This window comes from Gymnoscopelus microlampas (assembly GCF_963454915.1).
Source record: "Gymnoscopelus microlampas genome assembly, chromosome: 13".
Lineage (NCBI taxonomy): Eukaryota > Metazoa > Chordata > Actinopteri > Myctophiformes > Myctophidae > Gymnoscopelus > Gymnoscopelus microlampas.
In genome coordinates this window covers 35,687,484-35,759,572 of record NC_139950.1, presented here as the reverse complement: position 1 = coordinate 35,759,572, position 72,089 = coordinate 35,687,484, and the positions used below count along the sequence as shown (strand labels likewise).

General features: G+C 41.4%; 1 protein-coding gene across 1 annotated transcript; it reads left to right on the top strand.

The window, feature by feature from the left end:
* Positions 1-18,461: 18,461 nt before the first annotated feature.
* On the top strand, positions 18,462-71,513 carry sorcs3b (sortilin related VPS10 domain containing receptor 3b; the record flags this gene model as incomplete). The annotated part of the gene is made up of 27 exons (XM_084076101.1): positions 18,462-18,962; positions 41,583-41,650; positions 43,765-43,864; positions 44,119-44,277; positions 44,425-44,498; positions 46,034-46,098; positions 46,602-46,720; positions 49,114-49,203; positions 50,473-50,652; positions 50,956-51,102; positions 52,046-52,148; positions 52,547-52,623; positions 52,727-52,818; positions 55,502-55,609; positions 55,903-56,020; positions 56,158-56,291; positions 56,687-56,800; positions 57,123-57,294; positions 57,844-58,030; positions 58,721-58,854; positions 59,170-59,293; positions 60,242-60,354; positions 61,360-61,494; positions 61,631-61,730; positions 66,836-66,941; positions 67,678-67,838; positions 71,412-71,513. 27 exons carry the CDS (start codon positions 18,462-18,464, stop codon positions 71,474-71,476), a joined length of 3,546 nt encoding a protein of 1,181 aa, XP_083932227.1. The 3' UTR covers positions 71,477-71,513.
* Positions 71,514-72,089: the final 576 nt, after the last annotated feature.

The window sequence follows — 72,089 nt, the reverse complement described above, 5'->3', positions numbered from 1 at the left end:
ACAACTTTCACTGTTTGACTTTTGACCTCTGACCTTTAGATCTCCCACCATTTCGAATTCTATGAAAAGCAGTAAAAAGCAGTAAAAATCCTACTCCTCCTGGGATTTATGAGCAATCTGTACGAAACTGTATACACATGAACTTTGGACCAATGCCGACAGACGTAACCAAGCGGATTTTCCATAAGTGAAAACGTTAAGCTTTTATAAGCCAATGAAAATTGCAGCTTTATTTTAATTTTTCATCTGCCCCTAACACATACATGCAGACTCACATTTGTTTGACACTTTGCAATATTGTAGAGGGTCCTTCCAAGTATCACTGAAACCAATCTTACTCCAATTGGTCAAAGGGGGGCGCTATAGCAATTTTTTGAAAATGCAAACTTTAAACAGGCAAAAGTCATGCCTCGTTTGGCCGACAGCCGTTAAACCTGCTTACACATGTGCCTTGACTCATGAGGAACACATGTATCACTTTGACCAGTAAGCTCTGCCCTTAGATTGTCTGCAATTTTGAGCAGTTTGAAAAACATTTAAATCCAGGATTTCTGAGCAATTTGCATGAAACTGTGTCAAATACATGTTTGAGGCCCTTTTTCACAGGTTCAGGTGTGTTGGTTCAATAGCTTGATCGCTTAATCATCTGCCTTGAAACCATAGGGTAGCCGGTTCGGATCCCACCTCAGGTAGACTTAATTATAATTGCATTGCACACAACATGACTATGTCAATGAATACATGTGCAATTGTTAAAGATGACGAGAAATGCATACTTGAAAGTAGTTATTTTCAATGTATGACGTACTTCATTCGCGCTTTTGTTTTGTTTTGTTGGATTCTCCCTTTTCACTGTCTAAGGCTGTGTATTGGATAGCTCCATCGGTAGAGTGTGAGTCTCATGTGCCGAAGGTCCCTGGTTCGAATCCCACTTATTACAGTTCACATTTAAATTGCATTGTACAAAACATGACCCTGTTAATTCAGACATGTGCAATGTTTAGACAATAACACGAAATGCTTTTGAGAGTAATTGTTTTTTAGGTTTCGAGAGCCTATCAGGCTTCGAACCCTATTACATCTCTACACTTTCATTAGGTTTCGAGAGCCTGTAAGGCTTCGAACCCTATTACATTCCTTGGCTTTCATTATTAGGTTTCGAGAGCCTGTAAGGCTTCGAACCCTATTACATCTCTACACTTTCATTATTATTATGGGGCCAGGCTTCCAGCATGGACCCATATTGTTATTCGCATTATTCCATTTCTTCTTCTTCTTCTTCTTCTTCTTCTTCTTCTTCTGCCGTTTTTGCCAGTTCTGGCTGAACCGTGCAGTCGCTTTTTATGAAACTCGGCCATATGGTAGATGGTCATGAAAAACGATCAAAAAATAAATCTCACAATCTTTCGTCAAAAGGTGGCGCTATAACACTCAGTTGAAAATGACAACTTTGAACAGGTACAACTCATGCCCTGTTTCACCTACAGCCATGAAACTTCGATGCACATATGCGTCTCCTCATGCTGAACAACTTTCACACTCTGACTTTTGACCTCTGACCTTTAGATCTCCCACCATTTTGAATTATATGAAAAACAGTTAAAACCTATCTCCTCCTGGGATTTTTGAGTAATCTGCACGAAACTTTTTACACATGAACTTTGGACCTATACCAAAAAACGTTTGCAAAATATCTTCCATAAGTGAAAAAATGAAGCTTTAATGAGCCAATGAATATTGCAGTTTTATGACAATTATTCATCTGCCCCTAACACATACATGCAGACTTACCGTTCTTTGAAACTTTGCAGAAATGTAAAGGGCCATTCCAAATATCACTGAAACCAATCTTACTCCAATTGGTCAAACGGGGGCGCTATAGCAATTTTTTGAAAATTGAAACTTTAAACAGGCAAAAGTCATGCCTCGTTTGGCCGACAGCCATTAGACCTGCTTACACATGTGCCTTGACTAATGAGGAACACATCTATCACGTTGACCAGTAAGCACCGCCCTTAGATTGTCCGCAATCTTGAGCAGTTTGAAAAACACTTAAACCCAGGATTTTTCAGCTATTTGCGTGAAACTGTATGATCTGTGTGATCTCCTTTTTCACAGGTTCTTGTCTGTTGGTGGCTTCTCGCTTAAATGTGTGCCCCACAACCTGAAGGTCACCAGTTCAAGCCTCACTTGGTGCAGACTTCATTCAAGTTGCATTTCACACAACATGACTATCAATGAATACATCTGCAATTGTTAAAGATAACATGAAATACTTAATTGAGTGTTTTTTACATACAGCTGATCTACAATCTCACAACTTTTCAGATAGCAATGAGAGTATGTTTTTTCAATGTATAACATACTTCATTGTGAAAATAGCCAATGTACAATCTGACAACTTTTAATGGTTTGTGAGCTTGTGGATCGGCTACTTTCACTAATTTTGGTTCTGAGGAGATGTACAATTTCTTCATTGGTAAATGGTTTGTGAACGAGTGATCTTAGTGTTAGTGAAACAGGGGCTTGGGTCATGACAGAAGGCAAGAGTTTGTGATCCTCCACAGACAATATCAGCCTGGACAAAGATATAGCACTATAGGTAGTGTTGCAGCTACCTAAGAGTGCTTCATGACCGTAAGGTTGCCGGTTCAAGCCTCACTTGATGCAGACTCATTTAAGTTGAAATGCAAAAAACATGACTCAATCTATTCCGTTTCCATGGCGCTCTCTCTCTCTCTTCAATCTATTCCATTTCCATGTCTTTCTCTTCAATCTATTCCGTTTCCATGTCTTTCTCTCTGTCTCTTCAATCTATGCCATTTGTCTCTCTCTATGTCTCTTCAATCTATTCCGTATCTCTCTCTCTCTCTCTCTCTCTCTCTCTCTCTCTCTCTCTCTCTCTCTCTCTCTCTCTCTCTCTCTCTCTCTCTCTCTCTCTCTCTCTCTCTCTCTCTCTCTCTCTCTCTCTCTCTCTCTCTCTCTCTCTCTCTCTCTCTCTCTCTCTCTCTCTCTCTCTCTCTGAGGGGTGGCCATAGCTGAGTGGTTAGTGAGCCCGCCTAAGGAGCCAGAGACTCTGGTTGCCCGGGGTACGATTCCAGGCCAGGTCAGCAAATGTGTCGATGAAATGAAATTTGTCCCTGAGCAAGACTCTTAACCCCTAATTGCTCACAGGCACTCATTGGAAACAAGACCGCAAGGACTTTCATGAACTGACCTGTTAAAGGAATTATCATTTCTCTTTCTCTCTCCTGGCCCCATATTATCGCTGCTTGCAGCTATATTTATTATTATTCTTCCGCCGTTTTTGCCAGTTCTGGCCTAACCGCCTGGTCACTTCTTATGAAATTCGGCAATATGGTAGAGGGCTATGCCAAACGGCGAAAACCCGAAACTCACAACCATTGGCCAAAGGGTGGCGCTGTAGCACTCAATTGAACATGCCAACTTTGAACAGGTACAGCTCATGCCCTGTTCGACCTACAGCCATGAAACTTCGATACACACATGCGTCTCCTCATGCCTAACAACTTTCACACTCTGACTTTTGACCTCTGACCTTTAGATCTCCCACCATTTCGAATTCTATGAAAAGCAGTAAAAAAGACTCTTCCTTCGTACAGATTGAGCAATCTGTACGAAACTGTATACACATGAACTTTGGACCAATGCCGACAGACGTGAGCAAGCGGATTTTCCATAAGTGAAAACGTTAAGCTTTTATAAGCCAATGAAAATTGCAGTTTTATGACAATTATTCATCTGCCCCTAAAACATACATGCAGACTCGCATTTGTTTGACACTTTGCAATATTGTAGAAGGTCATTCCAAGTATCACTGAAACCAATCTTACTCCAATTGGTCAAAGGGGGGCGCTATAGCAATTTTTTGAAAATGCAAACTTTAAACAGGCAAAAGTCATGCCTCGTTTGGCCGACAGCCGTTAAACCTGCTTACACATGTGCCTTGACTCATGAGGAACACATGTATCACTTTGACCAGTAAGCTCTGCCCTTAGATTGTCTGCAATTTTGAGCAGTTTGAAAAACATTTAAATCCAGGATTTCTGAGCAATTTGCATGAAACTGTGTCAAATACATGTTTGAGGCCCTTTTTCACAGGTTCAGGTGTGTTGGTTCAATAGCTTGATTGCTTAATCATCTGCCTTGAAACCATAGGGTAGCCGGTTCGAATCCCACCTCAGGTAGACTTAATTATAATTGCATTGCACACAACATGAATACATGTGCAATTGTTAAAGATGACGAGAAATGAATACTTGAAAGTAGTTATTTTCAATGTATGACGTACTTCATTCGCGCTTTTGTTTTGTTTTGTTGGATTCTCCCTTTTCACTGTCTAAGGCTGTGTATTGGATAGCTCCACCAGTAGAGTGTGAGTCTCATGTGCCAAAGGTCCCTGGTTCGAATCCCACTTATTACAGTTCACATTTAAATTGCATTGTACAAAACATGACCCTGTTAATTCAGACATGTGCAATGTTTAGACAATAACACGAAATGCTTTTGAGAGTAGTTGTTTTTTATGTATGACATACTTTCTTGTGAAAATAGCCGATCTACAATCTCACACCTTTTTAGATAGCAACGCGTTGTGAGCTTGTAGATCGACTATTTTCCACTAGTTTCCATTCCGAAATATATTGAGCAGTTTGAAAAACATTTAAACCAAGGATTTCTGAGCAATTTGCGTGAAAGTGTGTCATGTGTGTAAACTCCCTTTTCACTAGTACAGGTCTGTTGGCCCAATGGCTTAATCATCTGCCTTGAAACCACAGGGTTCCTGGTTCGAATCCCACGTCATGTAGAATTCATTATAATTGCATTGCACACAACATGACTGTATCAATGAATACATGTGCAATTGTTAACCAGTAAACTCCGCCCTTAGATTGTCTGCAATTTTGAGCAGTTTGAAAAACATTTAAATCCACTATTTCTGAGCAATTTGCGTGAAAGTGTGTCATGTGTGTGAACTCCCTTTTCATCAGTTCGGGTCTGTTGGCCCAATGGCTTAATCATCTGCCTTGATACCAGAGGGTCGCCGGTTCAAATCTCACCTCATGCAGACCTCAACTCAATTGCATTGCACACAACATGACTGTATCAATGAATTAGGTTTCGAGAGCCATCAGGCTTCGAAAGCTATTACATCTCTACACTTTCACTATTATTATTAAGGTTTCGAGAGCCTATCAGGCTTCGAAGCCTTATTGGGTTCCTTGGCTTTCACTATTATTAAGGTTTCGAGAGCCTATCAGGCTTCGAAGCCTTATTGGGTTCCTTGGCTTTCACTATTATTAGGTTTCGAGAGCCTATCAGGCTTCGAACCCTATTACATCTGTAAGAGTTCATTATTCTTCCGCCGGTTTTGCCAGTTCTGGCCTAACCGCGTGGTCACTTTTTATGAAATTCGGCAATATGGTAGAGGGCTATGCCAAACGGCGAAAACCCGAAACTCACAAACATTGGCCAAAGGGTGGCGCTGTAGCACTCAATTGAAATATGCCAACTTTGAACAGGTACAACTCATGCCCTGTTTGACCCACAGCCATGAAACTTCGATGCACACATGCGTCTCCTCATGCCTAACAACTTTCACACTCTGACTTTTGACCTCTGACCTTTAGATCTCCCACCATTTCGAATTCTATGAAAAGCAGTAAAAAAGACTCTTCCTTCGTACAGATTGAGCAATCTGTACGAAACTGTATACACATGAACTTTGGACCAATGCCGACAGACGTGAGCAAGCGGATTTTCCATAAGTGAAAACGTTAAGCTTTTATAAGCCAATGAAAATTGCAGTTTTATGACAATTATTCATCTGCCCCTAAAACATACATGCAGACTCGCATTTGTTTGACACTTTGCAATATTGTAGAAGGTCATTCCAAGTATCACTGAAACCAATCTTACTCCAATTGGTCAAAGGGGGGCGCTATAGCAATTTTTTGAAAATGCAAACTTTAAACAGGCAAAAGTCATGCCTCGTTTGGCCGACAGCCGTTAAACCTGCTTACACATGTGCCTTGACTCATGAGGAACACATGTATCACTTTGACCAGTAAGCTCTGCCCTTAGATTGTCTGCAATTTTGAGCAGTTTGAAAAACATTTAAATCCAGGATTTCTGAGCAATTTGCGTGAAAGTGTGTCATGTGTGTGAACTCCCTTTTCACTAGTTCAGGTGTGTAGGTTCAATAGCTTGATAGCTTAATCATCTGCCTTGAAACCACAGGGTTGCTGGTTCGAATCCCACCTCAGGTAGTCTTCATTATAATTGCATTGCACACAACATGACTATATCAATGAATACATGTGCAATTGTTAAAGATGACGAGAAATGCATACTTGAAAGTAGTTATTTTCAATGTATGACGTACTTCATTCGCGCTTTTGTTTTGTTTTGTTGGATTCTCCCTTTTCACTGTCGAAGGCTGTGTATTGGATAGCTCCACCAGTAGAGTGTGAGTCTCATGTGCCGAAGGTCCCTGGTTCGAATCCCACTTATTACAGTTCACATTTAAATTGCATTGTACAAAACATGACCCTGTTAATTCAGACATGTGCAATGTTTAGACAATAACACAAAATGCTTTTGAGAGTAGTTGTTTTTTATGTATGACATACTTTCTTGTGAAAATAGCCGATCTACAATCTCACACCTTTTTAGATAGCAACGCGTTGTGAGCTTGTAGATCGACTATTTTCCACTAGTTTCCATTCCGAAATATATTGAGCAGTTTGAAAAACATTTAAACCAAGGATTTCTGAGCAATTTGCGTGAAAGTGTGTCATGTGTGTGTGAACTCCCTTTTCACTAGTACAGGTCTGTTGGCCCAATGGCTTAATCATCTGCCTTGAAACCACAGGGTTCCTGGTTCGAATCCCACGTCATGTAGAATTCATTATAATTGCATTGCACACAACATGACTGTATCAATGAATGCATGTGCAATTGTTAACCAGTAAACTCCGCCCTTAGATTGTCTGCAATTTTGAGCAGTTTGAAAAACATTTAAATCCAGTATTTCTGAGCAATTTGCGTGAAAGTGTGTCATGTGTGTGAACTCCCTTTTCATCAGTTCGGGTCTGTTGGCCCAATGGCTTAATCATCTGCCTTGATACCAGAGGGTCGCCGGTTCAAATCTCAGATGTAATTATTAATACAACACCTACAGTAACCACATACAGCCGATCTACAATGTGACGCGTTATGAGCTTGTATGTATATAATAAGCAACCCATGCTGTATGATAACTTACCACATATGAAATCCAATTCTGTCTATCCAATGGCTCAGTCTGTACTGTGGCCATAGCTGAGTGGTTAGTGAGCCCACCTAGGGAGCCAGAGGCCCTGGTTGCCCCAGGTACGATTCCAGGCCAGGCCAGCAAATGTGTCGATGAAATGAAATTTGTCCCTGAGCAAGACTCTTAACCCCTAATTGCTCACAGGCCCTCATTGGAAACAAGACCGCAAGGACTTTCATGAACGGACCTGGAATTATCCTTATCCTTTACACTGTCTACCCACAAGTCTATAGGTCCCTGGTTCAAACCCCAATTTAACCGGTCCAAATATAATTTACTGAACAAAAATCATGACTTTGTTAATTAATGCATGTTCACTTCTTCTCTCTCGCTCTCTCTCTTACTGCCTCTCTCTCTCTCTCTCTCTCTCTCTCTCTCTCTCTCTCTCTCTCTGCCACTCTGTCACTGTCTGTCTGCCAGTCTGCCACTCTGTCACTGTCTGTCTGTCTGCCAGTCTGCCACTCTGTCACTGTCTGTCTGCCAGTCTGCCACTCTGTCACTCTGTCACAGTCTGTCTGTCTGCCAGTCTGCCACTCTGTCACTGTCTGTCTGTCTGCCAGTCTGCCACTCTGTCACTGTCTGTCTGTCTGCCAGTCTGCCAGTCTGCCACTCTGTCACAGTCTGTCTGTCTGTCTGCCAGTCTGCAACTCTGTCACTGTCTGTCTGTCTGCCAGTCTGCCACAGTCTGTCTGTCTGCCAGTCTGCCACTCTGTCACTGTCTGTCTGTCTGCCAGTCTGCCACTCTGCCACTCTGTCACAGTCTGTCTGTTTGTCTGTCTGCCACTCTGTCACAGTCTGCCAGTCTGCCAGTCTGTCACAGTCTGCCAGTCTGCCACTCTGTCACTGTCTGTCTGTCTGTCTGTCTGCCAGTCTGCCAGTCTGCCACAGTCTGTCTGTCTGCCAGTCTGCCAGTCTGCCACAGTCTGTCACAGTCTGCCAGTCTGCCAGTCTGCCACTCTGTCACAGTCTGCCAGTCTGCCATTATTCTCGAAACCGCTCATTGCTGCTTGCAGCTATATTTGCACTTGTAATTGTACTTGTGTCAAAAATGAATGATACCATCTAATGATGTAGAAGTTGACTATCTCTTTTATCTTGATGATCAAAAGGTATGGCTGTAGGGGTGCCCGGTGGCTCAGCCAGTTAGTGCACAGACCATAGAGTATTCTCCTTGTGAGTGTGAGGACCTGGGTTTGAATACGACTCCAATCTTGTCTGGCATGTCTCTCCTCTCTCTCTCTCTGCACTTGGTTTCCTGTCTCTCTACACTGGCCATCTGTTCAAGCATAGCCAAAATCAATAAAGGCATAGGAATATGCACAATACAGGATATTATACTTGTCTGTTTCACTTTGACATGAATTCTCACTTTGAAATCATTTCTCAAAGCAAATAAAAAATCTCTGCCAGGAGATTCATGTTTTCACCCCTGTGTGTGTATGCACATTGGTGACATTTTCATAGGGAAGGGATTGACAGATGTCCTGTATTAGCTGATCTTAAGAGTAGCTGATCTAGAAGTGTTCGGGAAGCGGTATAGCGGTGGATCATGTCCTGAAGGCCGTTGATTACCTTGTATAGTCCATCACCAGTGTTTTGTACTGGATGCAGGTAGCAACTGGGAGCAAGTGAAAGGAACGCAGAAGGGTGGACATGACAAAATTGGGGATGATCACGACCAGGTGTGCCGTGTGGCATTCTGGATCAGTTGAAGGGCTTTGAGTGAGCATGCTGGCAGTCCAGTAAGGAGGGAGTTGCATTAGACGAGCCTGGAGATCACTGAAGCTTGGATAATGAGCTGGACAGACTTGTTGGTGAGCAAGCGTGTGATCCTCCAGCTGTTGTACACTTGTTAAAGTTTTCAGTTTTGGCTACTGTTATAGAGGTTAATGGCTATGTCCCGACTCCTGACCATAAACTCACGCAGTGCTAAATTGACAATCTAAACGTATGCTTCAATGTTAAAACAGCGGAGCATGTGAGCTGATGTTGGTGACAATCTGGAGTCATTTATTACAAGTGAATGTCGTAACTGCCTTCAGAAATAAATGGAGATGGTCTTAGTATAGTGAAAAACAGTGAAAAGTGAGAACGAAGATAGATAAATAGACTCTGTAGTAACACTGTACAATACTGTACGGACAATGACTATGTCATTCAGCATAGCAACTTTAGTTAAAATAAGTGTTAAATAGCTCTATATTCTTGATAGTACTCATTGCTATAGAGTGTTTGTTCAGTAAAAGGAGTCTCCCATGTCTCTCCAGCTCTTTATTAAACAGAAAATGCATTTTCAGTGCTCTCTCCTGATTGGCTAAATGTTGTCACCTACCTGAAAATGTACTATATTCAGCTGGAGAGACCCCTGTGACCGCACAAACGCTCTGTAGCAATGATTACTATCAGAATATAGTACTTTAACCTTTTTAACCAAAAAAAAACAACAACACTTACCCTACCTTTAAATAAATCACCATCAAATATTTCATCACTTTTAATTTTGAATACTTCAGTATCAAACCCGCTCTCATGATTACATCAAAGTGTTTCTGAGGAAATAAATAAAGGTTGAATGAATGTGTGTGTGTGTGTGTGTGTGGGGGGGGAGGGGTGATACAATGACACTGACTGTGTTTCTTCTTCTTTTTGTCCTGCATAGTGCAGGCCATTGTGTACAGGGTTACTATTAGTATTGTTATTGCATTATTTATTGTGGGTTTTACATTTTTGGTGATGTTTTACTCTCTCACTCTGTATCTGTACCTTAACTGCTGTGCCGCCTCTGGCGACTGAATTGTCCCCATGGGATCAAGACAGAACCCAATCAATCTCACCCTGCATACGGCTCTCCTGGTGTGACAACCACTTAAATGGATGCACATGAATCTATAGTCAGTTGTGTGTGCAATCGTAAAGTGCGTATATTATGTTTGTAGTGGAACATGACCTGACTTTACTATCACTCAACCACTCGTTAATAACGAGGACAAGAATGCACTTTTAAGATAATATCATCAAATGTAAAGAAGAGAGGAACCTTCAAATTAAAACAGAAGAAAGGTCAAATGTTCTCCCTTACTAGTATGTTTGAATGTTGGCTGTCAAAAAACAATGGGGTCTATAAACTAGCACTCTTGTACATGTTCTGTTCTCACTTGCAACTTGCACACACATCGCAGATTGGGACTTGGCCTGACAATAATGTTCAGTCCTGAGATTTTTGTACAGTAGTTGTTGCTTTAATCCCTGTGTACAGTGCAAACCTACAGGATCGAGAGATCGCTGCAATGATTGCCTTGAAGGACAGCTGAATGTCCAGCACCACCACTGCCAGGTTCTTGGCAGTTGGAACAGGAGCCACTAGGGTATTGTCAATGGAAACGGAAAGATATTGTAAAGAAAGAGAGAAGCTCAGTCTTGTCTGCACTGAGCTTGAGGTGGTGAGAAGGCATCCTCTGTGAAATGTCAGTCAGGCATGCAGCGATGCGCTCTTCAACCTGTGTGGCAGAGGGAGGAAAGGAGAACAACAGTTGAGTCATAATTCAATGAGCTTTACAGGCCCTGTAAAGTACAGACCCTTGGGGACCCCGGTCAAGAGGGTGCAGTGCGGGATGAAAGCAAACCTTTGAGTGCCATCCCAGTGATCCCCAGGTCAGAAAGGTAGTCCGGTAGAAGCTGATGATTGAGAGTGTGTGTGTGTGTGTGTGTTTCAACGTGCGTGTGTGCGTACGTGCGTGTGTGCGTGCGTGCGTGTCAACGTTCGTGTGTGCGTATGTGTGTGCGTGCGTGCGTGTGCGCATGCGTGCACGCTGCTTACCACTCCTCACACACACACACACACACACACACACACACACACACACACACACACACACACACACACACACACACACACACAGAGAGAGAGTTATTTGGGACTTTTTAAAACCATGCTGTTACTTTTTGGGACAGGTATTTATTATTTTGCTAATGTGGTTTGACTTTAGTTATTTTATTTTGAGTTAACTTGCAGTTTGTTCTGCAAAATGTGCCCAAGTCTAAATTGAGCGTACCCATGCAAACACAGGTGCATAAGCAGGCACACGCACACACATGCACACATGCATGTGCATAAACCCTCACACACAGACAGGCACGCACGCACACGCGCACACACACACACACACACACACACACACACACACACACACACACACACACACACACACACACACACACACACACACACACACACACACACACACACACATAGATAAACATGCTGTGCAGTACAAACACTCAACACCTGCTTTTTGTTATGTGGAGCACACGTTTTTTGTGTGTGTCTTTTGTTGCAAAATTGGTTTTGGAGCAGTGAGAGCAGAGAGCACAGCTTATTGTTTAATAAACAATTGCACAGTATTTCTTTTTGCCTGCCTATCTGTTTGACTGACAGATTTATTCATCACTGAGTGAGATAGCATTGACTTGGAACGAAGTTTGTTCAATGTTGAAAAAATAAAATAAAAAATGTAAACCTTCAAGCTACTTTTGCCATGTTACTGTAGCTTAGTTTGCTACATTTCTCTGAGGGGTAGCTTTGTTGTAGTGAGTCTCTAGGACCCTATCTCCTATCTCCTGGGGGTGGGTATGGATGGCTTGGGTATGGGGGGTGTTGGTTGGGGGGAATAGCGGTGGCAATCTGCCCATTACATTTTGAAATATCCTGTGTGCAAGTGCACATTTTGGCTTACGGGTGGTGAAACTTGGTCGTCACCAAAATCATTAGGGTGTAACGGTCCACTCCTCAGCCCTTGGACTTTGTGTTTATTAGTTTTGGACTTTTACTTATATATTCCTGTTATGTTTGGTCTTCTAGGTGGTGTTCACTCTCCATTCCGACATCTCACCACTCCGACAAGTGGCTTCCGCGTGCGGTTAGGGTTAGGGTTAGGGTTAGGTATAGGGTTCGTCAACGTCGGAAAGGCGACATGTCGGAAAGGAGAAATGCACCCCTTCTAGGTCTGTGTAGTTTGTTGCCTGTTCTCATTAGCTATCTGTACCTCTCTTGTCTAACCAGTCCTGTGATTTGCCAGTGTTTCCCCCTGTGTCCTCTTGATTGTCAGTTGTGTTCACCTGTGTCTAGTTAGTCCCAGTCTTGTTATTGCCCTTGAGTTTTCTGTTGCGTGCTCTGTTGTAAATGTATGTCAGTGTTTATTCCTAGCTCCTAGTGTTGGTATTTCCTAATATCATATTTTTGCTTCTAATTCTGTATTCCGGGTCTCCTCGTGTATTCCTGTGTCTGTTTGTTCCTGGTCCTGTTCTTTGGTTAATAAATCCCTTGTATTCGATCTGCTCTGCCTGTGCCTGGTTGTTCTGCACCTGAGTTCTACAACTCCCTGTCTCGAACAGTAACAGTGGGTCCTGAACAACTCCTGTATGGCAGTTGTTCTCAAACTTTTCAGGCCTTGACCCCACAAGATAATCATAGTTGAACTGGGGACATGCACCCCCTGATGGCCACTTAGAATGTAGGAGTTGAGGCATTTAATTTAGTTTGACTCGGTTCCACAGATAAATATTGTGAAAATAGCAGATCTACGTGTACAAGCTCACAACGCTTCGCAAAGGCGTTACATCTTTCTTATATTATTTGACAATTTGGCCAATGTTTCACCAGCTTTTACAGTATAGTTTGTTGATGATTTTATTTGTATTTTTTGTAAGTATTAAAAAGGTCTTAAATTGTCACTTCACTGCCATCTGGGGGACCCCCCCCCCAAGAAAAATCATTGGGGTCCCGACCCACAGGTTGAGAACCACTGCTCTATGGCGCACTGAAAGTGCACAGCAAATTCCAAGGCAATGCAAACAGTAGTTTGGGAGTAAAGTGGTAGATGGACAGATCATGGACCGACTGTCCAAAATAGCAGGCCAATAACTATATACTGTAGAGTGCAAAGGTAACTAGAAAAGTGCACTCCTTGGAGCACAGGTCTCTGCCAGGCCTGCTCGCTTACCCAGGGGAAGCTGCGTGGGGGTACAACAGACGGTGAACCTGTTCACATTTGTGGCATCCCCTGTGGGCGGAAGTGAAAGCGGTTTTGGAGGTGCGCTCTACAGAGGCCCTTGGGTTCAGGATTTTTATGAAATGATTTGCTAAACAGGCCCCTCCCACAAACTTTGGAAGCCAATCATAGCCGAATGGAATCTGAAAAATCTGACTGGTATATCACATTACTCCAGAGATCAAGTGTATTGTGAATTGATGTGTGGGAGTTTTGGACAAAATGTGTAGTAGTAGTAGCAGAAAAATGGGTGTTTTGAAGGAGGTCATGGGCAGTTTCCTCATAGTTGATAGGCCAAAAGGTGAAGCGCCCTGTTATAGTACCACTATGAGGCAGATTTTAAGAATTTGGGGTGGAGGTTCTTCCTTGGCCTACTGGGAATGAGCGTGCAAAGTTTCAATCTAAACTTGTGCAGGCCCTTTGCCAGTGTTGGGTGATTTGGTCTGTTATTTACAGTAGCTGCTGGTGTGGTGACCTCTCGTAGTCTTCCAGACTGACAAGGAGCCGTTGGCAGAGAATTGTTGTTCCAGCCTCTTAGAGAACTGTTGTTTGGCCTGGTTTAGTCATAGAATCATTTTTCACAAGTTTTATTTTTAGATGAACCTCATCTTACAGCCACTCATGTACTTCAAGTGGAACATATATCTTAGGTTAGCCTACAGTTGCCCTTTCCATTTTTTGGGACAGACTCTTGTTTATAGTTTCCTGCAATTGAGGACAGTAAGAGATATTCAGCAACTCATGAACCCTTGCGTACTTTTTCTGCGTCAATTCCCCGAAAATAGCAGATCTACAAGCTTGCAATGTGTCGCATTTGTTATGAGCTCGTAGATCAGCTATTTTCGATTTAGAGATTTGATGTAGAGGGAACTAGTGGACCTAGTATAGAGCCTTGGGGGACTACTAAGAACTAAGAATAAAGGGTTTAAGTGGTTTAAGACACAGCTCTGATAGATAGTGTCTTCTAAGCGGGTTAAATGGTTTCCCTTTAACAGCAGATGATATTTGATCTCCAATAGCAGTAAACAAATGTGTTCATTAGAGATGAGTAGGTCTGCTTTATAATTCTATCATTTCATCTCCAAGTCACAATAAATTCCTGATGTGGGTGGCACAAGGTTCTGAATGGGTATGGGTAAATGTGTATGTATTTCCTCTGGGGATAGCTGAAACTGATTCATAATAACGATGTGCATCTGCATAACAGCTACAGGAAATCAAGTAAATTGTATATTTTTGACAGGTTTGCCCATCTGGTAACCAGGCATTTTCCACTCATTTAGGTTCAGGGAAGTCTACAGAGTAGAGACCAAGGACATTGAAGTGAAAATGGCAAGTCAGAGTCTCACAAATAAAAAGAGCAGTGTTGTCTGTGTGAGGGCTAGTTCATCACACTGCAAAACTGCTTCTCTCAACCTCATTTTGAAGCAGTTTTATTTTTATGTAGACTATGAAGAAGGTTAGAAAAAATCCATAATTGTTTTTCCACCTGCAATAAAAGAACCCCCTCCTACTTTTAAACAGTGTGACTATGGTAGCAACAGGGAGGAGTGCACCTTTCTGTTCATCTGCTGCACGAGAATAGGAGCTGTCTGGGTGATGGCCATTATGGTTCCAACTACTGCCTGAGCATTCGCTCCGCCGGGATCACTGAAGTGTTGGAACTAACAAGCTCGGGATGCAGACGGTGGATGCACAAATGGGATTTTTGTCCTGAAAGCGTCTGGGTTTGCTCCCCTGTCTTCAGCGAGGCGGGACAGACCGAGGAGAGGCAGTTTGGATGGGACTGAATTGTCTAAGTTATGCGCCGGCAGAATTGAGACGATTAGATCTGATAATCTGGCTAATGATCTACTCTGGGGTATAGAATTGAATGAGCGCTCCATGTGTGCGGGCCCTCCTTTATATTCTCTTTCACAAGGGCTCACTCACAAGTAGCAAAGAGAAGACTGTAATGTGCCAGAAGACATGCGATCGTTTAGGATTAAGCACAATCATGGATGCGCACACGTACTTTATGGAAGCACACAGGCACATGCCACAGCCACTTCTCTGTTCAAACAAGCATTTACTGTATACATGCAAGGGAAATGCATTCACACATACAGTACACGCGCACACACAGACACTCTCTCTCACACGCGCACACACTCTCACTCTTACACGTGCGCGCATGCACACACACTCACTCTCACACGTGCACACACACTCACTCTCACTCTCACTCTCACATGTGCACGCACACACACACTCACGCACAAACGCACGTACGCACGCACACACACAGTCAATGCTCCCACGGCCTCAAGGTCCGAGCTCAGCACCGATTAAAAGATGTGTCATTGATGGACGAGGCCCCTAGCTCCTCCCTCTAAGGCATGTCATAGTGGGCTTGGGAGCAACCTACTTCATTTCACTAGCATAATGGGTAAACAGAGTGTGATCAGTCCAATTACCCTCTCGTCGCAGAGGCGTTCTGGCGGGATTGGCCCGCGGAGATAGATAGAGCGAGCTGTCGATGTGGGAGAGAGTCACAACAGTAGCAGCACCTGCTGCCTGGAGCCCTCAGTTGTATGAATCTCAATTTGTTTGTACAGCCGTGCAGGAAAACAGTAGCCAAGAAGTGCGCCCTCTGAGGGTGGGTGCCACCGGCTGCCCCCCTCTGACTGCTGCTCTGTGCTGTCTGTGGATGTATTGGTGTGGTTTTCATCAAAGAAACCAGCCAATGCTGGGTCCTAGCCCTAATGTTATCCACCCACTGTATTGTTTTCCGCTTGGTTCGCGGCGTGCTTGACTTTCAAGGACTTTGAAAGTTTTTTTATTTTATATTTTTTGACAGCTAAGTAATATTTCACACTTCACTGTTGCAGGATTTTTTTCCCTTCCTCCTCATAAATAACTAACTGCAAAGGTTGCTTCACATGTTCTTGCAAGTTCTTTGTGGTTACCTCTGAAAGACTCACAGATCCTGAATAGATGTACGTAACCTTGACAGAGTGAAGTTATTGCTTCCAGTTAATCTACCTCACATCTGCCCTCACATTAAATGGACTTAATTGGATAGGCTCTTTGTCCTGTTCTTGTGATCCAAAGACATGCTAATCAGCCCTAAAGAAAATCGAAATCTACCTTCCTCAGTGTCCTCCTGGACTGTGGCTATAGCTGATGAAAATATAAACATGCATTTGGCTCTCTATCATTGAGTATGATGACATATCCCCCCCCCCCCCCTTCAATTCTAAGAAAAATAAATATTGCTGTCTTTTGAAAGATTGAGATAAATTCACAGTGAGAACTAACAGAGAAAGTAAAAATTACCTATCAGGATTCAGTTGAGTCCGATAATTGAACGTAATACCTTTCAAATAGCATATTGATTGAAAGAAGACTCTATTTTTCAAACACAGGGAGTAAAAAATAAATCTCTTTGTTGTTTCTTTTTTTTTACAGTGCAAATTAATGAAAGATGCTGTAGCCTACAGAATGATGCACATTGTAATGAGATGAAAACACGTTTGACAGAGGTATACATTGTGCCGTGGGGCGTGGGAGCATGAGGCATCAGGTAGATGACAGGGAACATGACTTCAAAGAAATATTTCTTATCTTGGGTCTTTTTACATAAAAATGGCACTTCCCGTCTTGCTTTTAGTCCACCAATGATAATGGTGTGACTGTGAATATTAACACTTGTTCCATGTGATTTGACAGAGAGAGAGAGAGAGAGAGAGAGAGAGAGAGAGAGAGAGAGAGAGATCACAATCATGTCATGATTTATTATCTGGCAGTCCTCAGGTGAATTCATTGAAAAATACAGCATCTCTTTTACCTCTAACATATCTCTGTTGGCCCCACCTCTCCAATCAAACACAGTACAGTAGAGGAATTTGGACTAGAATGCTGAAGGACAATACATTGACCATGGATGTAAAGTGCTGTTTTTCTCTCTATGGCTCTATCCATCTGTCTGTCTGCCTGTCATTCTTTCTCCCCCCTCTCTCTCACACTCACACACACACACACACACACACACACACACACACACACACACACACACACACACACACACACACACACACACACACACACACACACACACACACACACACACACAAAGGAACTCCCCTTTTCAGTATACTGTAGGAATCTGGGGCTGCTGTAAAGAGTGCTGAAGGATATCACCTGGAAGTCCTTTATCCTCCCTCCTCTATCTGCCTCTCTCTCTCTCTCTCTCTCTCTCTCTCTCTTTTTCTCTCTCTCTCTAATATGCATAAAACAAACACATGTCAAGTACAGAACAGATATAGGTAGGCAACATATAATCTACTCAATGATTCATCATCATCTGTTTGGTAGATATTACTTCTGTGGCAATATCTCCCAGGGAATCAGCGTCCTGGAGGGGTCTACTCCTTGGGCTAACATTGGCTGGCATAAAGTTTTACATGAATAATTATTGGAAACATTAAAAGAAAAAGAAAGCACCCACTGGGTCTGTTCAACCTTGAGGTTGGCAAAATCATGCGTTTTAAGTGTTTATACATGCAGCGTTTGGAGATCTCTGCTTGTCCTCCACAACACCGGCTCTGACAGTCTCCTGCAGTCAGTCGGGCGCGTTTGCATGATGCGCAGCGCCTCCCCAACTAGTGCCCTCACTTTGACAAAGTCCTGGACGAGAGCGGGTCTGCTGAAGTGGTTCTATTGGTCCTAATGGAAAGATCTATCTCAGATGTCCAATGTCCCCGCGCAGTTGAATTGGTTTATATACAGATTATCGAATTGTTTTCCTTCTAATTTAAAGTAGCCTATAGCTACCGAGATCAGTTTGGGTGAAAACAATGTTCGGCTTGTGGTCATTGCGCTGTCTGTCGCTTTTGGCTGTTGCCTTTGACCCTTTTCGTCCCAAGTCAGAGGCACATGCGGAGATAATAAGTTCTCCAAAAACGATCAACAGACTTCATCACCGCGCGGAGGCAACGCTGCCTTTGGGGGGACGCGCGCTCCTACAACCAACGGGGGTCAAAGAAGTGGCAACAAAGCCCTACAACAAAACACATTTCACCAATGGTTATGATGAGATGGAATCGATCATCTCCGGACTCGTGGAGGGAAACTATGCCAGAGAAATACGAAAAGACTTAGAAAGGAGACTTGGGAAGAAGGAGGTACACGCTGGGACGCACCACGCGAGTGCTGAAAAGCTACCGGACAGTTCCAAGCGTTTCGTGGCATCCCGTAGAAAGTACGACACGTTGTCCGAGGACAGCCGTGTGCTGTTTTTACTAGAGGACACGATTCGCGACAGGAGACGGAGAAAAACTCGCAGCGTGGCTACAACCGTCGCCGAAATGTTGGATAGGAGTACAGCTGGAGAGACGCTGGCCGGAGAGAGGGTTTTGGAGACGGCGCAAGGTGTTTACAACCCGAGAGCCGAGTATCGACGCGTCGGAGAGGAAAGCAGGGGTCCGTCCAACAACCCGAGGCAGAACGAGCCGCAGCTGGACACCTCGACCTTTGCGCTGTCCGGAGACTCCGCGCACAACCAGGCCATGGTGCATTGGTCTGGACACAACAGCAGTGTGAGTTTCACATGTTAAAAAAAAAAAAAAAACACTGTCACAAATTACACTAATCTGTCACAAAATGTGCGAGAATAATGCAGACTTTTTTGATTAAGAGTGTAAATCAGTAAAACGGTTAATAATATCTGTAAAATATAAGACCGTATAAAATAAGTCCGTCTGGGTGGGGTGGTTTATTGTCTTAATGATTAGCCTTCATCATTACGCACAGCTGTCGCCCATTGAACGCCATTCCCGTGAAGGAACACATTTTTGTCACTAATTCAAATATAAAAATTGCACAATATTTATTCACAAAAACCCATCATATCATTTTATAACCCTATTTTTTTTATTTATAGGCTATATTGTTTTTTTGTGAAGAAGTCACGTATTGCGCGCCGTTTCGTGCCGACTTTCTGTTTGACTGTGTGTGATATTATTGTCTCTACACTACAGTCTCTGCCCAATAGTTTGCCCCAAACAATAATTACAATGAAGAATCTGTCACAGCCCACAACTTTTAATTGATAGTTAGCTTGCCACAGCAGGTCGATCCACTCGACACTGAGTTATGGAGAGGTGGAAGCATTTTGAACATACCATTAGGCCATAATCAAAACACATTAATTATTTATGAAATAATCAAGTTCTTGTATTCACAGGAAGGTGCAGCTGCTGCAATTAAACGGGATTGCGCCCAAAGTGACACGATCTGACACTGATGAGACACACTGACTGTGACCTTTTGGCAAATGAAGTATGACTTTGCCTTTGACATTTGGCTCACAAACTTAGTGGGTCTAATTGCCCGGTTGAATAAGCGTCGCAATAGCTTTGTCGTCGGTAGTATAAAGTAGCTTTTTAAGGCTACTTAATTTTCACTAGCAAAAATTGGATTCGATATCAACTGTGGACTTGCACAGTCAGGGAGTAACCACTGAGTGTCCTGGGGTTATAACTACACTCACTACTCTCTCTCTCTCTCTCTCTCTCTCTCTCTCTCTCTCTCGCTCTCTCTCTCTCTCTCTCTCTCTCTCTCTCTCTCTCTCTCTCTCTCACACACACACACACACACACACACACACACTCTTTCTCTCTCTGTCTCTCTCATATTCCCTATTTCTCTCACATGAAGATATTGCAAAGCATACATACAGGAGGCAGAAAAGTAGGCTATTATAAATAACAAATCTATCTATCTATCTTCTGTGTTTATGTGTGCTATTGTCTATATAGTGGTGTTATTGTTTCTCAAAGTTTCCATTGAAATGCATCAAAGTTTTATCTATTATGAATGAACCTGTGATGTATTACAGTGTCACATTACATACCTTTTTTCCCCACATGAATGCGTTTCACACCCTGTAATGCATAATTTACATTTGAAGTTTACTCAGCCAGCTTTATAGATTTGTGGGACCCAAAACAAAATTATAGAAGTGATTTGAAGGCCTACAGTTCATGTAATATTTAGAGCTGATACTAAATTATCATTATTGTCATATCACTGACACAAAACCCAATGTTACAGATGTGACACTGCTTGAAAAATGATAAAATGGCTGCGTGAACACATACTGTACACCTCACTCCCAAAGGCAGAAAGCTTAAGAGGGAGACTTCACTGGTAATTTCATCCAAGAAGTACAACTGATAGAATAAACTAGAACTGATAGTAGTATCATTATGTCAGTAACTGTATTTGATATTAAACATTTGATTGAGCCTATGTGGTATCTCACATCAGGGGATATTTGTTTATATTAACAGACACAATAGATGGACTCTCATAGGTCAAATCTGCATGTAGTATATTTGTTCCAAATGTCCAATGATGGCAGGTGTCTTGACAGTATGATCATAATACAGATTTGAACATGTTTTTGGCCATTATGTTGTGGTTGGACATTAAAATGTTCCATTGACTGGTACAAGGAGCTCATTAAATTGATCCATCAAGCATACAACAGCAAGACATGCATTTTCGGCTAATAATTCACTATCTGTCGGATCAATACCTGTGTGTTCAGTTTGTAACATGGTTGTTGAGCTGAGATGTGGCTGTGCAGATGAATGATCTGAGCCACCCCCCCCCCCCCCCCCCACACACACACACACACACACACACACACACACACACACACACACACACACACACACACACACACACACACACACACACACACACACACACACACACACACACACACACACACACACACACACAGAGGACAAAAGCCTGTGGCAGATGATTTGGTTTGGTGGCGCTTGGTGTGATGCATTTGTCAGCAGTCAGTGATGTTATAGACGCTGGATGTGATGAACAACTTGCACATACTTGGTTTTGCTTCTCGGTGACAGACGACCGGTCTAGGATGTTAGGGCACTTAATGAGTGTCCTGATTGACGATAACCACCCATTCATAGCTCTTTAGCTGTAGGAGATGTCTGTTGTTGTGCCTTGCCTTGAACCAGTGTCCATAATTATGCTGGGGTGAGTCCCTGGTCAATCTCAGTGGTCAGGCATCTGAAATTGGACTCTTGCTCCTGGTCATCTGAAGGGAGAGTGGGGATGGGGGGAGCGTTAGATGAGGCCAGCTGCTCCCGTTTCCTTCGATATAAATCTCTTGGGTTTTTGTCATGTTTAAGTCGGAGGTGCTTAGAGACAGCCCAGCCTGTCAGTTCTCTGTTACGTTGTCTTGTTTGTTGCCAGAGATGAAGAATCAGACGAGCCACCTGGGTCATGTCATAGACGTACTTAATCAGAACGAGGCAGTTATTATGGAACATAATCTCATCTGAATAAATAGAGAATATGCCAGCGCCGTCGGAGATGGCTCGGCCCTGGGGGATGCCTGCGTTTATAATCGCTTCATTACGCAGACAGCCATTCAGTTGCGCATGCCACGACCGGTTGCAGGGAAACTCCTTGAGCCATAAAATGAGAGTGCTGGGGTGGGCTCGCAATTCACAGAGGTGTTTGTGGTTGTTAAAAATGGATGAAAAGTTGAGGAATCAGAGTCCTGGAAAGGGCCCTGTCTGGTTTCATTGAGATGTTGAAGGTAAAGTAACAATGCTTTATATTTGGCTTATTTTCCTCATCACGCCTCCGCTTTAAATGACCCACAGACCATTCTGAAGTAGTATTACCTGTAAATTATAATCCAGGGCAAGATTCCTTAAAAGCCACTTAAAACATATATAATACTTCATTTTATGACTAATAGCAAAACGAGTTGATCTACAAGCTCGTAAGATGTGTTGTGAGCTTGTAGATCTGCTCATTTTGCTATAACAAAAAGTGTAAATGTTTGAATTTGTTTTATAATTTTGGAAAATGTTCTCAAAATAAGGACACGTTGTTGTAATGTGGTTGAATGAAAACTCATGCGATGGTCAGATAATGTATGTACTCATATCCTGTACACAGTAAACTCCTGAGTATTAGTTTAACTCTGAGCATTTAATTGAATGCTTTCTGTCAACCTGAGTAGACATCATGGCCTCTGCCTGTCTACAGTGTATTCAGTTCATAGTATTGTAGATTTATTTAAAGTCATGCTTTTCAAGTTCACAATTTCAATGCGAATTATCCATTGGCACACTCTGATCCAAATGCTTCTTCGCAAAGAGCATGCTGCCGGTCGCTTGGCATTATTTCGCTGCTGGTCCCCGAATTCTAAATAAGCCTAGTACCCATGATTGGGCTGATGATTCTGCCCTTAAATTGTGAAGAGCGGGTAGCTAATCTAGCTACACTGAGAGGCTTTTCTTCATTGATGTGTGTGTATGAGCAGTGGCTGTCACAATGCTCCCAGGATGTACTGTGCACGTACGTACAAGTACATGCGGCACACACACGCGCAAACGTGCGCGCAAACACACACACACACACACACACACACACACACACACACACACACACACACACACACACACACACACACACACACACACACACACACACATACACACGTGCGCACATATCATCACTTTCGGGTGGAAACCTGGTATGCCCAAAACCGTTACTTTACAGAACATTTAGAAAACAACCTGTGTTCCCATGGATCCAATGTCGTTACTCAGTTAATACTTTATATTGGTTCAATATTTATAAAACCCACAGACAGACTTAACTACTGTCACTTTCATTCGATTTTTTTGGGTTAAAGATAGCAGATCTACAAGCTCGGAACTCGGACGCGACGTGTTTTGAACTGGTAGATTGGCCATCTTTGCTACTTTTATGTCACACTGTAGTATGAAGAAGTAGGGCATTCATTTATGAATAAACATAAAAAGTTTAAAATATGGAGATTTTCCGCCCGACAGCAACGATATACAGTATATACTCTAAAAGTGAAGGCCGACTAAACATGGGTTGGGTGTTAGCACTAGTCATTGCAAATAATAAACGTCTAGATCTTTTTTATCTCGAGGCGTTTGTGTCCCCTGCTAGCTGGGGGCCCCAGGGCACCAACCCCATAAGCCTGTTCATTAATCCGATGCAGCTCCAGCCTTTAGGGCTGCACCCTTCTGTGCTGTGATTCTAGGATGCTGATCGACACACTGCAGGATTCTACAAGAAGCCAGAGCCAGTAGCTGGTTTCTCTCGAGTTGCACCCTGCGTGTAAGCAATAATTCAGAGAAATTCCACTTCTTACTTCTCAAAAGGACATGCCTATGTGCCATTTTTCATGAATCATTTGTGTTCGGGGACCATTTGCATCACATCACCAGGGGCTCTCGGCACTTCTTCAGCACTCAGCTGTAGTTTTGCCTCACAAAGTGCATTTTAAGTATGGAAAATGCTTCTCATTGGTCGGTTCAAGCACACTCATGTCCTTGATTTCTTATCTCGGCCGCACACAGCACACACACACACAGAGGCACACGGACGCATGCTAGTACGCATGTGCTCGCACACAAGTGATGCGCATATTTAATAAGTGCTTGCATTGCATGTGAATACACATGCACGCGCCGCGCACTACGTGTGCCCACACACATGCACACACTTTTATGTTGTGGATTTAATCAAAGTGATAAAGCAGGCACAGAATAAAATTTGACAGGTTTGCATGTGATTAATTAGTTTAATAACTGTCACAGCATGGTAATGTGGACAGATACTACAGCTGAGTTTGGGTCATGAAATTTATGCATTTTATTGCGGTAATCATCAAGTCACAATTAACATGTAAATGTGAAGATGTCTCCCAGTGTCAAGCTTTATGTGTCCCGTTGCCCCTTACAAATGCGGTTGCATTCTTTTTGTTAAGAAGCCACTAAGTAATTACAGCAAAATGCCATGGAGTGCTAGGGAATTTTAAGTCTTTCAGTATTATCTGTCCCTCCCATCAGGATCAATATCTAAACAAATGAGCACATTAAGCGTCGGGGAGCAAAGCAGGAGAGGCAGGCAACATTATGCTCTGACACACTCTGGGTGTTGAGACAGCACACTGCCTGGAGCGACACAGGGGCTTCAGGTACTATCATGTTTAAAGATAACCGTGGCTGCTCAGGTGGCAGTCAAGTTGGTGTGTGTGTGTGTGTGTGTGTGTCGTTTGTGCGTGTGTGCGTGTGTGCGTGCGTGTGTGTGTGTGTGTGTGTGTGTGTGCGTGTTCGCGTGTGTGTGCGTGTGCATGCATGCATGCATGCATGCGTGTGCCTTGCAGTGGTGGAATAAGTACCGAGATGCTTTACTTAAAGGAGGAGTTCACCCAAAAAAATGACTTTCTATCAATTGCACACCCCATGAAGCCTTGAATCCATGGATTTATTTTTGTTTTTGTGGCATTCCTAAGCCAATAATTTGATTCCAGTCTACTACCGGCTAATGTATCCGGTAGGAGACACAAAGTAGATTATTTGATACACACCCGGTCATCAAATTATTAGCTTAGGAATGCCACAAAAACAAAAATAAATCCATGAATTCAAGGCTTCATGGGGTGTGCAACTGATAGAGAATAAGTCATTTTTTGGGTGAACTCCTCCTTTAAGTAAAAAAAATCAAAGGGCCTAAATTCAAATATTTACTTGAATAAAAGTACACAAGTATTGGCTTCAAAATGTGCTTAACTACTAATTACGCTAAGCCCTAGTTTAGTGCTGCATTAAGCTCACAAGTGAGCGTGATGTATGTTTTGTATTACTAATCTAAATCTGCAAAGTAACAAGTAATAAGTAATTCAAATAATTGTAGTGGAGTAAAATCTACACTATTTGCCTCTGAGATGTAGTGGTATGAAATATCAAAAACTTAGTACCGTACCTCAAAATTGTACTTACAGTAGGTACTGTACTTGAGTAAAAGTGTGTGTGTGCGTGAATGCGTGCGTGTGTGTGTGTTGGGGAGTTTTATTGCAAACGTACTGTACATTTTATTTTAGACTGCATTTTGCATTATATATATTACATCTTCCCTCACAGGGACTGCAGATGGAAATTAGCTATCAACTATGTGGTCCAAAGATTCTCCTCTCTTCTGAGAATCTTTTACATGGTTCCTGATTAAATAAACATTAAACATTAAATTCTAATAATAGCTTGACTTGACAATTCACCATGGTAAAAAAAAACTATATAATAGGAAAAGAGATTATTAAAAAGAAAAAAGCAACGCACACCAACAAGTCTTTGTGAGGTGCAGACAATCAGGTGGAATATGGAAAACAGGAATACAAGTTTCAGATGCAATTAAAATTTGTATTGTATATATTATATATATATTTTCATATTTTGTCCGTAGCCTTTGTGAATGTCTGTAACAGAGTGCATGCAAGGTCACACATTTATGTCAACCAAAAGATTACACATAAAACAAAATTAGAGCAATTGGGTACTGTTTTTTTCTTGCCCTTTTTTTGTAGCCTTGTAGGCTTACTAATGACCTGTTGACGTATATTGACTTGTACAAACTGCATTGGCCCTGTCTATCAGGCACTGCAGTCAAATTAAAAACACATTTAACAAGGTCAAAAAGGTTAGCAGCAGTATAATGAAGTTAAATTATAACAGTGTTAAAATTATAATAAAACTAGAAAAGTGCACTCCTGAGCACAGATCTCCGTCAGACCGGGTTGCCTAACCAGGGCTGTGTCAGTCGCAGATCGTCAGGATATGAGGAAGCTGCGGGGGGGAAATAGTTTGTACAGCAGATGGTTTGTAGCGCCTATGGGCAGAAATGTAAGCGGTGGAAGTGTGCTCTATAGAGGCCGCGCAACATGCAATTCAAATGGGATGATTGGATGTTGCATTTAACTTAATATGCTGTTTTCATAAGAAACAGAATACATTTACGATTTTGTGACTCTAATTACAGGCAAACAATATGGGAAAGTATTTGTGCCTAATTTGGTCATTTTGGTGATGGGGGGGTTGGTCCACGTGTCTGAAACGAACAGCGATTTGTAGCATTTGTGGTTCCCCTTATGGGTGGAAGTGAAATTACTTTTGGCTCTGCGTTGTTTACAGAGTGATTCAAATTCGGGGCCGATCGGATCAGTTACCAATTTGTGGCATTTTTTGCAAACTTTGGAAGCCAATCATAGATCCGTAGCCTGATACTACATCTTGATCACATGATTCCACAGATAATCTGTATCGATTTGTGTAAAATGCAAAATGGTGGAAAACCTAGTCAGGCAGAAATGGGTGAGGTCTATATGGGAACTCGCGTAATGTTCCAAGGAATCTAGAAAAAAGGGAAAAAAAGGTTCAAGAGTTTTAGGACAAAACGTGAAGTGGCCTGTTAATGTGCAACCATGAGGCGGATTTGAAAAAATTGTCCCTTCACTTCCAATTCCATGTACCAGCTCAGCTCTCATACATATTTTGGTTTTGGATTTGTCACTGAAGTGTACTGTGCACATACTGTACATGAAATTTGTCCTCTGCCATGAACCCATCCTAACCATTAGGAGCACAGTCAGTGCCATTAATATGGCTCGGGGAGCAGTAAGAGATAAGTGTCATGCTCAGGGACACTTTGACACATAGACTGGGCGGATTGGTGGGCAAACCGGCAAACCTCTTATCAGACGGCCTCTCTTTACTCACTCAGCTACAGCCGCCCATAATACATTTCCCTTCCATGCACATATGCATTCTGGAAAATAACATGAACCTTGGGTAAACTTTGTCAGCCAATGTACTGTACTGTAAATGAAAATATATCCAACTAAACTGTTTGATAAACATAGTGCGTGGTTTTGTTTTCAAAAATTGGATAATATAAACTAGAAATTGATTAAATGGCTAAACAGGAATGACAGTATGACACTAACACTATTACAGGAAATCTAGACTTGCTGCTAATTTAAATGTTGCATAGGACTGTCCTGGTGGGATGTCAGCTCCTCGTACCTCTTGTGTACTAGCATCAACACTTTTTTCAATTGCAACATATTTTTTTATCACACAACACGGCCGTGACGCAAACTATAAGTTAAGCCTTATGTGGAGCAAGCACCTGGCATTTTATTCACACACCCATTCACACATCGACGGCAGAGGTAACCATGCAAGGAAACACCCTCATCGGGGGCAATTAAAGATTCTGTGTCTTGCTCCAGGATACTTCAACATGAAGCCAAGAAGAGCCATAGATCAAACCTCAATAGGCCACTACACCACCTGAGCCAAAAATATCCACTTGAGGGATTTTTTAATGTTAGTTTTTAATGGATAATGATGTCGTGATAATTATGCAAAAAAAGATTCATGGATGAGGTTTTGAGTTAGTATCCACATTCAGGTTAATTCCCTTCATCCTAGCTGATGAACTGGTTTGCATTGTGGAACTTTGGTAGAACCAAATCACTGTAATTCCCAACATGTCAAATACAGCTGCTTGGTCAATGCCCCAGTAGTCCCTGACTGACGCCGCATTTTTTTTATGTGCACGGTACTCCATTACACTTCTATATTAGACAGCAAAGACATAACAAGTTTACGTAATCCTTGGCGCATTGGGTCAGCCAACCATTCACATTCACGTGAATTGGAGGAGGATGAAGCTGACGACGCTGCCTCTTTATGTTCAGCCGTATCAGTCATTACGGCCCGTCCCATCCAGCCATGGCCATGAGTCGCCGTTAAAGGAGTAGTTCACCCAAAAAACTACTTATTTTCTATCAATTACACACCTCATGAAGCCTTGAATTCATGGAGATTTCTTTGCTTTTGTCACATTCCTAAGCCAATTTGATGACCGGTTGAGTTTCTGGTTGGAGACTCAAAGAGTCTCCTTTTGACCGATGACCCGTGACAAAGGATCCGACAAAGGATTTAAAGTCGACTCATTCCAATTACAGGGCCTCCAAAGAGTCCTGGATTGCTGTGTGTTCAACAGGGATTTGTCATACAGACTGAACATTTGATTTCCTGTGTGTGTGTGTGTGTGTGTGTGTGTGTGTGTGTGTGTGTGTGTGTGTGTGTGTGTGTGTGTGTGTGTGTGTGTGTGTGTGTGTGTGTGTGTGTGTGTGTGTGTGTGTGTGTGTGTGTGTGTGTGTGTGTGTGTGTGTGTGTGTGTGTGTGTGTGTTCCAAGGGTATTCTCGTGGTGTCAACATTGGTAGGGAATTTGTTTCATTGTTTAACGTATAATAAATGTTCACTTGCATTCAGTGTCACCCCAGACACTGTCACCTCTGTGTTAAAAGCAGATCAGCTAAACTAAATGGATGTAGTAAAATGTATAAAATTTGCCTCTGAGATGTAGAAACGAGAGTCTCTGTGTCTCCTACCGGAACTGCTGCCGGTCATCAAATTATTGACTTAGGAATGCGACAAAAACACAAAAATATCCATGAATTCAAGTCTCCATGGGGTGACGATAGAAAAAAAAAGTCATTTTGGGGGTGAACTATCCCTTTAAGTACAGTACTCGAGTAAATGTACTTTACTCGAGTCCTACTACTGCTGTCCTACTACTCCTAAAAAATATATATAAAGGTCCTGAACATAGATCCCATTTTGAAACCAAAAGCATAAACCTCCGATGTCAGACATCACACCCTGCAGCTGCACCTGCCTCACTTGTCTCTGCTCTGCTGCTTGTACCTGCATTCTCCTGATAAAACCATGTATGATAATTGGAGCCAAGTAGTAGACTATAGCTAAGCTATTGTTTTGTTTTACTTTGGCTATTGTTTTGTGGACAACGTAAAAAATGCTTACTTTCACTAGTTGTTTTGAAATTACATTCACACTTCTACCGTAGCGTTTGCAAAATTATTGGATGGTTGAACAACTCTGAACATGCTTGTTCAGAGGGAACAATCTAACAACTTGACCCGAGTCGGAGATCAATAGCTAGAGGTTAATTAATCTAAGCTGGGAAAACATTAGCCCTGAGTTAACATGAAACTAATTAACTCGTTCTATCCTCTTATAATAATATAATGTTAAGATCGTTTGCTCATGCTCACTCATCATAGCAAAATGAAAAATCCCATTTTCTCTAGTAAGAGACGACACTTGTGCTGAATGAATTAAATGATTCATTAAAGCAAGAATAAGATGAGCAAGTGCGGATTGAGGTGAGGAACCTGGGGAAGGATGAGACTCAGAGTGGGGGTGTAGTCTCAAGAGCTGGCAGCTCTGCTCTGGAGCTGTCGGTCGTCGTGGCTCCTTTTCTGAACACTTACCCCCCCGTGGGTTCCTAGAGTGCGAGAGGATAGTGGTAGAGAGCGAGAGGACTGAGAAGAAAAGAGAGGGTCGGGGGAGTGTTGTGATATTGGATATTGGTGTGTTATTAGGAACAGGGAGTGCTTGTGATACCCAGTGGCCAGAGTGGTGATAATACGAATTCTTCATGGTATGGCACTGGTGAAAGAAATTTAGACAGGAGTCAAGAAGTCCTTCTCTGTTGCAGTTTATTGTACGGATCGATCCGGAATTCTCCACAGAACATTGAGAATACAGGGGTTTATATATGCTTTCCTCACACAACATTGGTCAGCTCAGCCAGTCACACACACAAGATGCTTTGTATTCTTCTGGGGTCAACATGTGGTATCAATTACAGGCCGACCTTTACCAAACCTATAGATCATATGAACATTCTATTCAAGTAACTGGACAATGAATATCCTAAACTAGACATGGTAGATCTTAAACATATAAAGTTTGCATACTAACAAGTGGCAACAACGGAAGACCAAAAATGTTTGGACTTCATCATTACATTACTCATGTAGCCATGAATGAGTTCCCAGAAGTCCCCTGGTGGTCCATTGGAATGCATTATACAGAGAGACAGAATTGGGGTTTGGGGTCTATAAATGCATCAATTTACAATATTTATGAAGCACACCGACATGTGTATGTAGTTACATCACTATATCCTAAATAGAAATATAACATTTACTAATATTTGAGTGTGAACAGCTAATGTTACCTGCCTCGTTGACATATTTTAAGCCAACGTTACATTTGTTGCCTTAGTTAACAGACCCGTTGCAGCTGTTTATTTGTTTAAATTGTGTGTGTGTGTGTGTGTGTGTGTGTGTGTGTGTGTGTGTGTGTGTGTGGCGGAGATGAGATAACAGAAATAATAACAGAAATATGTCATTTTCAAACACTGCATTTGCACTTTTTGAAAAACACTACACCATTGGGAAGCTTAATGTTTGTTTTTTAAAATTAAGGAACAGATTTAAGGCTTTTGAGACTTGGGGTAGAGGGTGAGGGTGCTGTCTCATTGCAGGGAGTCTTGCAGGCTCCATTGAATCCCCCTGTGGCTCTTACTGTATGACGTGAGAGAGTGAGAAAAAGACAGGAGAAAGGGTTAGGCACACACTTGGATGGGAAATTGCTTTGGGTAATGAGGTGTGGTCATTGTTCCCCAATTTAAGTTATGGAACTTAATATGTTGTTATCAACAACTACTTTTACTGCTGATATCTCGATATTTTATTTAACAAAGTGTGACAAGTGGCATGGGAATTTGTATTAAGTTGTCTAACGTTCTTGGTGTTTTATTATTTAATGAGTGTACACAGTACATACTGTATTCATAGCCAGTATAAAGTGGTCTTTGTACCCTAATACTGTGCATTCAACCACTATGGGATATGTGGGCTGTTGTTTGTGGGAAATAAAGTCTCTCAGCAGGCATAGTTTGAGGCAGACCAGTTTGTCGAAAACAAAAAGGGCAAGACTATGCGAGTAAGAGTAGAGCTATTCCCACCAGATATCATTATATTATATCATTAAGTATGAACTCTTAATAATTACAGTAATATTTCTTATTTTGAAGTGATATAATATTTCAAAAATATATATATCAATATATATACAATATATATATATATATATATCAGTGTTCTTACATAATTGTAATTAGAGAAATGTGGTGTATGTCTGAGTGTGACCTTTTATGTTTTATTATTATTATTTTACATTGCATGTTGGTTCCCTGTAACTTATGGTAAACATCAGTGTTGTGCTGGTGTTGTCCTAATGACCAATAACCTCAGTGAAACTAAAATGCTGATTATGTTTAGAACAGTGCATCATTTAGTTACTACAGTTCCTTATTCACTCAGAGGGGATAAAATGCCGATATACTTAGGGTCTCCAACATCACTCAATCAGTGGCAGTGGTGCAAAGTAACTATACTCCAGTACTGTACTTAAGTACAATTTTGAGGTATTTTTTACTTTACTGGAGTACTTCCAATCTTCTACTCCACTACATAACAGAGGCAAATATTGTACTTTTTCTCTACTACAATTATTTAAAATCTTTAAACACTAGTTACTTTGTAGATTTAGATTATTATTACAAATCTCTAAGTAACCACTTGCCCTATATACATTTCGGCCATTTGAAAATAGCCGATCTGCTATTTTCAAAAGAACAAACATTAAACATTAGATTTTTTTTTAAATGGGACATTCTGCATAATGTACTTCAAGTACATTTTGATACCAATACTTTTGTACTTTTACTCAAGTAAATGCTTAATTCCGCACTTTTACTTAACAGAGTATTTCTACATTGCAGTATTGGTACTTTTACTTAGGTAAAAAATGTAAGTACTTTTTCCACCACTGCCTGCGGGAACGCACCCAACAGCCCCCCGTGTCCCGCCTGGTAGCACAGCGTCGGATGCACTGGTACGGCCACGTCAAAAAACTCCCTCATGAACACCCTAGACATGCTATCCTCCACTTTGACCCAAAAGCCGTCGGCTGGAAACTCCCCCGCTGTGCCCCCTGCACTCGATGGATCGATGTCATTACTAGGGACCTACACCAAATAGGCTTGTCGCTGGTGGAAGCCGAGCCCCTATAGCACTGGACCGACCCAAATGGAGAAGATTGGTGAAGCTGATTGGCTCTACGCATGGTGTCGCCCCTGCCACCGAGCAAGAGACCTGATGATGATGATGAAATTCACTCAGATGCTGACTGTTAAATGATCAGCAGCAGATTTACGGTGGTTTATCCACGCACTGGCATGTTGCACCTTAATCCCATGTACAACGCACTGACTTTTGTCTTTTTTATTGTGTTTTTTCTAGCACCTTAACTAACGTCCATAAGTATATCATGCACAGTATACGTCTGCTGCTATGCTCACCCACCTTTATATCTTATCTCAGGTACCATGTGTAAATATGTTGATAACTTGATCTCTTTTACCCTTTGCCCCCCCTTCTTCTTCCCGATACAATGGAAACTATGCACGAAAACAAATTTCACCCACTTTTTTACTCCTGTAAACCTGTGATGTGACAATAAAGCTGATTCTGATTCTGTACTGAAATGTTCCCTAAAGAGTTAACCGACCAGACTGAAAATGTTTTAAACTCTGAGTACATTGTGTACTAACCTTTTGAACACAGACCTCTACAGTACATAGACATTATGTAACAGACCAAATAAACTGGCACCATTGTGTTGGATGTTGTCCCACTCATGTACGTGTACTCTGTGTGTGTGTGTGTGTGTGTGTGTGTGTGTGTGTGTGTGTGTGTGTGTGTGTGTGTGTGTGTGTGTGTGTGTGTGTGTGTGTGTGTGTGTGTGTGTGTGTGTGTGTGTGTGTGTGTGTGTGCGCATGGCACGCACGCATGTGTTTGTGTGTGTGTGTGTGTGTGTGTGTGTGTGTGTGTGTGTGTGTGTGTGTGTGTGTGTGTGTGTGTGTGTGTGTGTGTGTGTGTGTGTGTGTGTGTGTGTGTGTGTGACATCAGTTCTCCATTATGAACATTAATCTAATTTACCTTATGCTTTCTATGCATCAGTAAGTTAACCATGCTCTGCAGTGATGGTTGATGTACAATTTAACATCTAGATGTAGCCTAATTGTTACCATAGGAATCTATTGCCAACAGTTACTGTAGGCTACATCTAGATTTAAAATTCTACAACCAGGTGTAGTAAACACAAAATAATAATGAATAACAATACCAGCTATTGATTACATGTGTAGGCAAATGAAGAGCAAACCTAACAGTAGTAGGTTAATATTGTGTTTGCTACAGTGCCAGCTAGAGACAGCATAAGCACTGCGTTAATATTGCGTGAATGAAGTAACTTCCTACAATATAACATGCATCATATCATATCTCTCCATGTTAAACACAGTTCCATTTAAACAAATGAAAAAGATAAAATAAAAATAAAATCCTACACCCTTATAGCAGGTCCAGTTATTAATCAGCACCCAGCTAATGTGTTAGCATATCTGTTAATATTACATAAATAAATCTACTAATTTGGTGAGGGATGGTCCACTAACATGCCTTAATGCACATGTTCATTTGATTAATATGTGCTGATAAAATCAGTTTTTTATACGTCTTACCGTTTTAAAAATGCATCACGCACACGCTGATCTGCTCCAGCTCTTATTGCACTGCTAGTGTTTGATGCTATCTTCCAGGAACTAAAAACAGTCCCTGTGATCCGGAAATTACCATGAAAAAATTGGTCTATTGGAGTGAAGGGAGTTGTCGCCACTCTGTCTTTTTACACTACTCTGGTAGAGGGTGGTCGAATTAGTTATCAACTTCATTTCACTAGTAAGAGAAGTTAGAACAGCTCTGCTGATTTTTAAATCATTTATTAAAGGAAGAATACAATTAGTAAGTGCGTACTTCTGTTGTTTTTGTTGTTTTTATCTGTGTTTTAATCCACTAATTGATTTTTTATTTGGCTAGGTTTCACTTGTATAATAATCTCATACAGACTACCACAGCTCATACATTCATATTGGCAGTCCAAGTGTGGAGGGCCAAGCAATGACCCTAAATCTCCTATTGGTTTTTGGTACCCTATTCCAAACCCTTGTATGTTAATACCTGTTAAATCAACAAAAAAAAAGTGTCACTGTGCTAATTAAATATAAAGCATTAACTGTTATATCCGCCAGGTGGAGATTATGTTTTCGCCCCTGTCCGTCTGTGTGTGTGTCTGTGTATCCGCCTGTGAATCTTGGACCAGCTAATCTCGGCAACCGCTTGACCGATCGGCGTGAAACTGCACGCACATTCCACACTACGAACTCATATTTCCCCGCGCAGCAGCCTCGTGACCTGGCGGGTGCACCCCACGACTGACACAGCCCTGTGTCGGCCTGGTGGAAATCTGCGTTCAGAGGAGCACACTTTTCTAGTTTACCACTTTTTGTGCACTAGCAGCCGGGGCTGTGGTTCGCTAGAGGAGATATTTACATCAATGCCGCCGAAGTAGCTTTGAAAATATCACGACAACTTGCCTGATGGAAACATCTGCTAATATAAGAATCAGACCATGTCAAATGTTGTTTTCTACTAATGGGACTTAATGTTGTTAGCAACAAAGAGAAGTCACATCTGCTACATAGCATAGATATATGCACTCATGCTCTGTGTGTGTTATGCTGTCTCTAGTTGGCACTGTAGCAAACACAGGTAACCTTTGTTTACCCAATCCCTCAACTGAAACAATGTGAAGCCATTCTACAGTCATTTATTTACATTTCTTGGGACTCTAAATGGACTGAATTGATTGCTGAAACCTCTTAAGCCTGAAGAATCAGTGGTATATGACCTGGGTTTAGTAGTCCAGGGGATAAGCAAACAGACAAAGAGCAGACTAATGGGGAAAGAGCCGTTCAGTGGAGTTTGCTTGATGAAAAACAGCATCCCCCTGATTCCCGGGAGTATGTTTTCACTCAGAAAAGCACCAACAATCAATTCAGACCATAGATGAAATGAGGATAGAGCATCCACAGAAAATCCTCAAAAAACAAGGTTGCCTCTTCTTGCTAAGTGCTCCACTTTGAAGAAATCATCACTAACCCACAATCAAGATATGTTTTTCTCTCCATGCCCACTTGAAATGCAGTTTTATTTTGCCCTCACTGACAAGCCTTAAAGTAATGTATGCAAATTTGCAGCTCGAATTTCCTTTTCTCTGCAGGTGTTTCCTTCAAAAATAATTTCCAATAGATGCATAATGAATATATTTCTCATTAATATGAGCAAAGCAAAATGTCTCAAATTGGAGTCCTGTCTTTAGGGTGTAGTTTGTACTTAGTAGTCTCTTAAGTTTTAAGCTAGTTTTGTATTGCCATCATTTTGGGGAGAGAATGTTGCGTTTTCAACCACATTTGGCTTCAAGGACAAAAGAAAAATTATGTTCACTGTAGCATGCACGGTTGGTGAGGGTTTTCCCCCTTTATTGCTGAATAAATAAAAAATTGATATCTGTGCTGTATAACAGACGTGGAATGGGTTGGCTAGGATGGTTGGAATTTATATATATTTAATTGACTGGGCCCATTGAAAACACAGCATTTACTCAAAGGTACACAGTAAAATCCAGATTGTTAATTTAACACTGAGAGTGTACAAATGGACACACATCTTTTTTACATTAACACTCCGGATTGTGTTGTGAACCATTGCTTTGTTGCCCTTGGCTTCTGTCTTAATTGTCTTAATGAATTTGGGAATGTAACAAGTTTAACAACAAATCAGATGTCCCCAGGGTTGGCTCTGATTGGTCAGTACAGTCAGTGTAATGCTACAACACACAGTCCCAGCTGGCACCATTTCCCTGCCACCTGCCAGCTTCTGGTGTTTGATAATAGCCTAGAATGCATTAAGACCGCACACACACACACACACACACACACACACACACACACACACACACACACACACACACACACACACACACACACACACACACACACACACACACACACACACACACACACACACTCACACAACTTACACCGAATTGGCATCGTTTGGTCCTTCTGTCTAAACCCAGAGCTTCTTTCCAATCCCCCATCTCTTTACCAAATGTGCGATATGCAGGATGCCCATACACTACTGTATGTGGGCAGTGTTACACTGTGGTGCAGGTACAGAAAGAAATGACATCAAGAGTAGAAGGCACCCTCTTAGTGGCCATTAGTCTTTCCATTTGTTCTCACATGATGAGTTGGCAACGCAATACAGGTACTCATCTCTCTCGCGGTCTCCCACGTACACCGAGTTGCCGCGTGTCAGGGGTCCAATTAAATGAAGGGCAATGTCTGGACCTAGAGGAGATGATGTTTCACTGAGCCATTTGATGGATTCAAACCCCTATCTTTTGCCTTGGTTTATTGAATCACACAAAAACTGACCTTCGGACGATGCTGCCCTACAGCTAACAGAAGTACAGTATGTGGCAAGCTCTAGGTTTACTTTGGCATATCAGTAAATGTTTAAATTTATGGAATCATTTAGACATGGTCGTGTCGAGGTGCTGGAAGTTCAAGCCCTACGCACACACAAAAAAATGTCTCATCAGTTTGATATTCCAGTGAGGGTATCGTAAAGGCAGGGGGGGTTCTCTCCCAAGGGGTGGCTTACTCTACATACAGTTTTATTCTCAGCAATTTATCAAATCTAATGCGTATTCATGAGAATGCAAATGTGTATCATTTTTACACTGAACTTCTCAGAGGATGCCAAAGGTAACTGGTACTATAGGCACGTGTCAATACGTCTCTCTGAGTAAATATTTCATGAGCCGTCAGCCGTGCCGTTACAAAGAACCCTTAGATCATTCACTGATATCAACTTGGGGGTCCCTTGGAAATTAATTTAGATCCTGCCGTAATCCCTGCCGGGTAGGTTAAAAAACAGAGGCAGATTTACATGAAAGTGGCTGTATTGTATTAGTTTGGTGCATTTCTAGAGCGAGTCCCTACGAGCAGAAAAAAATAAAAATATGAATCAGGAGGTGTGCTTTGTAATCAGTTTAGAACTCCCAACCCCCTCCTACCCAATTAGAGAAAGATAATATTTGAGGGGTGCTATTAATGATGCTTCGCTCGGGTGAGCAGTAGGGCATATTGTTTTAATGCAAACTGAGACTATGGGAATGTGATGGGGGTTCATGGCGTGGTCGTGCACGGAAAATAGCAGATCTACAAGCGCATGACAATCCCAAATGGCAGCGGAACGCATCGTGAGTTTGTAAATCTGGAATTTTAGGTGTTCATCACTGGTGTGCAACTAAGTATAAATCCAAACCGAGGGCTCTGTGAAAACTCCTTTCTCCCTCAGCAGCGTGGTGGTGTGATGCCTTGCACAAAGCATTTTACAGCGTTTATCTTTTTAAAAGAAATGCACTGGGTAGTTTGGAGTCAGAAGTGGATCAGCCGAAAAAAACCTTTCACACAGACACCTTTGTGTCTGTGTGTTTGTGTTCTGGCGCGCACGTCTCTCTGTCTGTCTGTCTTTCTGTTGGTTTGCTTGTTCATGTGTGTGAAGAACATGTGCATGCATGCGTGAAAAGCCTGTGTGATTGAAAGTCATGTAGGTGGTGTGTGTGGTTGAGATGTATACGTCCAGCTGATCAAATGAAAGTATATGGCTGTTGCCATGGAGGCTGTCTATTCAACCATCCAAACAGCCCAAATCGCTGCATGCTGGGAAAACAACACCTTACCGTGATATGCCTTTTATGTGTTCCTTCCTATCTATTTGCATGCTGGATAATAATAAACAATTTATGGGATTCACAATGAAAATGACTGAATGAATAAATACATACATACATAAATAAATATATAAATAAAATAAGGACAACTGAGCAATTGGAAAGTCAGTTAAAAGATGAATGAGGACAGAAAAAGAATAAAGACACAAATAGAATGTTTGGATAAAGGGAGGAGTGAACTCTAACTCTTCAATGGTTGAAAGCCAATCTTAAAAAAAAGAAATATTTCTTGACTTTCCTGAGGCAAAGCTCTCTTTCCTCGCATCAATAAAACATAAACATGAATAAATGCACTGCTTTTGGCCTTCCAGGGTCCTTACTTAATTTCATGTACACAAGTGAGTGATGATATGCATGGGAAATTGTATTTACCTAGAGGGCTCAAAATAATTCCTGCTGCCATTCTTGTTTGTTTGTTTTCGGTATTTACATAAATGTGATACTGCATCAAATAAAGTATTTCAGAATTTAGTATGGGTCTCATGCAACTTCAATAACAAAGCTCTATAACTGTAAGCCATATACCCAGCGATACATCAGCTACTTACCCTCTTAGTTTCGGCATTTGCATGTAGAGCAGTTTCACCAAATGGATCCATAAGGGTCCATTTGGTTCAATTTGTACACTCTCAGAGTGTAGCTCTCAATATTGTTGGAGAAACATTGTTACACATTTTCTCCAGGGATGGAGTCCTGGTGTATCCACATAGGGACCAATCATCCAAAAAGTCAGCTGCTTTGCTGGTCTTGTGGTCTCTGAAGTAGATGGTCACTGACCCAAGCCAGCATCGTTAATAATGAGCCAATTGCAAGACACAACAGAGTCAACATTCAGAGAGGGCATGAACTGTGAACTACTGAGCTACCAGAGGTGTCGCCAAAAAGAGGACTCAAAATTATGTTATGACTTTAACTGAATGGGTATTTTGCCTACAATTGAGATTGCCTTCAGACGTGACAGATAGAAAAGCAGTCGCATCTCTCAGTGACGACGCAGTATTTTCACCAACGCTGAATTAGAAGTTATATGCAGATCGACTGTTGTTTATTAATTATTTTGAAAATGTGTTGGGCTTAATGTCCGTTCCCTACCGGTCACCAAGCTCAGAATGTATAGCTATGAAATGTTTACACTTTTTTGTGTTGTCCTTTCAGCAAAAGTAGATTAATCACTTAATAGTGTTAAATTGCGAATACAGTAATAACAAAAATAGCCTCTACATTCAAAAACACAATTTCAAAGCTATAAAGATGAGCAACACAAATTCCAACCCCATAGGCCGAAAGTTAAATTTGGCCTACATTGGTGTGTCTGAAAAGTATGATGCTGATCGGTCCAGTGGTTTGCAAGATTAGCTGTGCATGTGCGCACACACGCACGCACGCACGCACGCACGCACGCACGCACGCACGCACGCACGCACGCACGCACGCACGCACGCACGCACGGACGGTGGTGAAAACATAATCTCCTGGCAGAGATAATGCGTTGTAGATTTAATTTACCACACAGTATTATAAGGTCCACTACCAATGTACAGACTCATTGTCATGAACAAAAGGGAATTGAGACTAATCATCAATGGTTTTGCAGAGTATTTCCCTTCTGTCTGTTTTTCAAAGTAGGCAATTAGGTCTAACATCACAGTCATTTAACTAAGTCTATACTCCAAATTGATTCAGACGCTGGTGTTGGTCCTTGCAGACATGGCGCATTTAGTTATGCAAATGGTTATCTTTCTGTGTGATGGGTTAATTAACCTGTAATACAAGATAGTCCGAGCCATGCACAGTAGTCGTTTGATGGCTAAATAGTGGGTCAATTGGGTTTTTAGCATTTTCGAAGTGGGCTTAGGGGCGTGCCATTGTTCCTTCAATTCTCTTGTGTTTTTCCGGGGTTTAATGACTCGTTCCATGGGTCCCAGAAGGTTAATGTGTTTAAACCCACTGTAATTGAGCTTTTGACCTATCGTTCACAAGCTTTATTTTATTTTTATTCATATCACGCCATTTTATGCCATGCTGTTCTACACTTGATAGTCATCTGCCACTTCTGCTTACCCCACCACCACCCCCACCCCCCCACCCCCTCCCCCTACTCCACCAACCCCTTGCACTACCTTGAGTTGCAAACATACCCCCTAGGAGGTTGTTTATAATGCCATTGGAGTGGCACTAATGTGTGCCATTTCATACCGCCCTCTGTGACTGGCCAGGCTTTTGTGCGGCATTTACCAAAAAGCTCTCAGACTTTGATCTGGAAGTAGAATAGTAGTTGTTGTTGCAGTGGATGACGTAGATCACTGAATAGTGTGCTGTCATTACAAATAGAATGTAAATAGGGAGATAATGTAATTCAGTGGCCCCACTTTTAGAAAAATAAGAACATTCTGTAATGTATATAGGTTGTATTTGTATTTGATAACATACCCATTTGTTATTTTCTCTGGATAATAGGGATGATAGGACCGAAATGGTGAAACGGTAGCTGTAGCTGATCAGTCAGTGTGAGCTAAAGCCGCACATTCCTTAGGGGCTGTCCAATATATCCAAAATGTAGCTAAAGTGCCACCATGCGCCGAACTGCTGGCAGTTACATATGGGCAAAACTCAGTCACAAAACATGGTTGCTGTGAACCATGTGGTCAAATTCACATCTGTCGAGACATAGGATTTGATCTTGGTGCAAAACAATCTAAACACAGAGCGACTGTGACCTTCGACCATTCACATGATAAGGCTGTATAATGGTGAGGTTGGCACCCAGCAGCACCTGCTGGGTGCCAACCTCTCACCATTATACAGCCACGTTGTCCCCACTTGGCGTGTTCATCACAGACGACCCGGGGGTGTGTTGTCCGGAGTGGAGATTTGTTTGGACCAGTGGTTGTCCAAATTCAAATGTCTGTCTGTCTGTCTGTCTGTCTGTCTGTCTGTCTGTCTGTCTGTCTGTCTGTGTCTCTTTTATGCCCATGTATGGAGATCCCTGATGTCATCAACTTATAGACTGGCCTCCAAGCACTATGATAATGGTTCTTCACTAAGTACTCTGACAACATCCACAATGCATAACCGATAGGCATGCGTTCCCAATGGGCATTGGCTTAGTAAATGCTCAATGACAGTATTTGGAGAAGAAATTGGGAGAAATCTCAGACTATAGAATAAAATAAGAATGTTCATTTATTTTAATCAAACACATAGCTGCATCACAGACAATAAAGTAGAGGAACTGGTTTGTCAGTACAGAGGGGGGGGGGGGGGGGGGTTGTATTTAATTTTGATGTTCACTGAACAATATTCAGATGTCTCTGTCATGTAGCTGTAGGTATCATTCCACATGAGCTATAGACAGTCCTCGACAGCCCTTGTGGCTGATTCAGATCACTGCCAGGAGAAGACTGGCATCTCTTGACACCATAAGGATCACTTGTCCCACTTGTCACCGGGTTGTCACGTGTAGGTAATATTTATTGGCACGGTAATGCACCAATCACCCCGTACTCATTCCACATGGTTACACCTGGGCAGGCAATGTATGCTGATGAGGCACTTGATTTCTGAGAGGACTGTTAATGGAGTCCTTGGCATTGCATATGATTAAAGATGTCTCTTGTCATTATGGCGTTTAGGTGATACTGATCTTGACCAAGTTGTATGACTTTAACCTGGGTGCCGTGACCGAGAGCTCTCTGTGGAGGTAAGGGGTTAACTCAATATTGGTATGTTTGTTTAGCCATCTCCATCCAGACAGAACAAAGTTAAGCTATGTGTGGAATTGTGTAAAAAATCCAAAAGCGGAGCCCCAGATACAGGAAAATAATATATTCATAGGCAATGCAGTATACAGTAAGTATGATTTATAGCACTCTCGCTTGCTTGGATGTGAACAACCAAGTTATACTGGGAAGCAATATGAAATATGTTTTAATAAAGGTAGTTCAGTTTTAGTTCACATGGAAATACCCTGCTCTCTGGCTCTTTACTATTCCAAGGATAGAGGGAGGGGAAAAAGGAGAACTTCATTGTGGACAAGGCCTAAGGACACATTTTGAAAGGTTACATTTAAAGTAATAATCTAATGGTTAATGCAAGCCTTCTTTTGTCCTTTTATGGGTTTTGTCTATTTTCTTTGACCAATAAATTTGCCTGCGTTAGTTTTGATTTAATAGTTTCTCTAGCCATTTGTTTCAGAAGCAATTGAAGCGCAATTGCCGCTGTACTGTATAGCCGTAGCAATTCCAATCGCCATTGTTTTTTCCAGTTACGGTACACTGTCAGATCATAAATAAGAATGGAATTCGTTAAGGATTACACCACAGAGCGCCCAATCCAGACTTGCATGTCTCTTTTCATTTTTTTTCGTCCCCTTTCCCAAAGCCCACAGGAAACTCATTTCATTTTGAAATACACCTGACAAAGAGACCATCAGTTCATGGAGCATATAGCCTCAAATTAATTTCTGTTTCACTAGAGGCACTGCCAAGATTTACACCCGACTTGACACGTTTAGAAATCCCATATTGTGTACAGGAGGTATTCCATCATCAAGGTGTCTGCTTAACAATGGCGCCACACGTAAATTAGAGTGTTCCTCAGGGGGTGCACGAAGGCTCTTAGTAAGGATATTAGAAAAGGACAGTGTTTTTATATCATGAAAAGATTTCTGTGATAACACAATAAATGATTTATGAGCATAGCCCCAAGCAACTGTCGATGGCAAAATACAACAATGTGAAGATCAACGGGTGTTTTACGGAGACTTTCTAACAAGCATCAAGTTCCTCCATGTTACAAAATGATGAGTGCCTTTTCAGCTAAGGTAACTTCACACTACAATAACTTCATTTAAGAGGCTGTCTTCCACAGCCAGCTGCAATTTGGGAGAGATATATCAACTGAGAAGAATACTTGAGCGCAGCACAAACACAAACGTGTGTAGGGGGTAAGCCTTTGAAAAACAATGTCAACAGCAAATGGAATGATGCAGCTTAATGCACACGCAATGATAGCAGACACTGGGTATCTATCCAATTATGCAGTGAAATTACATTTGGAGGCACTCAGGTAGAACTGCGAGAAAGGATTGGCTCCCTTTGGCATGGGATAATGTAAACATAAAGAATGGAGACACACACATCTCCCCCTTGTCATGCAATACAGGGGACGGGAAGGGGACAGACAATGCTTGGAAGCGCGGGTATCCTTTCATGTTCTTCATTTGTTTATTCCTGCTGGATAATTCAGTATGCTGTAGCAGCAGGCATAAATGCCCCCATTTTCTTCCAACAAAGGCTGTTTAGTTAATGAGGTCTGGGGCTCAGGCCTCATTTATTTCCCTCACTTCCGCCACAAGATATAACATGATTCACACTCAACTTACACATGTAGCCATTATGCAAGTCACCTTCTTTTTTCCTCCTTGTTTTTCACTGCTAGTTTGCTGTATTTGGTAAATGAAGGCTCAGTCAGTCCTCCTTGATGAGGAGGCATGGGAAAGACAAAATCTCTTCTCATGGGGGTAGGAGTTATGTGGGAAGTTTAGAGACAGACTTCAATGGTCACTGTAGGATAGGTTTTTTAGGGGAAATTTGGACAGCCAGGAGGAGAATGTGTCTTCCTACTATTTCTTCTGAATAGTAAACAAGAAGGTAACCTCAGAATGAATAGTTTGTCTTCCCCAATAAACTTGCTGTTTTGTAAATACTTGTTGAATGTTGACACTTGAAGATCTATCCTTTAGCTTGGTAAAAGTAATGTCTCCATTTTTACTCTACAGACATGCAGGCCTTTACTTTTTTTCTGTCTTCGTAGATCAGTGGATTATGGAAGTACTTATACCAAACTCAATGATAAAGTTGGGTCAAGGACTGTGTTAAGTTACCTCTACGTCTGCCCAACCAACAAGAGGAAGGTCAGTATGTTCTCCAAGCCTTTATTTATTTTTATTGTATTTTATATCTGATCTTTGAATAGGCTTGACATTAAAATGCTGCTGTTGTTCTCACTGGCTATGAAGTATTTATGTGTGCTGCAAAATGACAGCATCCCTATTCTTCAAAGTGTTGAAGAGTGCTTCCTATTCTCTCTCCGTCTCTCTCTCTCTCTGTGTCTCTGTCTATCTCACTTTCTCTCTAATACTGTGCCTCTCCTGTATCTGTACTTTAGATAATGATGCTGAGCGACCCAGAGGTAGAGAGCGCTGTTCTCATCAGTTCAGATGAAGGGGCAAGCTTTGAGAAGCATCCCATTAACTTCTATATCCAGAGCCTTCTCTTCCACCCAGCGCAGGAAAACTGGATCCTGGCTTACAGCCACGACAGCAAGGTAGCAGGACTCCTTGAGTGAATCTACAATGGATCTTTACTGTTGAAAGTCACAAAGTGATGAAATATTGCTTTGAAAATGCTTTTGTTTTTGTTGTTTTTTCATCAGTTCGGTATCACTGACATTTGGTTTCGTTTTGTGTTGCAGTTGTATAGTTCAATGGACTTTGGGAGAAAATGGCTGCTTGTTCACGACAATGTGATGCCAGGGCGATTTTACTGGTATGATTATGGATTATATTTTTGTGTTTTGTGCTGTGATTGATTTAATGGCTGTAATTATAGTATCCATATGGCCTTACGATTACGTATGGCCTTAAAATAATCCTATGATCGCTTTTCAAAAACTGATCTTACCAAGACGATCAAACTGAAATGTATGTGGCTTATTATGCCCGTCTCATTCTCCCTTTTCTATAGCACAAATATGACATGCAATTTTTGTTGTCACTGTCATTTGGTAATCTCGGGTCCATGTGCACGGAATGGTGAATATTGATGTGACGCAGTTTATCCCTGCTTGTCATGGTTTGTGTCAAGCCCAAGTGCCTTTTGAGCTGGGAAAGAAACGACATTGTTGGGAGGACATCCACTCATTTGATAAAGGACATTTGATAAATAAGGACAGCATAGCAGGAATGGTGACAGCTCAAATTATGTACTTGCCCTTGAAAACCAATGCCTTGTATACTGTGCATTTTATATATAATTATTTATATATATTTTAAAAAAAAGATCATGGCACTTTATCACATACCCCCAGCCTTTATTTGCCCTGGGTTAGCGGATTGAAAAAAATAACCGAGAAGGTAATGATCCATATCAGCCCTTGGCCTGATATGGCAATTGACGAATCAGTGCAAGCTAAACTGTCACTGCAGGAGCTCAACGTGTGAAACATGGAAGAAACAAAGCTGCCAAACGTGGTTGCTGCACATGCTTTTTTAGAATTCACACCCGAGGAGACCATATCCTGGTGCAAAGGAACCAAAACACAGAGTGGAAAAGAACAAGTGACCACCTATGGTTCACAGAATGGCTAATGGTAAGGGCGAGGCCCACCTGATGTTTTCTCCCCACACTGCAGACAATCCCAATGAGATTACCATTTTATTTGCCTGCGCTGTTCATTGTTGACAGTAGTATAAGCACTCAAGCCCTATTTCATCCTTCATTGTACGACAGTGCTGTGCTGTGGAAATAGCTGATCTAAAATTCTCGTTATGGAGCTTGTTGATTGGCTATTTTTTAAGATTCTTGAAAATGTTTTCCGCCTATAATGACATGCCCAATAATCAAGAGCCGTCAAGAAACAAGCCTATAATGATATGACCAAAATATACATGCCAGGTTGAAGGTGTTTAATCTATTTATTCAATTAAAGTTTTGATCACATGCTATTTTATCAATGTCTCTGTCAATACTAGTAAATAGGCTGTAGGTATGTGATAAAGAAATGTTTGCCCTCGGTATCCAACCTCAGGCAATGATAAATGCCTGTGTGACAATACATAACTATTCTACTGCTGGATGTTAATGGAATTTGTTGAGGGAGTTGGCCAGAAACTTCTGTTTTCATTTGTTTTGTAATTGCACAACCATAACCCCCGCATCTGTCTTTGCACTCTCACCAATTAGCTAACATTCAGGAAATGAAGAAGGTGCTGATGTGCTGACATGCCTCTCTCTCGTTCCTACTCACTGAGTTCTTCCACATCTTCTTCATCTCCTCCTCCTCTTCTACCTCTTCTCTCAAGGGCGGTAATGGGACTGGACAGAGAATCAGACGTGGTTCACATCGAGACACGCATCTCCAAAGGCCGTGAGTGCTTCACTCCAGTTCAGCCCCACAAGACCCCTTGGCTCTCATTTAGAACGAGGTCACTGGTGAAGAGGAGACCTGTTCTGCAGTTCAGATTGGTCCCAGAAGTCTTGTAAAGCAGAGTAGGAGTCTCTTCGACAAAAAAGGGAGAGATGCAGTGGGTTGATCGATGTTTCTTTTCCTTAATCTCTCCCCTGCGTCCCATAGAAGAACCCCCACTCTCACTTCAAAACAGCAGACTAAATTCAGTCAAACCAATTACAGGGTTCTATACCAGCTCAGGAAAAAAACGGAACTCCTTTTGAAATGTGGTCAACTCTTTTGGGATGTACATGTAATGTGCAGAATTAGGCCATTGACATTTAATTTTGGCCAGTGACATTTAATTGGACAATCATCAATACCGTTACCTGCTTCACATTCTCTATCTGTAGCATATACTGTAAGTTAGCAGCTAAAGTACTGTTTTAAAGTACAGCAATTTATTGATGACTCTGTTCCAGGTGCCCGGTATGTAAAGTGCCGAGCTCAAAGATGTTCAGAGGGCAACAGACAATACCTCTTCCCTGGACATGTCGATACCAACTCCCTGGTTGTGCAGGATGAATATGTTTTCACACAGGTATGTGCACACATATGTTCATGCTTTCTCTCAAATATATAAAACTCATAATATATCATATCAGACTGTTGGGCTTTGTTTCACTTTTTTGTTTGTGGTCATTTCTGCATCTAGTTGATGTGTTTCTATCAAAGCTTACATGATGGCTTGGCCTAGCACACCTGTTCCCCACTCGGGTAGTGTGGGTTTTGATTACCTTTTATCCCATTCATATCACGGCACGCTCAGTACTGCTGCCTCTGTACACAGGTCAGACTCCTTGTCTGAAAGATGTGTTTGTCAGCCGGGAGCAGACTCCTGTTAGTGGCAGTCAGTGTCATTATTGCAGATTTAATTTCAGGTGCCCTCTGCCATCATTGATTTCCATCTACAGCAAGGATTTTGCTGTCTGTATGCTCAGTCATGATCCACTCACTCAGCTCTTGAAGGGTGATAAAACAAATACTGTAGCCTTGATTAGAATGAAAGCTAAACAAAAAACAAGTGGAATGTTTTCTGAATCTCACTGTTTGACATAAGTCATACGGATGCAGCACTCCACTATGAGTAAATGCCACAATATTTGCGGTGCATTTTCCGTGTGTTTGCCCATGCATGTGTTCTGGTGATGATGCGACAACAACTCTTCTAATGTAGAACCATGTCTCTGTTTTCATGCACTTGATGTGTAGACTACATTGGAACAGTACCGTTCTAAGAATGAAAATACAAGGGGGAAACCACCACACTGTGATTTAAAAATGGTGATTCAATAATATGTCTGAATTGAATTTATTTGAAATGAGATTGACCCTGGAGGCAGGGTACGAGGAAGATGCCGATGAAAATAACTGAACACAGCTGGCATGTCTGTGGGGAGCAAACCACAGATGACTTTCTTGTGACTTTCATTGCTTGGGGCAGTTGGATTTAACTTGACAAAGAATAATGAGGTTATCGATTGGGCTACAACGAAATAAGCAGTCTTCAACACCTCCAAAGTCTCTTGGGAGAGAGGGAACAGCCAAGTGCAACATCCTCAGAAATGTGGCCAGGGAAAATGCAGCTCATTGATTTTCGATAGATTATTCCATTAGAGCTCTAATGTAGTGTGTTGTGGGACAAACACCATCCCTCTAGTTGATTAGAAAATAAGCAATCAAGTAGCTTCGCTATAGCTGTGAGTGGAGGGTAAAGTGGTAGTGCATTAAGATCTTCAAGTGGCACCGAAGATAAAGACAACAGTCATCAGTGTCTTTTACCTTTGGGCTAATGATGTATAAAACATTTTTTTGGGTTTTCCTTGAACTGTATCTTGTTCTGCTTTCTACTGTAGTGCTCCTTTAAGTATCTCTAAGACTATTATTACGTTTAGGACAATAGCAATTCCTTTAATCAACTTTACATATTGTTTTTCAAAAGTTTGCTTTGTTATTCAATTTCACAGCTGACATAGTCCAGCATGTATACAACTTGCCTCTCCAGCATGGGTGCAAGCTACTGAAATTAATAATATATCTAACCATGATATTGTCTAGGTGAAATTGTACAATACAATATAATAGGCAGTGATATTACAGTAAATGTTATGGACTATTATGTAAAAGGAAAATATTGCTGATACTGTATTTGTAAAAATAGCAAAAACTTGTCTTGTAGTAGGAATTCTGGGGTATTTAGAACAGCAAAATCAAATTGGCAAGGTCTAAAACTTTCATATAAACCTATACACACTGCACCAAAAATAAAAATCCAAGCACTGCATTTCATCTTTGCTAAATGTATCAGTAAGTGTAACGCCTGATTTATTCTTTGCCGTACGCCGGTGTAGTGCACCTAGCCGATTTATTGAACATATTATGTTTATTTATTCTTATTCATTTTATAAACACTGTATGCTATTTGTGGATTGTCTATATTAGATAGTCATGGGCTCGCCCAGTCCAAAACATGTTAATTTGATGACCGTAGGTCTCTCCGGTAGGTTACCCAAATGAGACTCTTTGAGTCTCCTACCAGATACATTAGCATCTTTCAGAGAACCACAAAATCAGCCACAAAGGCCCACCGTAATTCTATGTATTTGGCCGTGGACCCCCATCTCAAAATATTTTGCTCCAGGGATCCCCAGAAGCAAAGATTTGAGTTAAAAATGTTTGCTTAAAAAGATATATCTATTCAAAGATTCGCACACATTTTGATGATTTTTCCAAAATAGCAGAGCTTATATATCTGCTATTTTTTAATAGCCAAAGTATAAAATATGGTAAAAATGTTAAATGACACAGTTGCTTTCCCGGTCTTAATGTTGTCCAGTTTAATTAAAATATAACACTTCAACACATTTGCTTTGTAAATAATGGACTTGTACTTTACTTGAGCTCAAATGAAGCTTCTCTGACTTCATTACTTAGGTGACCACGGCGGGACGAACAACCTACTATGTGTCCTACATGAGAGAATCATTCAAAGGGATGAAATTGCCTAAATATTGTCTGCCCAAGGTAAGTGCCAAGGTCAAATAAAGACTCTCGCTATAGGCTCTATTCACAGCAGCCATATTATGAAGACATTCACAGGTGTTACCAATGATACTAATGAAGGCTCTGTTCCATTCTGGTCAAACAGAGTCAGGGTGCTGATATTGTGCATGTTGGCTAACTGGAAACACTCTGTTACACCAGTGGGTCTACAGTTGGGGTCCAGGGACCCTCATCGGCTTCCAAATGAACCCTTGCAGGTGTGCAACTCTGAGAGTGTACAAATGGAACCAAATGGACCCGTTAGGGTCCATTTGGTTCCATTTGTACACTCTCAGAGTTATGGGGGTCGTGGAAACCACTGTGCTACACTAAATGGAACAGAGCCTTCATTAGTATCATTGGTAACACCTGTGAAGGAAGTGACTATGGCTGCTGTGCATAGAGCCATCATACAGTATAATACAGTTCAAACACATAATGCAAGAAGGAGAATGTATTGCGAAGAAGATCGATGCACACCTCAACGGTTGGTGACCGGTGCGTAAGTCAATGCATAATATTCAGAAGGGGATCCCTGATGGTGATATCAAAGAAAAGGACCCGCACACTGTCAGGAACTTGCAAAAGAAATTAGCTCTTTATTCAACGTTTCGGTCGTTAGACCTTCATTAGGACAGACAATCTCAAGACAATTGTCTGTCCTGATGAAGGTCTAACGACCGAAACGTCGAATAAAGAGCAAAAAGGGTTTGCAAGTTCCTGACAGTGTGTGGGTTCTTTTTTTTTATATCACCATCAGAGATCCCCTTCTGAAGAATGAGAATGTAAAAATGGATCTGTAAGGGTAAATTATTTTTAGTGTGTAGGCCGAGTGGTTCTAAAACAAGGACCCCTTGTATTTTTTGCTGCGGATCCCCATAAGAAAGGATTTTGTCCGAGGGCCCTCATAACAGAAGACTTGAAAATAGCATGTCTACAAACTCACAATGCGTCACAAAGCCTGTAGCCGAAAATAGAAAATGGGTTTAAGTGTTTATACTGTTCCTCGTTTTGCTGGGGACCCCCTGGAACCTCCTCAATGACCTTTGGGAGGTCCCCCATGCCCTGCTTTGTGAAGCCACTGCTCTGTTATACAGAAATGTCACTGTTGTTGCTATTCATACAGTACTTGTTGCCACTCTCTCTCTCTCTCTCTCTCTCTCTCTCTCTCTCTCTCTCTCTCTCTCTCTCTCTCTCTCTCTCTCTCTCTCTTGTCTTTGTGTCTCTCTCTTTATTTGTACACCCTAACAGGACATGCATATTATCAGTACTGATGAGAAGCAGGTATTGGCGGCGGTCCAGGAGTGGAATCAGAACAACACGTACAGTCTTTATATCTCAGACTCCCCTGGGGTTTACTTTACCCTCTCGCTGGAGAATCTGAGAACCAGCAGAGGACCAGCGGGCAACCTACTGGTCGACTTTTATAAGGTGCCTTACACTGAAAAATCATGAGGGTTCATTTCACTCAGCGGAAAAGGATTTTTTTTTTAACACAGAATTAAATTAACTACGTAGGATTTAGCTATGTGATGGCTTATGGACTTAGACAATGAACCTCGCTTTAAGAGCCAAGCCATTACGGCACAAAGCACACTTGACGTCTGACTAAAACGCTGCTTTCATTATAAACGGTTGGCCTGTAATGGTCCTTACATCACATACTGTATAACACTTGAAGCTTAAAATTTCAGTGCTGCTCTGATTTGCTGTTTAATCCTCCTATGTTTCCAGATTGAGGGGATAAATGGCATGTATCTCGCCAACAAACTGGTGGATCATCAAATCAAGACGTTTATCACGTACAACAAGGGACAAACCTGGGCCCTGTTGCCAGCCCCCACGACTGATGTGGCCGGAAATAGCCTTCACTGTGTTCTGGTGAGCCGGAGTCATTGGGCTGGAATGAATGCTCTCGTACATGGGAAATGAAGCCTCTGACACATATCATTCATCAAATGATTCAGTCCCATCGGCCGCGCTTTGGAGATTCCTTGATTGAGAAACGCATTTGCACAAGGCCAGGTGCTGCTGGCTTTAGCATCCATTTTGCCTCTTTACTTTTCATTAACGGCTGCATGAGGAAATGCCCGAGGCTGTTTGAGTCTTACTTGAGAGTTGGTGCGTTAGTGTACGGCCTGCAGCGTTGTCACGTTTAGTTTCAGGGGATCAGACAATCCATTAACCTCTGCGATTTCAATTTATTATCTGTAGTACTGAAGGCACCTGCATAATGAATGTTAGATTATGCAGAATTCCAGTAAATGGCCTGTGTTGTTATGTGTCAGATACAGTATCGTGGCTGTTTACTTGATCCACAGTGTGTTCTTTAAGAAACTGCTGGCATACAGCAATATGTGCAGTAATTGATGTGGCTCTGTTAATATTAGGCTACTAGGTTTTGTCAGGGTAGTACAAACGGCCAATATGCTGTAGTCCACTACCTCCCTCTTGGCAGTTTGAAAGCTCCTTATTGATGTTTTCCAAAGTACTTGATACCAAGAGATGAGTCACAATGATTTGAATCAATTTTGCCAAGATTTATCAATGCATCTTCAGGGAATTTTAATTACATGCCTTGTTTGCTTTAGAATGAAGCAGTTCAAATGCCCTCCTTGTCCTCTCAGCCGTTTTCATTTTGCTGGCAGAGGAGATGAGGGAGGAAAGCATCTTTGATTTCTAAATGGTCTCTGAAATTGGTGGCAGTTTTCGCTCAAACGGGAAACGAGTGTGAAGGCAGAGCCAATTATAATTGCATCTGTTAAGATCGGTCTGACTCACTTTGTTTCAACTTGTGCCTGATTGGAATCTATTGTGTTGACAGCCATTTTGTTCACTACATCTACATCTGGAGATGTCAGAGAACCCCTACACCTCTGGACGCATCTCCAGCAAAAACTCTGTACCAGGGATCATTGTGGCTACAGGTACTGAGAGGACAATGACTTTGTATAGATAATACTAATTGGGAGAATTAATGAGTGACAGTGATGAAGCACATCAATTTGATGACTTTGCATCTCCAGAACCTTTCATGGTTACTCAGGCAATAGCAGTGATGCAAACACTGAAACACACTCACCTAAGTTACAAAGTGAATTTGACCTCTACACATGTGGTACATTTTGAGTGACATGATTGGGATCATAAAGTCACAAAGTTATCCACTAGAGGAGACACGCACATTCGGGTAATGATTGTGAATCTGTGCATAAGGTACTGTTGGCGTATTATTGCTTTTCAGTTAGACAAAATCTCAAGAATAATTGCCAATGCACCAAAAAAATATATATACAAAATACACAAGTTTTATTTTCGTACCCAGGAAATGTTGGAAGAGAACTGTCTTCCACCAACCTTGGGATGTTTATAACATCTGACGCAGGGAATAGCTGGAGACAGGTGAGACTTGGCTTCATTAACATTTAACAGCAGACGTGCATTCATATTGAATGCGCACTGTGCAGCAAATGTGTCTGATGTTTTCGGGTGTTTGTCTGTGTAGATTTTCGAGGAGGAGCACAGCATTTGGTTTCTTGACAACGGAGGTGCTTTGTTGGCGGTCTTACATGCAACAGCACCTCTACGACACTTATGGTACGTATACTGTCGCATCCCCGTAGCTGATACCATAATTAGGTGTGCAAAACATCGCAGTGAAGTTGTAGTTGCAAATTGCCTGGAGACAATATATTTCTCTCCCATTTACTAGTTTTGTGAGTTGTTTCTGCATACATTCACTCTTTATAGTACTTTTTGAAATGCTGATGGAATACGTTTGCATGAACACCGTATCAGCACAACGGCCCCTCTCGCCACATCAAAACTGAATCACTTTCAGCGAAAAAGCGCCTGTTTCTGGATTGTTCTGGCGTTTTGGTATTTTTGAGTGCTTTTATGCAAATGAGCAAGCAGAGACGGTCGGCGAGTACTGTTGAATGAGACACAATACATCACTATCAAAAGACTTTTACACTCTCGTGGTTAAATTGACACTCAGGATTCTCCAGTGTAAATAATGTTTCGTGATGAAAAGAGTCTGATTAAGGTACTTAACTTTTCAACGATGTTATTGTTTTGCCGTCTTTGCTTAACTTAAAGCTGCACTCTGTCATTGCACTTCCTAACGGAGATTTGAACCTGGGGCCGTCAAGCAATACTGATATTTTTACCACTGCCCTTCAGGCAGTACCACTTGTCAACCAGTAGTGCTCCTACCAGACCACAGGATCTACTCAGTAAGGGCAGGTGAACAAATGCAACCACCACAGTTGTGTTAGTCGTATCCTACTATAATTCTAGTAACCTCACGGCGGAGTCTTCGTTGGTCGTTGGTTGGGGGGACTCTTGATCAAACTGCGCATGCGTCGTTGCCAGGTTTCGCGAGAGAAACAAGCAGTAAACAAGGCCAAACCAAACGAACCCTACAAGCAACGAGGTCTATCAAAAGAAGGCCAAACGAAGCGCCTTCACACATATACCTTGCCTATTGGAAAACAGCCGAACTACAAGCTCACAACGGGTCCCCACACCCACCTGCACTTTCACAACCAACGCCAAAACACAACACCACCAATATCGCCACTAAAGCGCTTACAATAAGCGAACATGGCAACACCGAGACACATGATTCCATTCAGACTGCGAGACCGCGAGTGCGTTCCGTTCACCGCAGCACATCAACTGCTCAACAGAAACACGGTGACATCATTTACGCACGTTTACACAGAAAACATTCTTAGATGTCTCTCTGTCTCTGTGTGTGTGTGTGTGTGTGTGTGTGTGTGTGTGTGTGTGTGTGTGTGTGTGTGTGTGTGTGTGTGTGTGTGTGTGTGTGTGTGTGGTGGGGGGTGGACGGGGGGGGGTGGACGGGTGGACGGGTCCGCGGCCTATATGCGTGTCAACGCATACACGGCTCGAGGGAGGGAGAGAGCCGCGCGCCGGGTGTAGCCGCTATCATTGATAATCACTTGGATCTAAACAAACGCGCTGGACGATCTCTGTGTGTGTGTGTGTGTGTGTGTGTGTGTGTGTGTGTGTGTGTGTGTGTGTGTGTGTGTGTGTGTGTGTGTGTGTTCGCGACGGGAGCATGTACCGTGGACTTTACTATATAACTTGGGGTCCAAGACATAGAAATGCCATTAAATGGGGGTCCATAGCCCTAATGCATGTCAAACTGGGGGTCCTTGAAATTAAAATGGTTGAGATTCACTGCTAGAGCCGTAAAAAAAAAACCGCTCTTTTGGGGGTCCCTGGCATATCTTTTCAAATGGGGGTCCGCGGGCTAACAAGTGTCAATTTGGGGGTCCTTGACATAAAAACGTTTGCGAACCACTCCACTACACAGTACAAACTCACTTTCGATCCCTGTTACTGTCTGTTCTCAGCGCATAAGCCAAACTGCACACGTTGGGTGTTCATATTCCCCTACGGGTATGGTCTAGTTGTATTAACATACTCTACCATACAGATTGGGCAATTGGTCATGTGTGTTGTGCGTTGTATTCACACAAATGTTACATTGTTTAGCTTTAAACCTAAACTTGGTGACCGAATTCCCAAGGGCTCTATACTAGATCCCCTCCTGTTTTCACTCTACACTACATATTTTGCCAAAAGATTGCCGATCAAGATTGTAAAGCTGCTATTTTCGCAGAACATTCTCTCCAGAATAAGGATGTTGGTACAAGTGGTTAAGGATGCTCATTAGCTAGTAACACTTAAGCCATATTTTACAAGGGATATCTACCTACCTACAGTATCTACCGACACACACACACACACACACACACACACACACACACACACACACACACACACACACACATTTAACACCTTTATTTGCGTTCACATTTAACAAGAAATTCTTGAACACAAACAATAGTAGATGCACAGGCTTGGGAAACTCAACAACAAGTGTTTCAGGATACAGATCACGGGTACAGGAAGCATCGCCAATTATCACAGACACTGAACAGAATTTAGCCAACGCCTTAGCTCTTGGCATGGGCATTCCTGCAATCTGCAGGCCTCTCACGACTGATTTATGGACATTACTGAGGCTTCCAGATATGAACACAAGCAGTTTCATTTGTAACCAAGCTTTGTAATAGCATCCTTTAGACGTTGGTACTTAAGCACCGCACCTCGGTAAGGAATGCCTCTTCCACACACACGCACGCACGCACGCACGCACGCACGCTGATCTTGAACTAATTAATGAAGCCCTCCATGCTCTTTCATAAGCATTGACGGCTGTTTGTCTGTTGATGTGGTACAGGATCAGTCTAGATGAGGGTAAGAAGTGGGACCGCCACAGTTTCTCCCTGGCCCCTTTGTATGTGGACGGGGTTTTAATGGAGCCGGAGACAGAGAACCACATTATCACGTAAGTACAGAAGGAGCACACAGTCCGGGAGGAGCAGACAAACACAAACATAAAGCCAGAGAAGGGAGGTGTATTGTTCCTTAACAAAACAAATGTTTGTTTCCTTTCTGGCTCTGTTTGGTCCCATATGAATGAGATCAGCTCAAATTCCCCGTCAGGCTAATGCTTTTGTAAACATGAAGAAAACATTCTGAGTTACGGGGACTACTCTTACACTGTCAGTTACAGCTTAATGCACCATATCCCTAGATTATTTCTCATAAATCTTGCATTTTGTATGATCTCTCCTCCAGTTTTTTTGGACACTTCAGCCATCGGTCAGAGTGGCAGCTCATCAAGATAGACTACAAGGGCATCTTCAGTAGAAGATGCATGGACGGAGATTACCAGACATGGCACTTACACAACAAGGTAGCAGACATGTTGAGCCCTATTGATTTATTGTTACCATGAATGCTTGTGTGCACAGCAACTTATTCTTTCTGTCTTTCTTTTGTTCCTTTATGTTTGTCTCTTCTATCCTCCTTTCCTGTTGGGTTCCTTTCAAGGGCGAGCCATGTGTTATGGGTGAGAAGCAGATCTATATGAAGCGCAGACCAGGCAACCGTTGTATGCTAACCCAGGACTACTCACGGATATATTCTTCAGAGCCCTGCCTCTGCAGATCTTATGATTTTGAATGGTAATGGCACCTTCCCATTGCTTTCATACCAAGTAATGTCTCAGATTTCTACCAACCTTATGTTGCCCATATTCATAGCTATTATGTTTACTGTGTTGAAAATGTGCATGTATTCACTTAATTATATTTGGAAAATTCTAGATGCAAGTTTCCACAACGCAAATTTTCATGTTAGAATGCAATGAATACTAATGATTTGGTTAATTCATTTTAAATGCCTTTTATCCAATTGTCTCAGATGATCTTTGATCCTGCTTGTCACATGCGTCTTGCTTGTGCCACTATCTTAAAAAAGTTTGTGTCTGATGAACCATTTTTCCTGACTTAAAAAAACTGCTGACACTGAGATTCAAAGCACCTGTGATATCATTTTATGCGCTCCCTTGTATCGGCAGTGATTATGGGTACGAGCGTCAGGCGGATACAAAGTGCGCCTCTGCTTTTTGGTTTAACCCAGATGCAGCTGCTAAAAGCTGCAGCACCAGTCAAAGCTTCCTCAACAGCACCGGGTAAGTGGAACCCAAATCAACTGCACAGTAAAATCCTCAGTGATCATTTAACTCCAAAGAGTCTTCAAATGGAACCAAAATGGCCCTATAGTCCATTTGGTTCCATTTGTATGATCTTTTACTGTGTGAACACACATCCCGATACAATGTTGTCCCAGTTCCCAGAGAGGCAGGCACAGGTAAATTAATTTTCATGCAATAAGATGACTGTAGATGTTATAATCTAAGGCACATGAATAAAGTCATACATCATCAGTATTTCACATTTGGCCTCTGAGGTTTTGGAACAGTGAGGCTCACACTGTCGTTATGGGTGGTGTAGGTATCGGAAGGTATTGTCCAACAACTGCAAAGAGGGAGGGAAGAATGTGTACTCCCCCAGGAGACAGGCTTGTCGCCCCAGACCGCCCCGAGGCCTACGCTTGTCAACGGGTCATGGAGAGCTCAGTGCCTTGGTTGAGAGCAATGTCACATTCCTGGTCTATCTGGACGATGTGAGTCATACAACAATGTGGCTTCATTATGGCCATTATTATTCATATTATTTCATAAAGGTGATACGGTATGCGTTATTGTTCAGGCGTAACTTGTTCTTGTGGCATAACAGATGACAAGATGTCCCCAGAATTTGAAGCAGGGACACAAAGGCGCAGTTACGTGACTGACAGCCTTTCTTGCCTTTTTCCTCTCTAGCTCTGCATTGTATTTTCCCTTCCCCTCTTCTCTCTATGAAGTTCCTTTTAGTTTTTCCCTCCTTTCAAGTGCTTGTGGAGTGATGTTGGCCACACCAAGCATGATAACTTTAACTATACATAATTTATATGGTTTTAAAAGAAAATTCTAACTGTACAGTAACTCTTCTGTTCACATAATTATTGTTGTAGTTGGAGTTATCATACTTGGTGTGGCTGGCCATTTATTCTCCTTTATCTATCCCGAGCACTTTTTCTTGAGCAGATTGCTCTTCCTCCCACTTGGTCCAAGATCAGTGTCCCAGCTTAAGCCGTCCTGACAGATGCCATGCGTTCTCTCCCTGTCCGCAGGGAGACTCAACAAGGACCAATATCCAACTAGACTTTGGAGACGGCATCAAGATCACATACTCTAATCTGAGCCGGGCGGATCACGGAATCCAACATGTCTACAGAACCACAGGGATTTACAGAGTGACGGCTCTTGCTGAAAACAGCCAGGGATCTGACAGCAGCTCAATGTTTTTACATATTACCAGTATGTGAACGAGAAGCCTCATTACTCATTCCTCGTACAGTGCATGTAGATGGAAATGCCTCTCCTTTATGGGCAACCATGCTCTCACCTGTATGAAACATATTTTTCATAGGTGTAGATGTTTAATATAGATACAAGAATATTACTGCTCATAAAAATGCATTTCAATCACCTCTGGCGACGCGATGCCGTGGTGTCACGCAATTGCATTTTCTGGGATCTCGAGGAACACATAATTCAAGACTCATAACGTAAGCGACATAAAAGAATCTTGGAAAATCAAAGATAGTGAACGTCTCCTTTGGTAGAATTAAGTCCATCCTATTTAATCACGCCATTATTGCTTTTGAACTGTTGCCATGCTGTCATTGGATTTTAGTAAAATGCCAAACCACACACATAATTTGTGCCGTACAGTATTATGCAGCAGGCAGCTGAAAGACCTTGTGAGGCTCATATCTGTCTCTTAGGCGATCTGTGTGTCTTTTTGTGGTTAATGTGATTCTCCCCTGTTTGTGTGTGTGTGTGTGTGTGTGTGTGTGTGTGTGTGTGTGTGTGTGTGTGTGTGTGTGTGTGTGTGTGTGTGTGTGTGTGTGCACGTGCGTGCGTGCGTATGTGTGTGTGTGTGTGTGTGTGCGTGTGCGTGTGCGTGTGCGTGTGTGTGTGTGCGCGCTGCCTTTCTTGCCTTAGGTCCAGTGGAGCGTGTGTATCTCTCCGCTCCTATTGTAGTCACCAGGGGGAAGGAAGCTAATCTCACTGCAGTGGTTTGGCCCGGTCACTCCAGAACACTGACCTTTTTCTGGTGGTTTGAAAACAGCTCCGAGGTGAGATGCATCCACCTCCTCCTCCTACTCTATGTTCCACACTAACTTTTTTTGTATTATTATCTTTACTGCAACTCCTTTGCATTTCTCTCCCCATCGTGCCCTTGTGGTGTGCGGTCTGAAAAAATGTTGATCGCCTGCAGTTTTCTATAGAAAATGTCGCCCACAGTTTTCTGTGTTGTGATTACATGCGTTTGCCACAATAACACCTTCCACTATACAGCATTTCCATGGCCACTCAGGTACTCTATTTATTTGTGAAAGAACACATGCTTCTCCACTCTACTCTCAATGTTTTTCTCTTTTGAAAAACAGCCCATCATAACCTTGGAGGGAAGCATCTCTTACAAGTTTCAAAAGGAGGGAACAAACAAGGTCACAGTACAAGTTGCTTCTGGAAGCACCATAATACAGGATACTAAAGTCATAAGCATTAAAGGTGAGTGGGGAAATCAGTTTTCAAAGGGCCTTTAATTGGTACCATGCATGCAAAATGAATATAGATCAAATATCGGGGGAATGTACGATACAGTACCTCCTGGTCCCTATTGCAAATGCTGCCATGTTAATGTCAACTGTGGACTTATCTAATGAGCAAATACATCATGGTATGTGAACATGATTATCTTGAGGGGCAATTAATTTTCAAGTCTGTATGCATTATCATACACAGAGGAAACCCTTTAATCTACATATTAATCAAAGCTATATATATATATATATATATATATATATATATATATATATATATATATATATATATATATATATATATATATATATATATATATATATATATGCAGCGGTGTAAAGTAACTAAGTACATGTACTCAAGTACTGTACTTAAGTACAATTTTGATGTATTTTTTCTTTACTGGAGTATTTCCAATTTTCTGTGCTTTTACTCCACTACATCTCAGAGGCAAATATTGTACTTTTACTCCACTACAATTATTTGAAAACTTAAGTTACTAGTTCCTTTGTAGAGCCCTATATACATTTCGGCCATTTGAAAATAGCCGATCTATAAGCTCACAATGGGTCGCAATGTGACGCATTGTGAGCTTGTAGATCTGCTATTTTCAAAAGATTTGTATACATTTTATACATTTGAAAACTTTGTGAAATGGGACATTCTACATAATGAGTAACTTTGGTACTTTAAGTACATTTTGATTCCAATACTTTTGTACTTTTACTCAAGTGTGTATGTGTGTATATATATATATATATATATATATATATATATATATATATATATATATATATATATATATATATATATATATATATATATATGTATATGTGTGTGTGTATATATATGTATACACACACATATGTATGTAAGAGACATTTCTAAGGGGCATCACTTTTATCTTCTCCCTAGAATTCTTCAGGTCGCTGCTGTTGTCATTTTCTCCAGCCCTTGACGAGCATAACCCTGACATTCCAGAGTGGAGGGATGACGTGGGACGTGTGGTGCGAACAGCTCTGTCACAGGTACAGTCAGTATACCTCGCTCTGGGACTGCTCTTAACCCATTAAGACCGGGAACGGATCTCAGATTCAGATTCAGATTTCTTTGTCTATTCAAAAATAGCAGACATACAAGCCCATAGCGTGGCATTCGGTGCCGCGCTATGAGCTTGTAGATCTGCAAAAAAAAACAAAATCATGAAAATGTGTGGAAATCTTTTAAAGCGAACATTTGTAAAATATTTTGTTCCAGGGACCTCCAAAAGCAAAGATTTGACAAATTTTCGCTTTTAAAAATATATATTCAAAGTTCAAAGTTCAAAAATATATATTCAAAGTTCAAAGTTCAAAACACATATACAGTATGCGTTCCTGGTCTTAATGGGTTAACAGTCAGCACCGTGTGTCAGCCTCCCTCTTGTCTATTACTATTTTATACCGTGGTTCTCTCATGTGTGTGAGCACAATACAGAATGCTGTGTTCCACAAAGTTTAAATGCAAAAGAAACGATTATTATTATTTTTTTATCTGCCCTAATGAAGATAATAAGTAAACATGTTGGGACTGCAACTTATTGTTCTTTATCGATTCATCTGTTGATACATTTTCTGATTATTGATTAATCTATGCGACTAATAAAATGATGGTAAAATAAGGTAATAAAGGTCAATATGCTCAGAAGTTGTCTGAACCCAAACGGACATCTTGAAATTGCTTATATATCCACAAAACGTTTAATTGTATAATATGCAACAAAGACAAGCATTCACATTGGTGAATTTGATAAATTGTCTGACGATCGAGAGATCGATAATATTATTAATTATTTCACCTCAAGCAGTATTATATATAAACCTGCCTTTCCATGCTGTTGCCGCATAATTTGAATTTTCTGCCCCTAAACTTCCTTACGCAATACTTTTTTGGGACAAATGTGTTTGAGATTAATCTGCTCCTGAATAGTTTATTAATAATCGCCCATACTTGATTAAATACAGGCCTGTTGTTCCTATAATGTGTTGTTGCAGGTGTCTGGCTTTCCAGAGGAGCAGCTGCTTGTGTCATTGTACCCTGGTCTCCCTACCGTTGCTGAGCTCTTCATTTTGCCCGACACACACCCATCATCTGAACACGAGAAGAGGAGCGAGGAGGATCTGGAGAGGGTAAGAGTCACAGAACTATGGTACTCAGTGCTTAAAGAATGCATGAATTGTGTGCTGGAAGGTTGCTTCAGAATATTTCACAAAGCAAGTGCTGTCATTGTTTGACTCAATATGACATGTTAATTTTTTTCAACAGATATCTGATATCTTTGTCAATGCGCTGAACCAAGGCTTGATCCAGTTTGATTTGAAAGCTGACATTCGCATTATCGTGTATATCACACAGCAGACTTTGGGTAAGTCACCATATTACTCGCCATTCTCTCTTGGATAACTTTAGCTGCTCCATTATGAATCTTGTATCAAACAGCTACTAACAAAGTCTTACATATGAGATTTATGGATTAATTTATTTCAGCGTAGTTCCTCACAGCTATTGTTTTTTTTTTTTTGCTTTATCTTGTTCGAGGTGCATAAGATAACGCAGGCATCCGTTATGATCTGACGTTCTCGCCTGCACATGCAGTGAAATAATAATGCATGAGATAGATAAGCGCATTACCTAGTGCTGATTTTAATCATAGTGTATGCCTCAACATTTGAATATCTTCCCCAGTACATCGGTTTTGTAACTGGTACGCCTAGGCTGTGAGGCATAAAGGTGTCTTTGAAATAATTCGATCGATAAGATGATTGACAAAGTAGGCATTTGGTATGCACCAAGGAAAATCGGCAGGGTCAGTGTGATATTAACATATCGCAAAAACGTGTCGATCAAGCCAGCATGGCCTTACCCTTTTCATCCTCTGACTGATCTGTCTTCATTTGTGTCTGCATACAAAGGTCTGGGTGCCTTTAAAAGGATCTGTAAAGGTCATAGCGTTGACTATAGGCTTCCTTGTAAAGGCGAGAAACATGGTTGGTGAGGAGCAACATATTGAATAATGCAACTCAGCACTTAAAAAGCCCTGACTAAGCATAAAAGGCGTGTGTTTAACATGCTAGGGAGAGGCTGGATATTGTCTGGGATTTCGGTTATCGTGATATCATGATATAGCTTAAATGTTGTATTTTCCTGGGGCTGTATTCACAAACATTAAGGCTAAAAGTAGCTGTATTAGTCCTACCTGGCAAGAGATTTTTTTTAAATGGGTGTGTCAGTCCTGAGTTTAAGAGTCATACATTTTAGGTGTAAGAGTAATTCATAAAACATTGTATCTGTAAAACCAGCTCCTACTGTACGTGTTTTTGAAACTAGAGGTTCGGGCTGCTATGCGGCCCTCACATCCTTTATAAGGGTTAGGGTTAGGGTCAGAGGTACTCCCTTAAGCCAATTTTAATAAAGGAAATAAAGAGAGAGAGAGCCCCACAAAGATAATTTGTTAGCTTCAATTTTATAATAATAACAATTTTGTCTGTTAATTTTATTTATTTATTATTAATTACTTACAATTTCTTTTTTAGCCTTTATCCTGTATGAGTACTCCTGATTGGACAAAATTGGTATCCCGACCTGGAAATGTGGTAGTGACATCACATGCTAAAGCTCGGGCTGATGTCTGTGACTTGTCTTCTGCAGGGGAAAACATCTTGTGAACGACATTTTCGGACCAAATCCCGATGCAAATTTAGAAAAGCTTCTCTTGTGTCCTTTGAACAAACACCTCTAGTGAGAATGATCAGGGTCCAACCTTGCCGCTTCATCCTCTAGTGAGGAGGAAACATCGATATGCAGTAGGAGAAACTTGGTTGCTTCCAATTGAGAGATACTGTAGATCTCTCTCTCTCTCTCTCTCTCTCTCTCTCTCTCTCTCTCTCTCTCTCTCTCTCTCTCTTTCACACATGCACATGCACATGCACATGCACATGCACATGCACATGCACATGCACATGCACATGCACACACATGGAGCAGGGCTTTATTCTTTTGCTATTGTGGTTTGAGTTGAGTTATTGAGTTCTGAGTTAAGTCTAAATTTAGCATACCCATGCAAACACAGGTGCCAACGTACACACACACACACGCACGTACAGTATGCACGCACGCACTGTACGTAGTATGCACGAACGCATGTGTGCACACACAAACATAGATGAACATATATACACACTCTTGACTTTTTTGTTTGTTTTCGTTGCCAAATTGGTTCTGGAGCAGTGAGAGCTCAGCTTATTGTTTAATAAACAATTGAACTAAAAGTTTTCCCTGCCTATCTGTTTGACTGACAGTTTCATGAATCTCTGCGATAGCACTGACTTGGAATGAAGTTAACTAGTAAACTACTTTTGCCATGTTGCTGTAGCTCAGCTTGGTTTATTTCTCTTCACTACACTTCAGTAGTCATGCGGTAAGTACTGGGAGCTGATGGTAGGTGTTGCGCTCCACTTAGCAATCCATCTCCCAGGGGTTACTTATTTAATGTAGAGTAACTGGTAGCTTAGCTCACTACACTTTCTAAGCAGCTTGCCTATTTGATTTGATTTGTTTAATTGCTTTAAGCCAACATGCAGAAGGTTAAAAAGACAATCAAGGATAATAAAACACAGAAAAGTCATTGACTTATTTCCACACTGGTCCCCTTACACAAATCAACAGATACTGACTAACATAAATACTGGAAGAGATGATGTACAAATAGTCTACAGTAATGTCCATGAACATTCAACTCAGTTGAAATCAGAAAGATGGAGAGAGATGATAAGATTCTGGGGCCTCGTTCAGACCACAGATTTGCGACGAGCCGAGTTGAAACGCCACCACTTGCATCACAATACCCCAAACTGGTTTGCAACATTATAAAATTGGACAGACCACATCAAAGCAACGAGCTGAGACCGATTGCCGTTTCCACAGCAACGGCTCATGTCACATCAACCTACTTATTTGATAAGCAAAACTCCAGTCTTTCTTCCTGGATATATTTGGATATATGGTAGATATTCTGCTTTATTTATATCACTGTATATTGTAGAATGTAGACAACCAACGAGCAATTCCAGCACAGTCCCTCCGGGCTATGAGATATAAACAGCAGATGGACCCGTCCCTCCCGGGTATGGGAACAAAAACGGATCAAAACCGTCCCTCCCGGGTATGGGAACAAAAACGGATCAAAAACAATAATGTTTGCATGAAACATCTAACAGTATTTCCCTATAAGATATCAATGTGTTTTGTGCTGTTGTATTGTTTTCCTAAGCTCTACATGTATTGTGTTGTGATGCCATTTGGGACATCAGCGATCTGACTTCTGAAAGGCATCCCTGCGTGATATGGGAACATACTGTAACAGTTAAATAAACAGGCTTGGATCAGTGGAACTAACGTAGTATACTTTAAGTTCTTATTTATTGGTATCGCAATGAAAACTCATGTTTCAAGGTTTTAACACATTCACTGCCAGGTACTATGCATCCTTTTTTTTAGCTTCTGTCAAGTTTTTTTTTCTCGATTTTTCAAACCTTTTTAAGTAGTCACAGAATATTTATCTCCAGTATGATGGATCCCCTGATGGTTGCTAATCACGGAGGGTTTCACTGTGCTACCGTGTAAAAAATAATAATGTCATCGCGACCTCCCGTTCGCTTGTTATACACCGTTGAAAATAGCACGTTTCGCCAAAAATAGTAAAACACAGGAGCCGAGATACAGAATATTTCCCAAATACTTTAACCAGGAAGTGAATGGAGCAGTAAATCTTTGGATCGCATTATCTCCTGGTTCTGTGTGAAAAACGAAATAAATGAAAATATATATTTGTTATTATTATTTTTTTATGTCGATTTACGTGATTGGCAGTGAACGGTTGCATTTGCATGAACTAGGCTTTAGGGGTTGTGTATCGCGTTTCAGTGCTCTTAGAATACAGCATTTGTTGGTACTAGAGCGCCCTGGGCATCTCAAGCTGAAAATAGTTACACTTTTGGAGAAAAGTCCTGCTCATCAATGTCATGTCGTCAGCATGCCTCTCTCTCTCTCTCTCTCTCTCCGTATGTCACATTTAGTATGTTAGTGTTAAGCAGGGGTGGTTTTAACTCAACGGCGTCTCTCTCCTGTAAACATGCATGAGCGCCATACAGTAGGTGCATGGTGTGTGTGTGTGTGTGTGTGTGTGTGTGTGTGTGTGTGTGTGTGTGTGTGTGTGTGTGTGTGTGTGTGTGTGTGTGTGTGTGTGTGTGTGTGTGTGTGTGTGTGTGTGTGTGTGTGTGTGTGTGTGTGTGTGTGTGTGTGTGTGTGTGTGTGTGTGTCTCTCTCTCTGTGTGTCTGTGTCTGGTGTGCGTACAGGCAGATGGCCAGGTGCACATTCTGTCACTCTGCTACACATACACCGGCCTTGTTATATATTATTCAATATAGATCCTTTTGGAAGGGTTTAAAGTACATCTGAAGGGGATCTGGGTTATTGCAATTTTAATCAACCCTGTGAAGAGTTCTAATCGGTTCTCTTTCATGATGTGGAGACATTGGCGCAACAGCCTCTACAGACTGTGAGCATAATAAGTGGACTGGCTTTTAATTATTCTTTGTGTATTTTGTCATTTGGTATGTGATATGGACCTTGAGTCTGAAATAAAGATTGAATTGAATGTAAGATTTATCCTCATTTGATCTCAGCTGCTTTGTGAACAGTTTTTTTAAGAGAAAACTCTTAACTAGGGGTTTATAGTGTCATGTAGAAGAATACTTTAGATATACGGTAATCTGATCCAATTCTCTGAACTCATTTGACTGGTCTAGAGGAGTGGAATAATGAATGATGAACTACGATAATCATAGCCACATTACCAAACTTTAAGTGTAAATATATTTTAAGTAACAAAGAAGAGCATTCTACACACTGTTTCAAGCTTACAAGCAGGGGCCATAACATTAAGAATGACATGCCCATTATTTTAAAGATGTACTCCTAAATCGGCCACTTAGGGGCTACTTTTAGCCTTAAGATGTTTCATGAGTACATACCCGCAGGATTTTATTAAGCAGACATCACAATCCACGAAGGAATTCCGAGGAACGTTGTCTGTTTAATGAAGTGCTGGTTGTAAGCTCGAGACAGTGCAGAGCCTTTTCTTTGTTCCATAACGGTTTATTTCTTACTCACCTGTTTCATAAGCCTTTTTAAACAAATGTGGAAAATCTATTCCTTTTCGAGGGTGTAAATATATTCAGTCAAAACATATAGCAATATTTTATTATGTCAATATCGAATTTGATCAAAATGCAAGAGCTACATAATGTGGAGAAAGAAAGTGCTCGCATCTCCCAAGTTTTGAAGAATTGCAACGTTGTTAGTAGAATAACAAGGAGTCCGATCAGTGCATGTTGTGTCAGCCGTGTATACTGTTAAAACTGTTATGGTACTGTTGCTCATGAGGAACGCTTGTCTCTGTGATTCTGTAGCACCACTGGTGGCTTCGAACCCCATCCATAGTGGCTCAGCCATGCTGATGCTCCTTTCTGTGGTGTTTGTTGGTTTGGCTGCATTCTTCATCTACAAATTCAAAAGGTATGTTCACTGAGATCAAGCAAAAGGTATATTATTCGCTTAAGTTAAAGTAAGTGTACTGTAAGTGTATTTTTTGGGGGTTAAAATGTATTCATCTTTATCTTTTGATAGTAATCGTTGCTATACTGTGTAGAGTGTTTGTTCAGTAACAGGGGTCTCCTCGTCTCTCCAGCTCTTTACAAAACAGAAAATATATTTTCAGGTGGGTTTCCAATTTCATTCAATCAGAAGAGAGTACCCATTTTTCAGCTTCAATGTTTAGTGTTCCAGTTCCAATTTTGTCTGCTCATTTCTTTCTGTCTGTATCCTGTAATGAGTTCGATCTCCTAATTGGTTAACATTGGTAGCCCAACCTGAAATGCATTTTCTTCTAATTGAAGAGCTGGAGAAACAGCGTGACCCCTGTTACTGAACAAACACTCTAGCAATGATTACTATCTGAATATAGAGCTATTTAACACTTATTTTAACAAAAAAAAGAAAAAAATCACTTGCTGCACAAACTAGCAGTGAGTGATATTATTAAATTAGCTTTTATTTTTTACGCGAACCCTAGTGACCCTATTCTGGGGGAAACATTCAGTGAAAATAGCAGATCTACAAGCTCACAACTTGTAGATCGGCTATTTTCACCGAAGATATTTGATGTTGACTGAAAAAAGGAGAGGAATAAATCTTACAATCCGTGATGTTGGTGAGAGCTTACAGTTGCATTTAGCTCTCTGCTTGGTGTTAGGAAAATCCCTTGGATCCACGTTCAGGCTGAGGACAGCCATGAGAAGGAGCCAGAGATGATGGGCTCGGTGGGACAGAATGATAACATGTCCAAGCTGAAGCTCAGTGAATTCCCCTCCCCAAAAGATCTCATGGAAAAAGACCTGGAGGCCCGGAGCAGAGGTACGTTATCTCCACACAGTTAAATCCTACACTATAGGATTTATAGTCTGCAAGGACTTGTTTAGTGCAGCTATTTTGAGACCTACAAGTTTGACAATTGAAGGCAACTTTACATGTGGCATTGTGGGGCCTCAGCCAGGGGAAGGTGCCACAGGGGAGAACGAGGGCTGCCTTGTTTTGAAACACAATGGCTTGTTATCTTAATTCCCCTGTTTATCAGAGGGGTCCACATATCGAACAATGGAGCTTTATGGTCTCCGCTGTATTTTTTATTTCTTCTTTCTTCTTCTTCTTCTTCTTTATTTCTTTAGCCTTTTCTATATCTTGCATAATATCAACAGTAATGCAGCCTATGTGCGACTTTTACACAACTGGCTACCAAATAACAGCACCACAATACAGTATAGCACATGCTTGTAGTATGCTAATTGGCTATGGCAGGTGTTGAAGAAAAAGAAAGCGCGCATCCAGGAATATACGTTTAAAACATATAAGGGAATAATTTTCCATGAACAGTGCGAGGCTAGCAGAGAATATATTACATTTTCCAAAGGAGAGTGTAATCCAATTCTATGCATAGGCTACTCGAAATGTCTACCGCAGGCTGTAAATGAATTTATTTCAAATCAGGGCAGTCTTGATATGTTAATGCCGGGTGTAAAGGAGGCCTGTCACACTGCTGGGCTCTGATACCGAGGGGAAACATGCTCATTAATTTTACACTGCCATAAACACTGTTGTTGTGTGGCATTTGGTTTACACCTTACAGTTTTATCTGCATTTGCTCTGGTGTCAGAAGGCTAATGAGGTTAGTTATACATTATAATGGAATCATTTCAGTTGTGTTGTGGTTGGAATGATGTGACATCTGAATTGAAGTTGGTGGGGACAGCAAGGTTGCTACATTTCCCCTTGTTATCAATGCAATTATTTTTTTGTGTTTAGAAAAGCCTACAGAGCTGCTGCACTCACACACTACCGAGATATTGCACTGGCATCTCAAAAATCTGTCAGGTGGAAAAGTCGAGGTTTTGTGTGTGTGTGTGTGTGTGTGTGTGTGTGTGTGTGTGTGTGTGTGTGTGTGTGTGTGTGTGTGTGTGTATGTGCGGCATTGTTTTCTAGAGCAGTGGTTCTCAACCTTTTCTGGATCAGGGTACTGTCACGATCCGTGTCATGTCCCGTCTCCCTGTCAAGTATTGTGTCTTCCTTGTTTCTTAGTTTTAGTCAAGGTTTTACTTTACATTTGTGTGCCTACCTTTATTTAGAAGTGTCCTAGAGTTTCCTGTCTTTCCTATAGTAGCTGTTGCCTGTCTTGTGGTCTCACAACAAGACATTAACCACAATTACCCATTGTGTTCACCTGTGTTTAGTTATCCCTGTTAGTGTTCTAGCTAGCCTGTCCCTGTGTTGATTGTCAGTTGTTTCACCTCATCTGTGTCCTGTTAGTCCTTGTGTCTATTTAACCCATTCAATCCAGGAACGCATCTGTGTCATTTTAGATTTCTTTGGCTATTCAAAAATAGCAGATATGCAAGCTCATATGAGCTTGTATAGCTGCTATTTTTGAATATATATATATATATACTTTAAAGCGAACATTTGTAATGCAAAAATCTTTGCTTCTGGGGGTCCCTGGAACAAAACATTTTGAGATGGGGGTCCACGGCCAAATACATATCTAAAAATGTTTTCTAAATGTTGCTATATCATTGGTGCTCCAACTTTTCCATGTCAAGGACCCTCAAAATAATGTATTTGGCCGTGGACCCCCATCTCAAAATGTGTTGTTCCAAACACCCCCAGAATAAATGTCTGCTTCAAAACATATATTCAAAGATTCACACACATTTTTCACGATTCTTCAAAAATGTGCAGATCTACATTACAAGCTCATAGCGTGGCTATGTTTTGAATTGCCAAAGAAATCTGAAAATGACACAGATGCCCGGTCTGAATGGATTAAACTGTGCTGTGTATTCAGTTCTTTGCCAGTTTGTCATCGTACGTGGCAGTGAACTCAGTTGTACTGTTCCTAGTTTGTTCTCCCAGTGTACACAGGTATTTAAAGTTTCCTTGTATAGAGTTCTGTTCCTGGTTTCCCCATGTTGGTTTTCTAAACCATTGGTTCTCAAAGTGGGGTCCGAGGACCCCCAGGGGTACTTGAGAGGGTTCCAGGGGGTCCCCAGCTAAATGATGGACAGGGACTTGGTGCAGGGGATTTGGTGCCCAAATGCGGAAGTAGAGCGTTCTTCCGGGTGCTTCAAGCGCCAGTGAGCAACTTTCATTGAGATGAATAGCTGGGGGCGGGGAAGTAGATATATTATAACTCTATGATTGTGAGTTGTGAAGCAACTGCAAGCACCTAACACAGGGCCCACTTGAAAATCTCAAAAGTGTTTGCGGCCCACCCATCATGTGGTTCCGGCTTGGATCAATGGAACTGACATACATCAAAATAAATAAATAAGAATATTGTGGAAAAGTTCATTTTCTTCTGTAATATATAACTCAATATAATATGAGCTGTATGCCATAATCGTCAAGATTAAAACAAAAAAAAGTTTGAAATATTTAACTTTATGCGCAAATGAATCTAGAATAAATTAAAGTTGAACTTTTTGAATTATATTAAGGAAGATATTCCACAATATTATTATTATTTTTAGATGGATCTGAAGTATACAGGTTATCACAGGTATCACATTGAAAAGTCTTTTATATTTTTACATTATATTAATGCTATATTATCATTACATTTTTTTGTGTTTGGCCAATTATTTGGGCGCCCGCTCGCAATACCCTCGCGGCCCACCACTTGGTCCCCGGCCCACAGGTTGAGAACCATTGTTCTAGAGGCGATGTTTTAGGCCCTGCAGGTGGACTGTGTTTGACAAAAAGTAGCATTGCAGTGTTCCTGACATAGACGTGTGGCCCGCCGGCCTTTTTTCTGGTCACTCAGCACTTTGGCCATTCTTCATTTCCCAGCCTTGCCCACCTTATCCCGACCTTGCTGATCTGAAACAAATAAACTGCTTTTGGGTTTGCCTTCAAAACTTGTTTATTCACACAGGGCAGAGCTGTAGCCGTGCACAGTGGAAATCTTCAGAGTTCATTTAACTGTGACTGTGAGAGTGTACAAGCGTAACCAAATGGATCCATAAGGGTCCATTTGGTTGCAGAGGTACGAATGGATAAATTAACACTAAGGATTTCAACTGTGCAGCAGAAGTAGTACACAAAAATGAACAGATTTTCGGTGTGTAATATATATTGTCACTGTCGGGGTGGAAACCTGGTATGTCCAAAACGATTACTTTTCAGGAAATTAAAAAAGAAGGAGAAAAGAAACTGTGTTCCAATGGATCCAGTTAATTAGGAGATTTCGACACACGCTCTTGTTAATGATTTTCATTAGTCAAACCGGCAGACAGATGTAACGGGTGACTAATAGCATCGATTTATGGGGGGAAAATATGGAGATAGGAGGTTTCCACCTGACAGTGATGATTATGCTAATTCAAAGGAGATGACTTTATTTAGTTTATCGCATTATGTGTTTGCATTACCCTGCAGGAGGAATTGGAAGAAGTATGGAGAGAGTGATTACAAGGGAGTTTCCCAACTGTACTAATGTCTGAGACATGCACTGTGTTGCAGAGGACAGTAAGTACAGACTATGGTGTTCAAATTGTGCTCAAAATGGTTTGCTTTGCTGGCATTGTTTAATTAACGCTGATAGCTGCTATACCATTCAAAGTCATGTTTTTCATTTACTCACCTATGATAGACTTTGTGTATTTTAAAATGATTTGTAAAAAAAACATGTAAATATACAGAATACATCCATAATCAGGAAACGTGATACCTGTGGGTGCTTGGATGCACAGTTGATGGAGATGTGTTAGAGATAGCATGGCGATGGAACAATGCATTCAAATAAGAATGTTTCTCAGATGCTGTTGTGAAATGTATACATGTATTAGGCAAAACTTTTAAGGCATACACAGTGAAATTGTGAGTGTTCATTTAACTCTGGGCGTAAAAATCCCCCTGTCAGAGATAAATTAACACTCAGACTTTCACAGTGTGTGGTTCTAGATGAAGACTTAAAGGTGGTAATAAGTGATGTATTTTTGTTCGAACAGGTTAAATAGCCCTAATATTCTCATAGTAATGATTGCTATAGTGTTTGTTCAGTAACAGGGGTCTCTCTGTCTCTCCAGCTCTTAAATACATTTTCAGGTTGGGATA